The 72089-nt window shown below is 39.4% G+C and overlaps 1 long non-coding RNA gene and 1 pseudogene across 1 annotated transcript; one reads left to right on the top strand and one right to left on the bottom strand.

The window, feature by feature from the left end:
• Positions 1–28906: 28906 nt before the first annotated feature.
• Positions 28907–62280, bottom strand: LOC124995011 (uncharacterized). The gene is made up of 3 exons (XR_007110594.1): positions 62173–62280; positions 51871–52010; positions 28907–29040 (listed from the first exon to the last, which is right to left on the bottom strand). It is a non-coding gene; the product is annotated as an uncharacterized LOC124995011 (long non-coding RNA).
• LOC124995008 (60S ribosomal protein L32-like) lies at positions 43728–44135 on the top strand (annotated as a pseudogene).
• Positions 62281–72089: the final 9809 nt, after the last annotated feature.

The following is a 72089-nucleotide window of genomic DNA, read 5'->3' as shown; positions in this document are numbered from 1 at the left end:
TAGCTTTTAGGGTCTGGATTGAAAAATCTACTGATATCTGTATCAGTTTCCCCCTGAATGTAGTTTGATTCTGGCCTCTTACAGCCTTTAAAATTCTGTCTTTATTTTGTATGTTAGGTATTTTCATTATAATGTCCTTGGTGTGGGTCTATTGTAATTTTGTGTATTTGTAGTCCTATAAGCCTCTTGTACTTGATTTTCCATTTCATTCTTCAGATTTGGGATATTTTCTGATATTATTTCATTGAATATATTGTTCATTCCTTTGGTTTCTCTAAGCCTTCCTCAATCCCAATAATTCTTAAATTTGGTCTTTTTATGATTTCCCATAGTTCTTGTATATTCTGTTCTTGATTTGTTACCATCTTCTCTGTTTGTTCAACTTTATTTTCAAGATTAAATATTTTGTCTTCGATATCTGAGGTTCTGTCTTGCAGGTGTTCTATTCTATTGGTTATGCTTTCTATGGAGTTTTTAATTTGGTTTATTGTTTCCTCCATTTCAAGGATTTCTGTTTGCTATTTTTTTTCAATATCTCTAACTCTTTACTGAAATGATCTGTTGCTTCCTGTATTTGCTGCTTTAACTGTCGATTGGTGCGATTATTCAATGCCTGTATTTGCCCTTTCATCTCCTCGTTTGCTTCTCTGATTGTTTTGATTATGTACATTCTGAACTCCCTTTCTGACATTTCTTCTGTCATGCTGTCATTGGATTTTATTGCTATACCATCTAGGTTTGTTTGGGACATATTCTTCCCTTGTTTTCTCATATTGTTCATGTATCTACCCCTCTAGTAGTGAAACTCTGGGATATTGCAGACTTCCTCTATTGACTAATATTGTCCCTGAAGATTTCCAATAACTCACCTCTTAGCCTAAAGTAGCCTGAAGTCTTGGAGGAACTTGATAATGTGGTGCTCAACTAGGAAGCTGGCCTTCTAAGGGTGGTGGCCTTCAGGTGGGGTATATTCCCCAGTGGCTCTGAGTTGGTCCTGACCTTCCTCTTCTTGGTTCCTGGGTCTTGTCGAAGGTCATCTAGCCTCCTATAGGTGTCTCAGGAAGGGAGTTGCCCCTCCAACAATAATGGCCACGCCCTCAGGAATAATTCAAAATTCCTGCACCAGCCTATAAAGAAGCCTCTGGCTAACTCTCTGATGGCGACAAACCTTGGTGTGGTGGTCGGGTGGGATTGTTCAGTGATGGTGTCTGTCTTTGGTCTGGTGGTTGGGCAGGTTGGCTACCCACCGCCCATCTCCACAAGGCAGGCAGGTTGGGTGCCCGCCTGCTACCTCCGCGATGCAAGCAGCTTGACTCACCCACCAGCTCGCTCCATGACTGCAACCAACCCCCCATTTATTGATTCTTGCTTTTATTCTTGCGCTATGGGGATCTTTTAAGGAAGTCTGGTCCTAAACCAACACGATGGAGATTCAGGCCTACTTTTTCTTCTATTTGGTGAAGCTTCTCAGGCCTAATTCCTAGATCCTTGATCCATTTCAAGTTGAGTTTTGTACACGGTGAGAGATAGGGGTTTAATTTCATTTTACTGCATACGGATTTCTAGTTTTCCCAGCACCACTTGTTGAAGTGGCTATCTTTTCTCCATTGTATGTTTTTGGCACCTCTGTCTAGTTTGAGATAATTGTACTTATGTGGGTATGTCTCTGTGTCTTCTATCCTGTACCATTGGTCTACCTGTCTATTTTGGTAATACTACCATGCCGTTTTTGTTACCGTTGCTCTATAATACAGTTTAAAATCTGGTATAGTGATACCTTCTGCATCACTCTTCCTGCCCAGGATTATTTTGGCTATTCTGGGTCTTTTGTTCTTCCAGATGAATTTCATGATCGTTTTTTCCATTTCTATAAGAAATGTCGTAGGGATTTTAATTGGAATTGCATTAAATCTGTATAGCACCTTTGGAAGTATGATCATTTTGATAATATTAATTCTGCCTATCCAAGAACATGGGTATCTTTCCATCTTCTAAGGTCTTCTTTAATTTCTTTCTTTAATGTTCTGTAGTTTTCATTGTAGAGATCTTTCACCTCTTTGGTTAGATTGACTCCCAAGTTCTTTTGTTTGTTTTTTTATTTATTTATTTTTTTGAGGCTATTGTGAAGAGAGTTGTTTTCCTCATTTCCCTTTCAGATACTTCATCACTTATGAATAAAAATGTTCTAAATTTATGCATTTTGATTTTATATCCTACCATTTTGCTAAATTCATTTATGAGGTCTAGAAGTTTTCTGGTAGAGTATTTTGGATCCTGTAAATATAAAATCATGTCATCAGCAAATAGTGACAACTTGAGTTCCTCTTTTCTTATTTGTATCCCTTTAATTACTTTGGTCTGTCTGATTGCTCTGGCTAGTATTTCAAGAACGATGTTGAATAGAAGTGGTGAAAGAGGGCATCCCTGTCTTGTTCCAGTTTTTAAAGGGAATGCTTTCAGTTTTTCTCCATTAAGAATAATGTTGGCCATGGGTTTAGCATAAATAGCCTTTACAATATGAGGTATGTTCCTACTATCCCTATTTTTTCTAGTATTTTGAGCATGAAGGGATTTTGTATTTTGTTGAATGCTTTCTCTCCATCAATTAAAATAAGTATATGATTTTTATCCTTTAGTCTATCGATGTGATGAATTACATTTAATGATTTATGGATGTTGCATTCCCAGGATGAACCTCACTTGATCATGGTGCTCTATCTTCTTAATATGTTTTTGGATGGGATTTGTCAGGATTTTGTCACGTCTATATTCATCAGAAATACTGGTCTAAAATTTTCTTTCCTTGATGTGTCTTTGCCTGGTTTGGGTATGAGGGTGATATTAGCTTCATAGAATAAGTTTGGAAGAGTTCTATCCTTTTTTATTTCCTGGAATACTTTGAGAAGAATTGGAACTAGTTCTTCATTGAAGATCTCATAGAACTCGACTGAGAATCCATCTGGTCCTGGGCTTGTCTTGAATGGTAGGTTTTTGATGACTTTTTCTTTTTCATCTCTTGTAATTGATCTGTTTAAAATGTGTATATACTCCTAGTTCAGTATGGGAGGAGCATATGTCTCTAGAAATTTGTTGGTATCTTTGAGATTTTCTATTTTGTAGGAATATAGATTTTTAAAGTAGCTTCTCATTATGTTATGTATTTCAGTGGTGTCTGTTGTGATATTTCTTTTTCTTTCTTTTTTTAATTTGTTTTTATTGTAAACAAATGGGATACATGTTGTTTCTGTTTGTACATGGAGTAACAGCATACCATTTGCATAATCATACATTTACATAGGGTAATGATGTTTGATTCATTCTGTTATTTTATCCTTCCCCCCACCCCTCCCACCCCTCTTTTCCCTCTATACAGTCCCTCCTTCCTCCATTTTCGCCCACCACCCCCATTATGTGTCATCATCCACTTATCAGCGAGATCATTTGTCCTTTGGTTTTTTGAGATTGGCTTATCTCACTTCTCACTTAGCATGATATCCTCCAATTTCATCCATTTGCCTGCAAATGCTGTAAATTTATTATTCTTTATAACTGAGTACTATGCCATCGAATATATATACCACAGTTTCTTTATCCATTCATCAATTGAAGGACATCTAGGTTGGTTCCACAATCTGGTTATTGTGAATTGAGCAGCTATGAACATCATTGTGGCTATATCTCTGTAGTATGCTGATTTTAAGTCCTTTGGGTATAGGCCAAGGGGTGGGATAGCTGGGTCAAAAGGTGGGTCCATTCCAAGTTTTCTAAGGAATCTCCACACTGCTTTCCAGAGTGGCTGCACTAATTCGCAACCCCACCAGCAATGTATGAGTGTACCTTTTTCCCCACATCCTCTCCAACACGAATTGTTGCTTGTATTCTTGATAATCGCCATTCTAATTGGGGTGAGATGGAATCTTAGGGTAGTTTTAATTTGAATTTCTCTTATTACTAAAGATTTTGAGCTTTTTTCATATGTTTGTTGATTGCTTGTAGATCTTTTTTTGTGAAGCGTATGTTCATATCCTTAGCCCATTTGTTGGTTGTCTTATTTGTATTCATTGTGTAGACTTTTTTAAGTTCTTTATATATTCTGGAAATTAGTGCTCTATCTGAAGTATGAGTGGCAAAGATATTCTCCCACTCTGTAGGTTCTCTCTTTCCATTGCTGATAGTTTCCTTTGCTTAGAGAAATCTATTTAGTTCGAATCTATCCCATTTGTTGATTCTTGCTTTTATTTCTTATGCTATGGGAGTCCTGTTAAGGGAATCTGATCCTAAGACAACAAGTTGAAGATTTGGACCTACTTTTTCTCTATAAGATGCAGGATCTCTGATCAGATTTCAAGGTCCTTGATCCATTTGGAGTTGATTTTTGTGCAGGGTGAGAGATAGGGATTTATTTCATTCTGTTGCATATGGATTTCCAGTTTTCCCAGCACCATTTGTTCAAGAAGCTATCTTTTCTCCACTGCATATTTTTGGCACCTTGGTCTCGTATGAGAAAATTGTATTTATTTGGGTTTGTGTCCATGTCCTCTATTCTGTACCATTGATCTACCTGTCTATTTTGGTGCCAATACCATGCCGTTTTTGTTACTATTTCTTTATACTTGAAGTTCTGGTATTGTGATACCCCCTGTTTCATTCTTCCTGCTAAGGATTGCCTTAGCTATTCTAGGTTTTGTATTCTTCCAAGTGAATTTTATGATTGCTTGCTCTATTTCTGTAAGGTACATCATTGGGATTTTAATTGGAATTGCATTGAATCTGTATAGCACTTTTGGTAGTATGGCCATTTTTACAATATTAATTCTGCCTTTCCAAGAACATGGGAGAATTTTCTGTCTTCTAAGTTCTTCCTCAATTTCTCTCTTCAATGTTTTGTAGTTTTCATTGTAGAGATCTTTTACCTCTTTGGTTAGATTTATTCCCAAGTATTTTATTTTTTTCTGAGGCTATTGCAAATGGAGTTGTTTTCCTCATTTTCCTTTCAGATGTTTCTTCGCTTGCGTATAAAAATGCTTTAGATTTATGCATGTTGATTTTATAGCCTGCTATTTTGCTGAATTCATTGATGATGTCTAGAACTTTTCTGGAGGTGTTTTTTGGATCCGCTAAATGTAGAATCATGTCATCAGCAAATAGTGACAGCTTAAGTGCCTCTTTTCCTATTCGTATCCCTTTAATTTCTTTAGTCTGCCTAATTGCTCTGGCTACAGTTTCGAGGACAATGTTGAATAGAAGTGGTGAAGGAGAACATCCCTGTCTTGTTCCCATTTTAAAAGGGAGTAGTTTCAGTTTTTCTCCATTAAAAATGATGTTGGCCATGGGCTTAGCATAAATAGCCTTTACAATGTTCAGGTATATTCCTACTATCCCTATTTTTTCTAGTGTTTTGAGCATGAAGGGGTGTTGTATTTTGTCAAACGCTTTTTCTGCGTCAATGGAAATAACCATATGATTCTTATCCTTAAGTCTATTGACATGATGGTTTACGTTTATTGATTTCTGGATGCTAAGCCATCCTTGCATTCCAGGGATGAACCCCACTTGATCGTGGTGCATGATTTTCTTAATATGTTTTTGGATATGGTTTGCCAATATTTTGTTAAGGATCTTTGCATCTATATTCTTAAGGATATTGGTCTAAAATTTTCTTTCCTTGATATGTCTTTTCCTGGTTTGGGTATGAGGGTGATATTAACTTCATAGAATGAGTTTGGTAGGGTATTCTCCTTTTCTATTTCCTGGAATACTTTGAGAAGTATTGGAATGAGTTCTTCTTTGAAGATCTTGTAGAACTTGACTGAGAATCCATCTGGTCCCAGACTTTTCTTGGATAGTGGGTTTTTAATGGCTTTTTCTATTTCATTGCTTGATATTGATCTGTTAAAATTGTGTATGTCCTCCTGGTTCAGTTTGGGAAGAGCATACATGTCGAAATTTGTCAATGTCTTTGGTAGTTTCTGTTTTGTTGGAATACCAATTTTCAAAGTAGCTTCTCGTTATGTTCTGTATCTCAGTGGTGTCTGTCGTCATATTCCCTTTTTCATCACAAATTTTAGTAATTTGAGTTTTTTCTCTTTTTCTCTTTGTCACTGTGGCTAAGGGTTTGTCCATTTTGTTTACTTTTTCAAAGAACCAACTTTTAGTTTTGTCATTTTTTGAATTGTTTCTTTTGTTTCAATTTCATTGATTTCAGCTCTGATTTTAATTATTTCCTGTCTTCTACTACTTTTGCTATTATTCTTTTCTTCTTTTCCTAGGGCTTTGAGCTGTAATGTTAGGTCATTTAGTTGTTGACTTTTCATTCTATTCTAGAATGCGCTCCATGCAATGAATTTTCCTCATAGTACCGCTTTCATAGTGTCCCAGAAATTTGATATGTTGTATCATCGTTCTCATTGACCTCTAAGAATTTTTTTATCTCCTCCCTGATGTTTTCTGTTATCCATGTTTCATTCAATAGCATATTATTTAGTCTCCAGGTGGTGGATTAATTTCTCTTTTTTATTTTGTCATTGATTTCTACTCTCCATCCATTATGATCTGATAGAACACAAGGCAGTATCCCTATTTTTTCGCATTTCCTAAGGGCTCCTTTGTGGCATAACATATGGTCTATTATCGAGAAGGTTCCATGTGCTGCTGAGAAGAAAGTGAATCTGATCATTGATGGATGGAATATTCTATATATGTCTATTATGTCTAGGTTATTGATTGTGTTATTGAGTTCTATGGTTGCTTTGGTTGGTTTTTGTTTGGAAGATCTATCTAGTGGTGACAGGGGTGTGTTAAAGTCACCCAGAATTATTCTGTTGTGGTCTATGTGATTCCTGAAATTGAGAAGGATTTTTTTGGTGTACAGGGATGCACCATTGGTTTGGGGCATAAATATTTACTATCATTATGTCTTCCTGATTTATGGTTTCCTTAAGCACTATGAAATGTTCTTCTTTATTCCTTCTGACTAACTTTGGCTTGAAGTCCACTTTATCTGATATAAGGATGGAAGCCCCCATTTTTTACTGAGTCCATGTGCGTGGTAGTTTTTTTCCCATCATTTCACCTTTAGTCTGTGGATGTCTTTTTCTATGAGATGAGTCTCTTGCAGGCAGTATATTGTTGGGTCTTTCTTTTTAATCCAATCTGCCATTCTATGTCTTTTGATTGATGAGTTTAGGCCATTAACATTCAGGGTTATTATTGAGATATGATTCATATTCCCAGTCATTTGGGCTTATTTTTGGTTCTTTATTTGGCTTCGTTTCTCCTTTGAGTGGTTTTTCTCTAAGGTAATTCCTCCCTTTGCTGGACTACATTGTTGTTTTTCATTTCCTCCTCATGGAATATTTTGTTGAGAACATTCTGTAGTGCAGACTTGCTATTTGTAAACTCTTTTAACTTTTGTTTATCATGGAAGGATTTTATTTGTAAATTCTATTTGTAAATTCTTTTAACTTTCATTTATCATGGAAGGATTTTGTTTCACCTTCAAATCTGAATGTTAGTTTTGCTGGATATAGGATTCTTGGTTTGCAAACATGTTCTTTCAGAGCTTGAAATATGTCATTTTAGGCCCTTCTTGCTTTTAGAGTCTGGGTTGAGAAGTCGGCTGCTATCCGTATCGGTCTCCCCCTATATGTAATCTGATGCTTTTCTCTCACAGCCTTCAAAATTCTATCTTTATTTTGTATGTTAGGCATTTTCATTATGATGTGCCTTTGTTGTGGATCTGTTGTGATTTTGTGCATTTGGTGTTCTGTAAGCCTCTTGTAGTTGATTTTCCATTTCATTCTTCAGGTTTGGGACATCTGATTTTATTTCATTGAATAGGTTGTTCATTCCTTTGGTTTGTATCTCTGTGCCTTCCTCAATCCCAATAATTCTTAAATTTGGTCTTTTCATGATGTCCCATAGTTCTTGGACATTCTGTTCATGATTTCTTACCACCTTCTGTGTTTGGGCAACTTTATTTTCAAGCTTAAATATTTTGTCTTCATTGTCTGAGGTTCTGTCTTCCAAGCAGTCTAGTCTGTTGATAATACTTTCCATTGAGTTTTTTATTTGGTGTATTGTTTCCTTCATTTCAAGAATTTCTGTTTGATTTTTTTTTTTTTTGAGAATCTCTATCTCTTTGTTAAAATGATCCTTTGCTTCCTACAGTTGCTCTTTCAACTGCTTATTGGAGTGATCATTCATTGCCTGCATTTGCTCTCTTATCTCATCCTTTGCTTGATGAATCATTTTAATTATGTATATTCTGAACTCCTTTTCTGACATTTCTTCAACCATACTGTCACTGAATCTGTTAGTATAGAATCTAGTTTTGTTTGGATCATTTTCTTCCCTTGTTTTTTCATGTTGTTCACAAATCTTCCCCTCTAGCAGTGCAGATCTATAGTATTGCAGTCCCCCACCCCCATAGGCTTATAGTGACCCTATAGGTTTCTGAATCCTTTTCTTTAAGGGGGAGATCAATATTAGCAGTGCCCAGTACAGACAATATGCAGTCCTAAACCAAACAGCCCCTATGAGGACATTAACAATATTGTCATAATAAACAGAATGAGTTCAATTATTATCTACAGAATAACAAATAGATTTGCAATAATGTCTACAGTTTCTAATGGAGGACAAAAATGATGGGGAGGGGTGTAGGGTATAGCTGCTAATGGGATAAGAAAAGTACATAGAAGTTCTAGATCATAGAAAGAGTGAAAGTGTAATCAAAAGAAGTTAGTTTGTTAGCATGATAAAAGGGAGAAAGAGACTCTGAGGAAATAGGTAAACAAAAGGAATATAGGGTGAGAAAAGTAAAGAAATAAAAACTTAAAAATTTTCAAAAAGGAGAGAAAAAAAGAAAAAAAAGGAAAAAAATCTACACTCCAAAGTCATATAGTATTCAAATCTCCCAATCTTCAGCCTGATGTATGAGAGGTACCTGACAATGAGATTCCAGTCTCCATCAGGCATCTCACAATGGGATTTTCCCCACCTAAAGATGAGAGCTACCACTTTCAGGATAATCCAAGTTGGCTGCTCTAGCTTCCAAATGTGTTGGCAAATGGGGAACTGGAAGAGGGGTGTTAGTGTGGTCAGGCAGGGGTCCTGGAGACAGGAGAGTCATCGGTTGGGCTGGGGGTCCTATAGGTCCTGGCTGTTGTCTCAAAATAGCAGCAGCCACGTTTAACCAAACCTGCAGGTACTGTGACAGTGGACTTCCAAGCAACAGCAGGTAGGTGACAATCCACTGATGGTCTGTGGTCAGTGTGCTGGCTACTGATGGATGATCAGCAGGTGGACCTTGGGCAGTTGGTGATGGTACATAAAATGCAGGTGATGGGCATGCAAGAAGCAGGCAAATGACAGATGATAGGCACTAATAAGTGAGCAATCTCCAGACGTGTTTTTTTTTTTTTTTTCTTCTTTTCCAGCAAATTCTGGATCCAGGTGGAGACACTCCAGCACACAGAGAAGGCTTCCTCATGACAACTCAAGAACAATTTCTTAATAAAAGTTTAGCTGCATGGCCCCAGCAGCCCCCAGGAACATGTGGACACCATTCTCCAGTTCACCTCCTGACTCGCTAACCACAAAGGGAACTCCACCTACAATGACCTCAAGGTCCTCTCCCCAACAATTTTCCCCACTAGGGTCTCCAGATCTCTGAAAGGAGGGGTCCCCCCAACTTTGCCCCTTCTCAGTTTGAAGCAGCCAGATCTGACACTGTGCCCCAATTCTTTCTCCCCTTTCAGAATCTGAAATGAAGGGTTATGGAAAACATTATTCTGTAGGATAGTTCCTCAAGGAAATGGAGGGAAGGTGTGGTTTGGGAGATGGGAGGGGAATTGGCCAAACATTAAACCTCTCACAGTGCATTCCTGATAACAATGGGTCCTAAAGGAAAGTGTGGATATGAAATGCCAAACCATAAACTTTGACCTTTCCACATTGTAATATAATGCTTCTCCCCCGCCCTTTCCACTGCATTCATTTCCCGCCTCCCAACTACTTGTCAGTCTCTGAACATCCTAGCTAGCTATTGGTTCATCAATCAGCTTTCAAGTATCCTTCTCTGTTATTGGTCCCCTGTTAGTCTGGCGGAATTCAACTGCTTAAGGATAGCTTCCCCGCCATCTTTTCTCATGCTTTCTCTCTCCTACTCACTTTCTTTCTCTCTCCTCATCGCTTTTCATGCTCTCTCTTGTGCACACTCTTTCTCTTTTCCTCTCATTTTCTTTCTTGCCCCGCAAGGAGACACTCTGTTTGCTTAATAAAACCTCTTATGTCAATTCCCATGTCCAGCATGGCTTTCTGGGTTCTTACACATATGACAAATTAGTCCTAAATTTGGACAATGGGCAAGATTTGTGTACTCATCCCTTGGAGTTTGGTTTTAACCTGTACAACTAGCTCCTGATGGTCAAAACTGCATGTGCATGGTTTCCAATAATTACATCATCCTCATTGTACCCTATAAAACCAAAATTCCATGGGCCACAACAGCACCTGAGTCTGGGAAGGCAAAAAGGCTTCTCTGAATTGTATGAGGTCGACCTCCTGTCTTTTTGCACTTACATTCATAATAACCTCTCTTTCCCTATTCTTAATTTTTGTAGAGAAACAGTTTCTTAGGGAGGTGAACTGCCCAATCCCACAGTCTCCCAGGACACATCTCTCCCATGCCCATCACCTGGCTTTTTGAAAAGGAGGACTTCATTCACAACAATCTTGAGGCTTCTCCCACACATACCCCCTTCAGCCTCAACCACCAGAGTCTCCATGTTCTCTTCCAGAACTCTGAAAGTAGGAGGTGGCCCTACTTTGTCCCTTCTCAGCAGAAGAAGCCAGATTTGATATGGATGCCCAATTCATTCTCCCCTTTCAGAGTCTGGAATAAAGGTTATGGAGAATGAGTCCAAGGACATTTCCACTATCTGCAGCTGTTCTCCCACCTGCCTTGTCCAGGGTATAATTAAAGCTTTGTTTTTTAAATATCTAGGCCTCAGTAAGAGGAAAGGAACAGAGAAGGAACTCACACCTGACTGATACCTGACTCCCCCACCCTAATGGGTCAGCCGACCCCAGTACAATAAGCTGCAGGAACCACCGTCCTGTCCCACACTAAATGAAGTTTATTTAACCCAGATCCTTGCTTCAGCTGGCCACCATTTTTGGTCTCCAAAATGAGCCACACTAGGTGTTGGACAGATTGGTTCTGCAACAAAATAAAGAGCTTGCTGATTCAAGGTCTGCTTCCCACTTCCTGCCCCCATCATTTGTGTGTCAAACCAAAAGTCAGTCAAAATTTATTGTCATGATATCTTTAAAATCAAACTTTGGTTATTTGTACTTAATTTTTCATACCAATAGCCTATTTTTTCATTCATCCTTCCCTCCCTCCTCCCTCCTCCTCTTTCCCTTCCTCCTTTCCTCCCTTCCTTTATTCCTTTGTTAAATTAATTTTCTCCAACAGTGATTTATAGAAGACAGGAGAATGAGAGATGGGAAAGAAAGTAAAACCTCCTGAGTAACTACCACATGCCAGTGTCTTTCACAATACACTTGCCTATTTATACGACTGCCCCGTGGAGTACATATTATGCACCCCCATGCAGCATAAGTAGTTTAAATCTCAGAAAGCCTAAGTGATTTGCTCAGGGTAAATAGTAAGATAAGTGGAGAGCCCTGATTCAAACCTCCTGCCACCCAACAGCAGGGACTCAGTGACACTTGGGAAACAGGGGTGAGAGAGAGGATGAGGTTATAAAGGCCATCATTAAGTGTGTGGGACTAAGGAAAGAATAAGTAGAAAGGAGGGAAATGGTTCTGAGGCAGTTCAAGGCTCAGCTGCAAGAACATGGAGAAGAGGTTCAGGTGCTGCGGGTTTTCCATGGTTTTTGAAAAAGTCCAGGGACTGTCACCCAAACATGGCATACGCTGATTATTTTGAATAAAAGGAATGTAGAGAGCAGCAAGTGCTGAAAGAGGCTTTCCTCTGTATCCACTTGTCTGCTTACAGACTGGAAACCTAAAGAAAAACCCAAATACCTCTGCAAGTGTTTGTTAACTAAACTCATACTGGAGGGAGAAAGACTTAGGTCTATCAACACACCTGGAGAGACTTGTCACATGCCATTTTCCTCTATTTCAATCCCATAGAGTTATTTATAAATGATTGCCCTAAACAGATTTTGTCCCAGGTCATTGTATATTCTCCAAACCCATTGAGTTTCCCCAAACATCACTTCCATTGCCTCATATATAATGTGGTTTATATACACAATGGAATATTACCCATACATAAAGAAGAATAAAATTATGGCATTTTCTGGTAAATGGATGGAGTTGGAGAATATTATGCTAAGTGAAATAGGCCAAGCCCAAAAAAACAAAACCAAATGTTTTCTCGTGGATGACAATACATAATGAGAAGGGGTAAGGGGGGATGGAGAGAAGAATGAAGGAACTTTGGATGGTGAAGAGGACAATGGGATGGGAGTGGGTGGGGGAAGAAAAGATAGTAGAATGAGACAGACATTATTACCCTATGTATATGTACAATTACATGAGTGGTGTGAATCTATATTGTGTACAACCATAGAAATGAAAAGTTGTACCTCATTTGTTTACAATGAATGAAAATTGAGTCTGTAAAAATAAAAATTTAAATTAAAAAAATAAATTAAAAAATAATTGCCTTCCAATCCTCTCCATCTCCTTAGGAATAGGGCATATACGATGAATCACTTTAGGCCTATGGATGATCAAACTCCTGTAATTTTCCTGCATGTTGTGATTCTTTACCTTTCACATGTTAATAAATTTATTTGCCTTTTCTCCTATTTAACCTTTGTTAGTTTATTCCAGTGAACCTTCAGAGGGTAGAGGAAAATTTCCCTTCTCCACTTTTCTTTACCCTCTTCTTTCTTGACTCTCTTCTGCTTTAATTCCCATTGTTATGAGTTCAACCCTCACTGCACTCCCAGCCCTTTGGGGAAAATGAAATAGAACACACTCTCTAAACTTGCTTAGCTTTTTATGACTTTCTAATGACTATCCCAACTGCTTCCAGGTATCTTCCTGGAAATTTTGTCTCTATTGTTTCTTTGCAAATAGACAAGGTAGTTACATAGCTCATTGGGAAAGTGCTTGCCTAACATGTGTTGGCCCTGGGTTCAGTTTATAGCACTGCCAAAAAAAAAAAAAAACAAAGAAAGGAAAGAAATGTGCAAGACAAATAGGATGACCAGGCATAAGTAAGTGTAAGTTTCAGGGAAAACCCTCAAAGTAGAATTTTTCATATTCTCCTTACGGGCAAGAAAAGGTAGTTTTGAGTTTTAAACTCTAGATGGCAGAATTAGTCAACTTGATTGCTTCAATCTTAGGACACTTTTCCATCCTGAATAGGAATGGTTGACATCAATTTTCTATAGATAATCTTAGAATTACCTACACGGATTTTTTTCTTCCCCATGTATGTTGCAAGATTCTTGTATTTAAATTATTTAGGAAAAATATTAAATGCTATATTCACATATTATTTCTCTTATTACTGTATGATTGTCATTGAAATAACAGCATTTTTTTTTTCCCTAGAGTATTCCTGCAATCCCAAGTCTCCAGATAACAGTCCTGAATTGGAAAGGAAGAGGAAAAGGACTTCTAAATCCTAGAAATGATTGTCAGTCAAACCACAGGCCTCTCAATGTCTTACCCAATAAGCCAGTTGAGGACTATTTGAACATTGCATTCAGTCTGTTGTTAATTTGTTAACCTATTACTCATGGAAACTTTCACACAAGTTAAGATTAGCATTACCTGCACAGAATAAAACTGCAACTATCAATCATTTAACAAATCCAAGTTTATTTCTTTCACACAAAAAATCTAGAGGCCATCAGCTCAGGGCTCATTTGACAACACCATGATTTTCAGGGACATTGGCACCTTCTATCTTTTGCCTTCATTTGGGAACCTAATTTCTACCTACAGGTCACCTCACATTATCTAAGATTCTAGCTGGGGTTCTAGCTATTGCAACTGTATTCCAAGCAGCTGGAAGAAGGAATGAGTCCACTATCCCAGAAATCCCAAATGACACTTCTTCACCCATCCTATTAACCAAAATTTATATACATTATTATAGTAGATGTAGAAGATGCTGGGATATGCAAGGTATCCTTATCTGAGAACATTAAAACCCAAATAAAATGGAATTTCTGCTATCCGACCAGGGGTTCTACAGGTCCTGGCTGTTGTCTCAAAATGGCAGCAGCCATGTGTAACCAAACCTGCAGGAACAGTGACAGTGGACTTCCAGGCAACAGCAGGTAGTTGGCAATCCACTGGTGGTCTGCTGGCTACTGGTAGACAATTGGTAGGTGAACCTCAGGCAGTGGGTGCTGGGTAGGTGAAAGGCAGGTGATGGACAGGCAAGAGGCAGGCAAATGGTGGATGACAGGTGCCAATCAGTGAACAATCTGCACTCTAAAATTAGTCTATATGCTGGCAGAATGCAGGTGATCACAGTAGACAAATGGGCAAACAGTAGGGGATCAATAAGCAGCAAAAACTGCCTCACCAAGAAACAGATATCCTCTGCTCGAAACCCGAGTTATGGAGTGACAAGGAAGTAGCCTCCCTCTAGTCCGTCATCTTGGATCTCCTTCCAATTTCCTTTTTAAATGTAGATATCTTGCCCATTGTAGTCATGGACACCTGTAATCCCAGTGCTTGGGAAGCTGAGGTAGGAGGATTGCAAGTTTAAGGCCAGCCTGGGCAATTTAGCAAGACCCTGTCTCAAAATAAAAAATAAAAAAGGACTGGGATGTAACTCAGTGTAAGTGCTCCGGTTCAATTCACAGTACTTCAAAATAAATAAATAAATAAATATTAAAATGTGGATATATTAACATTTAAATGACATTTGATTCTCGTTATGTTTCTGTTAGACAATGTTGACCTCCACTGTCTCCAGAACTCCTTATAGGATTGACTCAAGATTACCCTTCATAGGATTTTCCTCAAAATCTCCCTTTTTGGGTCCCTCTCCTTCCCAGTTTTGATTTCCTGTTTCTGTGGAGTTTTTTTTCCCCTGGGAATATTTTCTAATAAGTTAGTTCAAATCATAAATCTGAAACTGCTTCCAGAAGAACTCAACAGAGACAGCCCTTACCCAGGGAAGATGGAGAGATATGAGGTATCTATAACAACCCCACCTTGTGATCAGACTGACTGTCACCAGAGAATATGTGTCTTCCAGGAGGGGCCCGAGGAGTTCTTGGAGAGAAGGGGAACTTGACTAAGGACCATGGGGTCCTTGCCACATGTGAGGGAAAAGAATCTCAGCAGATGCCAGTCAGAGGCATAGACGGAGGTTTATTTAGGAAAGTAGGTGCAGATTCAAGGGGGAAAGAGGTCATCTCAAGAGGGGGATGGATGCCTTTGGGGTAAAGCAAGGAATATACATTCAAGGAAGAATGCAGACATGTTGAGACTTTTGGAGTTCCTCTTTTTTACTTTATTTTTTAAAGGAAATTTGGTGAAGGGTGGGTATGAGAAGGTACATAGGAAAGATTTTAGTCCAGTGGTCTCAAGACAGTTTCTGGTGGCTTGGTCAGTCTCAGGATTCTCAGGTTCACGTGGTCATCATTGGATCACTAGATGGCACTGGAAAGTCCCCTAAAATATGGGTAGCTCAAGATAACATAGCTCTTTTTGCTTAATTGATTTATGTGGTGGTTAATTAGCAGTGCACGGGTAGATTTACAGATTTCCCTGGAATCTGGGAATAATAGACCTTTAAGGGAACAGGCTTAGCGGGTAACAGGCCTGAAAAAAAACACAGAACTTCTGAATTGAAATCCTTTCCCCTTTTCCTTCCTTTGCATCTCATTTCTATTTATTAATTTTTCTATCCTACCTCAATACCTTCATCTACTTAACATATTTTCCCTTGAAATCAGAGGCAAGTTTTTGTCTCCCTAGGAGTTACATCAGAAATGAGATATTTCTAAAACCCACCAATTTGAAGTGGGAACCTCATTAATATTTACACATCGGTTTCTTCTGCTGGAGGATAATGCTAAGAACTGAACTACTCTGGTGGTCAGGTGATCTGACCTGGTGTAACTTTGCTTTCTTATTGTGATACTTACTGTAAATAAAGAGGTTATTACTGGTGCTCATTTTCTCAGCCTGCAAACAGAGCTTTAATATATTTCCTTCTTAATATATTTTCTTCCTTTAAACAAAAGTTCCTAGTTAATAAATATATCACTCTTCCATTAAGAAGGCATTCACTGTAAGTATTGAAGGAAAACAGAATGTGTCACTCCCAAATCCAACTCCTTGACAAATAGTTTTGAACTGATAGCAATGAAGGAGCAGTATAAATGGAGGATGAGCTCTCTCTATCCTTCTCCGTTTCCACCCAAAGACAAGATTTAAATTCTCCTGTACTGGAAACAAGTCTTATCAGCTGACAGGGGTGCCCAAGGCCCCTATAAATAAACCCTATCCCTCTGGTGTCTTCCCAAATATTTGCCTTCTCAGTCTTCCCATCATTGGAAAGGCCAAAACAGTTTTTCTTTCTTCCACCATTTCTCTAAAAGTTTATTGTCCTTTGTGGAAGATGCTATATAAACCAGAATTCTAAGCCACTGTCGTCAGCTACCATTCACTGAAGTTTCTCCTGCATGATTTGTACAGCACACATTAGAAAACTGATTAGTTTTAGACAGATTAACTGATTGTTAATCTGTCTTTTGCTAAGGAGATCTGTCCCAACTGTGCCCTTGTTCACAGCAATTCAAACTGAGGAAAAGCTGTGTTTCCTCCCTGACAGTAGCTTTTTAGGGTAACTTAAAGACTTATTCCTAAAGGGTGGGAGGGGACTACCTACATTATTTTGGGGATGTGTCCATTTTTCATCCCTTAATTTCCATTTGTTGAGTGCTCCACTAATACAAGGCATCACCTGAGAAACTCCATGATTTCTGCCTTGAGATGAGATGTACACATTAATAGCTTTAGTAAGGTTTCATAAGAGTGCTGGGTTGGCGAGCAAAGCATTTTAGGCACTCATAGATGAAAGGTATAATCTCTGGCTAAAGAGGGTTCAGGGAGAAATACTCCCTGTTTCTGGGGGCCTAAAAATTAAACTAACAAAAGACAGATTCTCAGGAGAAAAAGCAGATACTTTTTTAAAAAATATTTATTTGTACTTTTTAGATATACATGACAGTAGAACATATTTTGACATATTATACATACAACATGAAGTATAACTTTTTCTAATTAGGGTCCCATTCTTATGGTTGTACATGATGTGGTGTTTCACTGGTCAGGTATTCATATATGAACATAGGAAAGTTACATCTGGTTCATCCTACTGTCTTTCCTATTCCTATCCCCCAATTCTTCCCTTCATTCCCCTTTGTCTAATCCAATGAACTTCTATTCACCCACCCCCCTTATTATGTGTTAGCATCCAAATGTCAGAGAGAACATTCGGTCTTTGATTTTTGGAGGATTGGCTTGTTTTACTTGGTATGATATTCTCCAGTTCCATCCATTTACTGGCAAAAGTCATAAACTCATTCCTTTTTATGGTCAAGTAATATCCCACAGTACATGTGTACCACATTTTCTTTTTTCATTCATCTGTTGAAGGGCACCTAGGTTGGTTCATAACTTAGCTACTGTGAATTGAGCAGGCACACACTTTTTAAATTAATACTCATGTGCAGGGGAGTTCACAGTTCCTCTCCTTAAGGAAGGAAAGAGGGTTTGGGTTTGAAGGGACAATTTTGGGAAAGCAACTAGGAAATAAATGGGGCAAATAAATGAAAGATAAGGACTACTTTAGTAAAACCTATTTACGTAAATTCATCTTGGCATATACTCCTCTCTTTGCTGATAAGAGTAACTCTGTTCTCCATGATTGGAGGAGGACACCTATACCTTCCTCAAAGAGAAATTTATACCTTGTTTTTAGATAAGGGGGCGGACAGAAACCTCATCCTGTCTATGCGGATCCTCAACTGCCTTCAGCTTAAAATTATCCTTATGCCAAGTGGCATATTTTGGGATGGCAGGTTCTGATTCCCTTCAGAGATCAGGGTAAATTTCCACTGTAAAGTACCTTAAAGAATATGGAGGATTTCAAGTGGTAGAAATGGGTGTAAGGCAATCCAGAATAGAGAAATGGCATGAACAAAGACACACAGATAAGGTGAAATGTGCAGAGTGGTTTCCTAAATAATATCCAAGTTTTAAAGCCAAAGAGGCAAAGGTCTTTAAACCCTACTATCTGAAGATACTGATTAGGCCAACTTGCCTGGAGCCTGGAATAGAAATAAAAGTGCAGGTGATCACCTGGAAAGATAAGAAGGCCATACAATGGGATATTATACAGCCATCATGACAGGGTTGGGTGGCCAGGCCCTTCACATGGATTTTAGCAAGCAATGGAGGAGTATTGACAGGAGTTGAACACAGGAGCAGCATAATTCTACCAAGAAGCCTGATTACGTTATACTGAAATCTAGAGAAATTCCTCCAAGGCCAATTCAGCTCAACAAGAATTTGCTAAGCACATGCCACATATTCCAGGTCCTAGGTTGTACTGGAGCTACACATTTAAATATCTTCCCTTGTGGCTTTTCTACTTCAAACATACTATGATGAATCACATATAAATTATAATTTACTCATGGATTTAAAATAGCCATTCAATTTAAGGAGACATGTAGTGGTTGGGAGATAGAAGTGAAAGAGATTATGAGGAAGAAAACAGTATTTTTGGAGTAGTTATCACTGTGCTATGAACCTTATACCTTCTCTCACTTAATCCTCTTAGTTATAATGCAGCATGAATATCAGGAAATTTGGCAGAAGTAAGGAAGAGGAGAGGGAGGTAGTGTAACACTGAGATGAAGCAAGGATGGGAAGAGTTCACTGACCTACCAACAGTGAGGCTAATTCTCTTTTTAAATTCTTTTTGAAGAAAAATAAAATAAAACCTGCAAAACAAAACAAAACAACAATACCAACAACAAAAATCCTTTTGCAGGAATGATAACAGGGACTTAGAGAGGCTGCCTTTGCTGAAAACAGTGACTCATTACTTAGGCCTGCAAATATGACCACTGAGTAATGAGAAGCAGAATCAAGCTTGGTATTTCTGCCTTCATTTTCTATCTCCTTTATCACATTAAACTTCAAGTCAGGTGTCCGCTCCTTTCAGCATGAACACATGCTAAGAAGTGCGCATCTAGGAACTGGTAACACAAGGTGTACTGGCCCTAAGTTTGCCGAACCTATCTCATCTTGTTCCAAGATGGAGACCTTCAACTTTTATTGTATCCTGTTTCTGTCCCCAAGAGTGGCACCTAGAAGTCTTCAGTCATTGTCCTACACCTTCCAGGAACAGTAGGAGGTAGGCACATCTTCCCACAATGAGACAGTCCCCCCTAAGCAGGAGAAATTATCTCATGGGAACTGCACTGTCCCCTTCCAGGATCACAGCCAAAAGATAAACATTCTGAGCAAGATGTGGACGTTGCCCCCTTAGGTGATAAGAACTTCTCTGGAGCCACCCGGCAGAACCAGAACTGAGATAATGATGATCCAGACCACCATTTGACCAAGACAGCTTAATTATGCATTCCTCCACTTGCCACCGGCCCCACACCATTCTTCATCTATTTAAACCTAAAGTTCCTGTCAGCACAGTGAGCTGAGATTCTGATCTCACATGGCCATCCATGTGGCCATATTGATTAAAGTTCTTCTGTTGCTTTTCAGCATTAAGTTTTCTGTTTGTTTTTTAGGTCAAGTGGCCAGATCTAGTTTGTTAGGACCCCTGCAGCCAAGTTCCTGGTCTAGGACTCCAATAATAATACTTCCTGAGTGTTTGATTTTATTCCTATCACTCCTGCCCAGATGAGTTACTGAATGTTTTTGAACCTCACTCTCTTCCTTTGAAGAACAGGATAGCTATTCTGACATTATATCAATTACTTAACAGACTGCTTGTCATTTAAGTGTTTAATAAATGACTATTCCTTTTTCCTCTTTCATTAACTAAGTGACCAAATGGGTCTCTGTTTAGTCTAATAGAGGAAGTCCTATTTTTTTTTCACAGTTTCATATTGTAAATTGGTGTATCAGGAAAAGGGAGGAGGTATGCATGAAGGACATCAACAGGCAATGATTCACTAAGCTTTAGAAATCACCTAGCTTGACTGGGGGATTGCTCAGTGGTACAGCACTTGCCTAGCATGTGCAAAGCTCTGGGTTCAATCCTAAGGAAGAAGGAAAGAAAGAAAGAAGAAAGGTAGAAAGAAATCAAGAAAGGAAATTAATCAATTGTAAGGAATCCCATGGAAACCACTCCGGACACGGGAAATCACATAAGGGAGTTTATTAAGCAAAGAAAGTGTCTCCCTGCAGGGTAAGAGAGAAAATGAGAGGAAAAGAAAGAGAAAGAAAGGGCATATGCTAGAGAGAGTGGAAAGCAAGGAGGAGAAAGAAAAGTCGGGGGAGAGAAAAGCAAGAGAGAAAATATGGTGGTTGAATTCCACCGGGCTAACAGGGGACCAATAACAGAGAAGGATACTTGCAAGCTGACTGATGAACCAATAGCTAGCGAGGATGTTCACAGATTGACAAGAGGTTGGGAGGCGGGAAAAATGGATGCAACGGAAAGGGTGGGGGAGCAGCTTTATACATTACATTCCCCCATTTCTGTTTTTATAAGAAAAATCTTTTGTTCTCCAGTTCTTTCTGAAGCCTTCTCTCCCCTTCCTGCCTAAGTGACTGGGGCTGGTTTTGCAGGTGAGATGTAAAAAGTCCATTCTCCCAGGGGCAGTCTTCCAGACTTCCAGAGGCAGATGGTTTTCATGGACTTCATTTCCTCAATTTGACTGATCCCCCATCTCTACACTAACTGCCTGTTCCCAATTCTGGCTTCATTCACCCCTCTAATTTTAGGAACGCCTTTGCTGTAGGGAAAGGGGGTCAATGACCACTCTGGCTCCTTTGAGCTGGAAGGGGGCAGCATGGGGCAAGCAGTTTGGAGTTCCCTGTTTAGAAATCGGGTCAATTGAGGGGTCCAAGGTAGAAGTCCAGTTGGGGAAGAGCAGGTTGTAAAGGCATCTGGGGATGGGTGCTTCTATGAGAGAAGAACAAAAAGACATGAGTACTGAAATGAGATTGATACAATATAAATGTTGCAGAATCTGGAACATGCCAATGCATATTATAAAGATGACAGAAGTCAGTAATTCCTCACTAGGAGGTGGAAGAACTGAGATGTTGTTCCCATAACAAGGCCTAGCAAAGGCTGGAGAGGACAAGGCCTTTATTTGGGAACTTTAACATTGTCCAAGTTATCAGAAATGTAAACACAACATTTAGTAGAGATCATTATACTTCTGTTACTAGCAAACATAGATTAAGCCTACCTGTGTCTGTAGGCCTTAAACTGACTAAAACTTCTGACTCTGGCAGTTTCTCTTGATAGTTATCAGGCACATTTGCCTAAGAATCTCTCTTTTGTAGCTTTTAGTCTTTATTCTAGTGGGCTAACCCAAGTGTACATCTCAAGTTACATTTAACTATTATTTCTTTTAAATGCCCAAGAATAGTTATATTTTGGTTTTAACTTTTGCTAGGTGTTTAAGATCAAGCTGGTCTAAGTGACCTCTTCCTATCTGTTATAGAGTCAGCTGAGTTCCCACAGGGTTTACTCATAGAGAACTTAAGAGCAGCTTCTTAGCTCCATTAGTGCCATTGGTTAGGCAGGGTCTCCTGAATGAGGTGGCTTCCCTTGGAAGTATTAGGGGTGTCTCCCTTTTTCCTTGACCCTCCTCTGCAGCAGGTGCACTGAGTGACTTTTCCTCCAGTGGCCTCATCAATCTCCTTGGTCAGGAGGTTGTGTGACCCAGAGTTGCAAACCTCCTTAGAGAAGTCCTCTTGTTCCCTGGGTTCAGGCTGACTTTGAGGGCAAGACTCAAATATGGACTTTTCTTGACCTCTGTATTTAATCTCAACCTCTAAGTTTCATCTTAACCATCAAGCAAGTCAGTCTCACAAGTCATAAAGCAAGAGTACTGGACTTTAACTTCAATGTCTATGACTTTACAGTTATTTACCCCCTTTTATCTAATTGGGATTTACATTATCTGTCCTATAGGTGATGGCTTACTATTCCAAGTTAATTTATGGTGTTCGCTCTTGAAGAAATTCTTCTGCAAAATATTGATTAGGCAACAATTAGAGTTTACAAGGAAAATACAAAATGGAATTACCAACAGTAAAGCATTCAGTTTGTGCAATAGCTATCTTGAATTTTGGCTGAGTTATTAATTATATCCCCTGTTTGCAGTCACAGTAATCTTTACAACAAACTTCAAACTTTTGAACACAACTTTAAGTGAGTTAAAGTCTGGCTTACTTTGGAGTCATTCCAATGTGTAGCAGGGTTGTGAGGCAGAGCCTTATCTCAGGTAAGGCAAGGGTTTTCACAAATCTTAGGTAAAATGTTCTAAACCTGAAGCTAACTTTTCCTCTTTTGCCATGACCAGCATGACCAAATTCTCAAGTTCAGTGAGGGACAAAGGAGTATTAGAAAATAAAGGTTTATAAACACAGATTTTGAAGATTAAGCTGAGATCAGATGGAGCTCTATTTTTGATGGAAATGCATATCTAAAGAGTTATGTCAGCAATCTTTATATATGTAGTTAAGCATTATTCTTTGTTTTCAGGAAAGTTACAGAGACTGGAACATTAACATAACTTTTTTCAGAGCTGCCAAGTGCAATGTTAGGAGCTCCGTGTAGCTCTCAAGGAAGTCCAATGTCCAAAATTCCTGTAAGGTGGGCAGGAACCACAGAAGGGAGCTGATGAAACACTGGTTATCTAGCAAAAGAATTCCTTCCTGCCCAAGAGCTGTGTGCCTGAGATCAATGTCTATACTCCTGTATAAAGCCTCCCCAGGGAGGTTACTGTCACAGCAGTTAGGCATCTTGTGCCCCTGCACAGGAACACTCCCAGCACCAGGTGTGCCACAGTCATGAGGTCAGAGACCCCAATCTCAGTCAATATTGTCCCATTTTTGCTACTGCACATTACACTCTTTCTTAAATGTCATTTTAAGAAGCTTACATATATTGACTCCTGAGTCTATATGAACATTAGTTAACACAATTTACCATTATATCTAAAACATGAATCAAAGAAAGGCTGAGAGAGCTTTTAACTTTATTTTTGTGTGGCAAAGTGGCAAAATGCTTTCATGTTTCACAATATTAACCTTTAAACAAATCAGGCTTTCACTAATTTTTAGAAATACATTTACATTTAAATTTATTTTATCTCAGTGTAACAAATTTTACATATACCCTCATTGATGACAGTTCCTATAATAGAACATTAAATGATGAGTTTAAAATTACCATTACAGACATGTTTAATAGCAGTTAGATAAATTTTCTGCTTTAAAGGTTTATATACCTGGAAAATATGAACACATTTAATATACAAAGAATAATGTTTTTAATTATGTTACTCCATGGGTTAACTTTATAAATTAATCAGATATCTCTAACAAACACATTTGAGTAATCCCATACACGTCGACTCTAATTCACTCATCTTATTGTAAAAAAGCCAAGATATCAGACAAGTGTAAAAAAACCAAGATATCAGACAAGTGTACCAACTTTTTTTGTATTTGCTGTCTCTTTCCTGTGAAAGAAAAGTCCTAGAAAAATTGATGTTAGACATTTTATAAACATCAACATTTAATGAGTTTGACCACCTAGAGACTTGTGAGTTAATTTTAAAGACATTTTACTTCTTTTAGTTTACCCAGTTTAAATTGAACCTCTTTAAATCACATGAATTAAAAATATTTGGATCCATTTTTAAAATTTTAATTTTTATGCATGCTTATATTTAACACAAAAGCAAAGGCCTTGTAATGCTTATCTCCATTGCAATGTAATAGATGTTCAAAAAACTCTAGAGTTGGATAAAAAGAACTGGTCAAAAATCATTAACCTAAGTATGTAGGATCAAAATTGTGAGCTCAAAAATATAGCATTTAAGAAAAACAAAAGTCCTAGAAGAAAAATGATAATGGCCATTAATTATAGCATGAGAAAATGAGAAAGAGAGAAAAGGTGAAAAAGAGAGAAAAAGTATTCTGAGTTGCAGCCCAGGAGAAATTTAAAATGGACACTTTTTTTCCTTGGGTTTGAGACTCCCACTGAACATTCTGGCTTCCTTCATTTACATTTCAATGTAAGCCTTGACTCAGATCTGAAAGGGGCTAACAGGTCATACTCCTTACTGGGACATGCCACTGATGGTTGGGCTGGTTACTCCCTTCACACCCGTGTATGCAGGACCTTGTGGCAGGGGGACTAGGTGGACTGAGTCAGGGAATGGAAGCAGAAACAGAATGGGGTAAAGGAGATGGAGAAGCAGGGGAAGACGGAGAAACAGGGGCCGGAGGCGCTTATACCTGCAGGCTCAAAGCAAGAAAGAAGAGACTTGAAGATAAGGAATTCCTTTCCATCTGCCCGCTTGCTCACGGAAGCTGTGTGCCATTACACAAAGGAATTTTGATGGCTTTAAGCTGGGGGTCAGGCGAAGAGTTCCCAGGGTTGAATCTGCCAGATTGGAGGACCCAGATCCCATGTTGGGGACTGATACAGCTGAGTCTGTGGCCATGGCATCCTGAGGCCAGAGTACTAGGCGGGAGATGAGGCAGCACATTGATTGTGTTGTCACACAAGCACCAATGTGTGCCGGGCAAAAGCTGAGAAGGGTTTGAGGATCTGATATCAGGGTTTTCGGGTACGAGTGTGTGAGCGTGAGATGAGCCTCAACCCTGAGAGAGAATCTCCACCATAAAATCAGGAATCCACCCAGCAGATAAGACTGATTATAGGGGCCAGCCGTAACTATAAAAGTTGTGGCTGGCAGTACCCCACACCTCAGCTGCCTCGAGAGCCCCGGGCACTTGACGGTTGCTTCTCAGGTCAGCAGAGTTATGTTTAAGTGGTCTAGAGTGGGGACCTGTCTAAGGGAACTCACCAATCTGAAGTCCGGTGTTGCATGCAAAAAGCTGAGCGTCCAGGCAAATGGAAGGTGGGGCCATGTCCGGAGTCACTGGGGCGACGGATGGGGTTCCACTTGCCTAAGAGGCACCAATGTAAGGAATCCCACGGAAACCACACCAGACACGGGAAATCACACAAGGGAGTTTATTAAGCAAACAAAGTGTCTCCCTGCAGGGTAAGAGAGAAAATGAGAGGAAAAGAGAAAGGAAAGAGAAAGGGTGCACGCTAGAGAGAGTGGAAAGCAAGGAGGAGAAAGAAAGTAAATCGGGGGAGAGAAAAGCAAGAGAGAAAAGATGGTAGTTGAATTCCGCTGGGCTAATGGGACCAATAACAGAGAAGGATACTTGCAAGCTGACTGATGAACCAATAGCTAGCTAGGATGCTCACAGATTGACAAATGGTTGGGAGGCGGGGGAAAAGGCTGCAACGGAAAGGACGGGGGAGCAGCTTTATACATTACATCAATCACCTGGTCCCAAAATGTCACCAATCATGGAGCAAGGAAAGCAAGAGCGCACAGGTAATCTGTGCATGAATCAAATTCTCAGTCTTCCCCAATTCAGAAGGGAAATCATCAGGTCCATTGGACTATTTGAAGGTTGATTTTAAGAGAAGATGCCATAGAACTGGGTTGAGTTAGTCATGTGTACCAAGCTTCCACCTTGTGCTCAGTTCTGGCCTAGGCACCCTCAGGATTCACATTCCATTAGGAACACTGCATACATATTAATAAAAACAAAACAGAGAAAAACAAGGACACATTGTAAGTTAGAACTCAGAGGAGTATTACTGACAGGTGCAGTAGGAATTCAGAGAAAAAGTGGCCCTGCTACAAGTTAGTGGAGGCAGAAAAAGAGAATGACCTTGGAGGACCCTGGAATTTGTGTATGTGGAGAGAAAGAGAGGAAGTTTCTAGAGAGAAGAGCAACAAGATCAAAAGCACAGAGCAAACAACAAATCCAGCTTTTAGAGGACAATAAGGTGAACTTTCTGGTTCCACGTGGAGTGTGTATTTAGGGAAGGAGAGAAAACAAGTTTCACTAGAAAGCATGGGCCAAAACATAAAGACCTTGAAAGTTTGCCTTCTAAATGATTCACCAGAGGAGGCTGAGCAACTCTGGAGAATACTGTACTGTTGAAAGAGTTTTCTGAGGCATCAACAAGTTAGATCAAGAGTTTCCAGACCCTCCTGTTCCCATTTCAGAATGGCCCATGAGCTAAGATTTTTACATTGTTAAATGATTGGGGGGCTGGGGAGATAGCTCAGTTGTTAGAGTACTTGCCTCGCAAGCACATGATCCTGGGTTCAATCCCTAGCACCGCAAAACAAAATAAAACAAACAAACAAAAAAAAAAGAAGAACAAAAAAAAAAAAAAAAAATTGAAGTAATCCAGGCATGGTGGCACACACCCATAATCCCAGTGGTTTGGAGACTGAGACCCGAGGATCGGGAATTCAAAGCCTCAGCAAAAAACAGGTGCTAAGCAACTCAGTGAGACCCTGTCTCTAAATAAAATACAAAATAGGGCTGGGGCTGGGGCTCAGTGGTCGAGTGCCCCTGAGTTCAATCCCTGGTACAAAAAGAAAAAGAAAAAAAAAAAAAGATTAGAGGAGAAAATCTAAAGGAGAGGTATATTTCATGACTTGTGAACCTGATATGAAACTAAAATTTCAGTATCCATAAATAAAGTATTCCTGGAACCTAAGTACACTCATTTGTTTCCCGATTATCTATGGAAGCTTTAGTTGAGATAGAAACCACAGTCCCCAAAGCATAAAATATTTACTATCTGGCCTTAATAGAAACTGTTTACAGAACCCTGGTTTGGACTGACAAGGGAGAACAGAGTGACTATGACTAGTTACACATCTTGGGCACAAAATGTAAGAAGAAGATGTAACAGAAAAAAAAAAAAATCAGCAGTAACCAAACAATATTTTAATGCACTATTTTGAAAATAAAAAATGTGAAAAAGATTCGTGACATACAAAATATGAAAATATAAAAATAGGATCAATAACAGTGCTGTGCTGTACCTTACCAGCACCCCAGGCAAAGAAAACTCAGTCATACTGAGATTTTGGTGCCCACTTCAATTTTGCAAAGGAGGCAAAGCTTTATTCACTTCCCCCTAATCCAGGCTTTGGTGAGCTATCCCCAGGTGTGTGTGTGTGTGTGTGTGTGTGTGTGTGTCTGTGTGTCTGTGTTGGGTGGTCTGATTAGGGACAGGCATGGAAACTTAGGAGAGGATCACAGATCGTCAATCTCAGATCTCCACCTTAAAGGAGAGAATTCATTTCATTTCATCCACAGTGAAAGTCAAAGCCTGGGCTGGGGTTGTGGCTCAGTAGAGCACTTGCCTAGCATGTGTGAGGCAGTGGGTGTAATACAAAGCTGCTGCCCAGTCTTTTCCTGTTGCATCACAACCTAGCCTGTCAGTCTGAAAACTGCTTTCCCCGCCCTTTCCGGTGCAGCCATTTTCCCGACCTCCCAACTACTGTCAGTCCGTGAACATCCTAGTTAGCTATTGGTTCATCAGTCAACTTACAAATATCCTTCTCCGTTATTGGTCCCCTGTTAGCCTGGCGGGATTCTTAAAGATAACTTCACCACCATCTTCTCTCTTGCTTTTCTCTCCTACACACTTGCTTACTTTCTCCTCCTCGCTTTTCACACTCTTTCTTGCATGCACCCTTTCTCTTTCTCTTTCTTTTCCTCTCATGTTCTCTCTTACCCTGCAGGGAGACACTCTGTTTGCTTAATAAACCCTCTTATGTGATTTCCCGTGTCCACTGCGGTTTTCGTGGGATTCCTTACAGTGGGTTTGATTCTCAGCACCACATATAAATAAATGAGTGAAAAATAAAGGTTTATCAACATCTAAAAAAAAATGTTAAAAAAAAAAGAAAGAAAGTCAAAGCCTACAAGGCTGTACAATCCAGCCACCAGCTCTTAACTCTCCAACACCATCCCCAAGTATTCCCCTCCTCTTCTGCTTTCCTCTCACCACCCAATATGCCTTCCATCTCTGCACAGTGGCAGACCCACTGCACTGGATCCTCTGAGCTGGAAGACCCCTCTGTGCATGCCTGTAAGTCTTCCTGCTGTAACTTCTAAGTAAGGCTTCTGAGGACCTTGCTGTTTGAAGGGGTTGTTAAACCAACCCCTTCCCGCCTCCTTCATGGCTTTTTTTTTTTTCCCTATGGCTTCCATCAGCCTCTGAATACCATAGTGCTCTGATTTATGTTTTCTCTTCCTCCACTGGACTGCATGCGCCACCAAGGTAGGCGATCTGTGTTACTACTGTGCAATGCTCTGTGCTTGGTACAATATTGAATGTCAGAACTTCAGCAATACTCCACAGCTGGCATGTAACAGTGGTCCACTTTATGCTTTGTGTGTAACCCTTGCTGCTCCGCCACTGCAACTTATTTTTTAAGTGGACATGTTTCTTTCTCTTCCTCTCTCCATGCTCCTTCCTAATCTCTTCTCTCCCTAATCTCAGGGGAAACAGGATTACCTTTCTTCCCCATCCTAGGTAGATTTACCTGTCCTTGAGTGCACACTCACCCTAGCAATGAAGTAATCCAGACTTTGGGGATGGTACCAGAAGATCTCAGAAATGACTCTCCCAAATTAACAAGTGAATTACAACTCCAACAGAGGACATGTGGAATGTAGCCTTTTAGTCATTTCTTTAAAAGCCCCTGTTCCTGCTAATGGGCAGAATCACAGCCTTTAGGACAGGAGTCCCATGTTTCTCCTTTGCTAGTAAAGCAATAAATCTTTTTTTTTTTCTTTTTTCTTTAAACTGCATCCTAATTATTGGATTGGTAGCCGGAATAAGGACCTACCTTTCCACAACAGCAGAGGAAATGGAAACCAGTGAACCTGTGGTGGTGAAGAAAATAGGAGGGATTTGTTTTATTTTAAGGCCTCCAGTCATTACTTCCACTAGCAGTGGACAAATAAGCTCCTCCCACAAACAAAAAACCATAGGGTACAAAATGTTAAAATATCACAGCTGCTTTTTTTTTTTTTTTTTTTAATACTTGGGTACCAGGGGTTGAACCCAGGGGTGCTTAATCCCTGAGCCACATCTCCAGTCCTTTTTTATTTAGAGACAGGCTCTCCTTGTATTGCTTAGGGCCTCACTAAGTTGCTGAGATGGGCTTTGAACTCCTGATCCTCCTGCCTCGGTATTCCCAGCCACTGGGATGATAGGTGTGGGCCACTGTGCCCAGCTCGCAGCTGCACTGCCTTCCTGCTCACCTATTTTTCCCATCTCCTAGAATTCTTAATTTGTAGTTAAACCCTAATTAATTGCTTTTATTTTCCAAGGGTGCCTTCTATTCGAAAACCAGCTTTATAGTGCATCTACATAAAAAGGAAATCTGTTATTTCACGGTGTTTAACTATAAAAAACATGGTACCCACCCCCCATTGGCATTTTCCTTCTCTCTCTTACTCTGCTTGCCTTTCTGTTCAGGACAGAGCTCACGTGTCTGTGGTCTCATGTCACTTTTCTGGATTCTGCCAAGGATGAGTCACAAGTCCTTCAACTTGCTCATTAACACTTCCAACAACTGCTTCTCACCAGAATCCCCCCTCTTGTCCCTACTTATTTTAGTTTGCTGTTGGAAAGAGCGGATTGCCTAGTTATCCCAGCAGCTAAAGGCATGTGGGCAGCTAAAGACATGAGAAGGGAAGGAATAGAAACTAGTTTGGATGCCAAGTTTCCTGTCTTCAGTGTGTGTTGGAAGAACAAGATCTTTTTTTCCTTACTGCAACCTGCCCAAAGACTGTACCTTTATAACCAGAGAAATAAATTTTACCCCATTTTTTTACAATGAGTCAAAATAAATAAATTTCAATAAAAAGACTGTACCTTCCCATCACCGTAGATTTCATACCCATGTAGATAACTATTAAAATCTGAATATCAAATTTATTTTTGTACACAGGAAGTAATCAATATGTGTATTTTCTTTCCAATACGGCCTTAAATACTTTGCCAAATTCCTAGTATTGATTGTTTTTCCTCTCCTACTCTAAAATATATGCATTTTTAAATAGTTATTCTGTCCATTTAATTGCAGTAGGAGAAGTACATTGTTGCCCACAGTAGAGGTCAGCAAACTTATTCTGAATAGGGCTAGATTAAAATGTAAGCATTCTAATAGGCTTTGTGGGCTGCCCATTCTTGGCATGATTGTTCAGCTCTGTCATGGTAGCATGATAGTAGCCACAGATGAAACATGAAGGGGTAAGTATGACTGTGTTCCAAAAGTCTTACTATGCTGTGGTATTGTGATATAATAAGAAAAATATATTTGACTCTGCCTTTGGTTCCCGACATACATCTCTTCAAATCCTTGAAATTTCAGGAATGAGGAGAGTTTTTTGTTTTGTTTTTTTTAATACATGCTGTGAGATGGCTGGTGGCTTTTATGTAGATTCTGGATGGGAACTGGTCTCCAGAAAGATCAAGGCACAATTACAGGGTTGAGATTTTCAGCTCTCCCACTCAAGTCTCCAGGGAGGGAGAAGAGATGGGCTGAATGTTGAGTTGATCACCAGTGACCAATGATATAGTCAATCATACCCACAGTGAATCCTTCATAAATACCCAAAATGGCAGGGTGTAGTTTTGCATGCCTGCTATCCCAGTGACTCAGGAAGCTGAGGCTGGAGGATTGCAAGATCAAGGTCAGCTTGGGCAACTTAGTGAGAAACTATCTCAGAATAAAATAAGAAGGGCTGGGGATGTAGTTCAGTGTTAGACCATCCCTGGGTTCAATCCTCAGTATGGAAGTCAAGTGGGAAAAATATAAATAAATAATAAAAAAGCCAAAAGGACTAGGTTTGAAGAACGTTTCAACTGCCAAACTCATGGAGGTGCCTGGAAGGTAGCACACTGAGAAGAGCACGGAAATTGCACCCCTTTATCTGGCTGTTCATCTGTATTTTTTGTAACATCATTTATAATAAAATGGTAATGGGGGAACTTTATATCATCATCATAAGTAGAAAACCAGTATCTAAAAAATGTATTTTAAAAAGGAACTTTATATCACCACTGTAGTAAACTAGTTAATGGAAATAAAACGCTTTCCTTAGTAATATGAGCCACTGGAGCAAATTTGTCAGACCAGAGGAGGGGACCTGGTCAGTCAGAAGCACAAGTCAACCTGAGGCTTAAAACGGGCATCTGAAGTAAGGGGCATTCTTTTGAGACTGAACCCTTAACTTGTAGGATCTGACGCTATCTCCAGTAGATAATTTCAGAGTTGAATTGAAGAATTGAATTATAGAATGCCCAGTTGGTGTTCCCTGGAGAATTGCTTGTGAATGTGGGGGAAATTCTCACACATTTGGTCACAGAGTGTGTGGTGGTGAAAAAAAAACTGTTTTTTTTTTCCATCAGAGATACACTAAAATTTGAATATCATATCATTTTCATGAGTCCAAAGTTATTTTTGATTGTTTTCAACCATTACAAAAACATAAAAGTTAGCCAGGATTGGTGGTGTGTACCTGTAATCATAGCTACTTAAGAGACTGAGGCAGGAAGATCACTTAAGAGACTGAGGCAGGAAGATCACAAGTTCAAGGCCAGTCCGGGTAACATGACAAGATAAAACCAAAAGGTCTGGGGATGCTGCTCAGTGGTAGAGTGCCTATCTAGCATGAGTGAGTTCCTGGGCTCAATCCCCAGTGCCACAAAGAAAAGAAAAGTAAAAATTCATTCTTAGTTTATAGGCCCAGAAGTGGGGGATGGGAGTGGGTGGGAGAAAGAAAGCCAGATTTGGCCCATGGGGCATAGTTTGCCCAACTCTGGCTTAGGTTTAAAAGTCACACAAGACTATCACCTTAGGGAATCTATTCCAGAGGCTCCAGTAGGCAAGAACATTTGTGTAGTGTTGTTGATTAAAGTTTTCTTGGTTTGGAAGCAGGTTGGGGAAAGAAACCTAAATGAATTTTCTTTTATGGGGGGATAGTTGAATAAACTGTGGCGTATTCACACAATAGAATATTATGCAGTCATTAAAAGGAGCAGATGTGGTTTTTGAGGGATTTTAAAAATGTATTTTTGAGTGAGAAGAGAAAATTGAAGAGAAATATGTATAAAACAATCCCCATTTTTTAAAAATAAATAATAAACCCCTTTTCTACTTTCATTTATAACATTTGTTGGGTGGGAGTTAGGGAATGTAGAAAAAGAGAGATAAGGTTTTGTTAATGAAAAATTATACATAGTATTGGATAAAAGAGACATAAAATTGTGATCGGCAAGATGATGAGGGGGGTTATTACTGAGTGGTAGATGTAATAATTATTTTCTCCCTTGCATTTCATATATTCCTTGATTTTAAAAATATAGTATGATAGTCTGAATGTTGGTACCCCTCTCCCCAAATTAATATGGTGGAATCCAACCCCCAATACGATAGTAGTAGTGTGGGACCTGTGGGAAGTGATTATTATGAACAATCCAGCTTCATAAATGGGATTAGCACCCTTATAAGAAACTCTAAGGAGATGGTTTGCCCCTTCTGCCACACAAGGACACAAAGAAGGTGCCAACAATCAATGGAACTGTGGCAATGGCAACACCACTTTGTTTTATGCTGCCCTACTCAAGATTAGCCTTATTTTGCAGCATTAGACTTTTTAAAGTTTTTCTTTTCTTTGTCTAGCATTGTAACTTCTAAAGAAAAAACCTTTAAATGACTGAGATATTAACTGCTAGTATCAACTATTCCAGAAAAAAGGGCACAAAGAAAAAAGACATTTGTCCCCATATCTCTTAATAAGTAATCTTTAGCTTTTAATTTAATTTTTATTTTAGGAATACCTGATGGTTTTCAAATAACATCAAAGTGTGGGACAAGGACTTGCTAATTCTGTTCTCTAAAAGAATAATAATGTTTAACTTTGCAGAAAAAGAATGTGCTTATCCAAAGGATGACAGGAGGAGCCCTGGAATTATTTGTAGTACAGGAGTATTGGGACTGAAGAGAATGACCAAGATGACTACCCAGTGGCCAGATGTGTGACTCAGCACAAAGCCTACCTATCCATTAATCCACTGTTCTTCTTTCTTCCTCAGGAAGACTCTTCCATGGAGAATTCTTTAGAAATGGTTGCTAGGGTGAGAATATGGCCATTTCCCCCAATCAACTAGCTTATCATTAAAAAACCTGATTTTCTTCCCACCAATTCTTGTCTCTGAATATTGTCTGTGGGCTGTGAGCAAAACTGAACCTTAATCAGTAACATGAGGAATGGCCCTCACCAGACACTAAGTCTATTGGTGCCTTGGTCTTGGACTTCCTGGTCTCCAGAACTATAGGTAATAAATATCTATGGTATTTTGTTATAGCACCTAAATGGACTAGTTGGTAAATTCTTTCTAAGACCCTACTATGGATGCCTGAAGTAAAAATGATACTTAACTCTGTACTTCAATGCATTTTACATCTTTTTGTTTGTTTGTTTGTTTGTTTTGTTTTGTTTTTGTACAGGAGATTAAACCCAGGGGAATTTAACCATGGAACTACATCCCATCCCTTTTTATTTTGAGACAGGTTCTTGCTAAGGTGATGAGGCTGACCACAAACTTGTAATCCTTCTGCCTCAGTCTCCCGAGTTGCTGGGATTACAGGTGTGAGCCACCATTCCTAGGGGCTGCATTTTACATCTTCACTAAATTTGACACACTGTGACCATGGTTTTTGCAGCTTGAGGTGTGACAGGAAAACTAGAATGAATTTCTTTTTCCTTCCTCAAATTTTCAGGTAGAAGTTCTGTAATGAGCATAGATCTTAGCAACCTTGACATATATTTTTTTATTTTATTAATTAATTAATTTTTTTTTTTTTTTTTAGTTTTCTGATTGAGATTTTAAAGGGGATATTTTAGAGCTTCTCTTTGGCATCTCTGAATTGCCAGCATCACTACTGTTTTACTCAACTTTTTTGCCACCGTGACAAAAATACACAACCAGAACAGCTTAGAGGAGGAAAAGCTTATTTGGCATTCATGGTTTCAGAGTTCTCAGCTCATAGGTGGTCAATTCTATTGCTTTGGGCCTAAGGTGAGGGAGAGCATCATGGTTGAATGGCACAGCAGAGGAAAGCTCCTCACTTCATGGCAGCCAGGAAGTAGTGGAGGGAGAGGCCATAGGAAAGATGCATCCTTTCAGGATATTATGGTTTAGATTTGGGGTGACCCCCAAAAGAATATTCAGAGGTGAAGTGATTAGATTTTGAGAGCTGCAACCTAATCAGTGGATTAATCCACTGATATGGTTTAACTGGGTGATAATTCTAGGCTGGTAGGGTGTGGTTGGAAGAAGTAGGTCACTGAGGGCATGATTTTGGGGTTTATATTTTGTCCCTGGTGAGTGGGATTCTCTTTCTCTGCTTCCTGTCTCTCATGTCCTGAACCACTTTCCTCTGTCATGTCCTTCCACCATGAGGTTCTGCCTCATCTTGGGTTCAGAGCTATGGAATTGGTTAACCATGGACAGAAGCTTTGAAACCATGAGACAAAATAAACTTTTCCTCCACTAAGTTGTTCTTGTCAGGCATGATGAAACAAATCTGACAAAAATTTGTCACCCCAGTGACACCTTCTCCAGTCATATTCCACTGCCTTCAGTAACCATGGTCAGTTCAAATTAGAATATACTAATTAGTTTATGACTCTCAAAACCCAATCACTCTACCTCCAAACATTCCTGCATTAACACAGGAGATTTTTGGGAACAACTCATATCCAAACCATAATATTTCCACCCTGGCCCCCAAAAGCTCAAGTTCATTTCAAAATGCAAATTGCATTTGGTCATTTCCAAGAGTTCCAGCCTTGCTCAAAAGTCCAAATCCAAACTCTCCTCTGAGACCTAAGGCAATCTCTTGTCTGTGAGCCCCTGTAAAAATAAAAAATAAGTTACATCTATCCAATATAAAGTGGCACAGAGTACACATTCCCATTCCAAAAGGGACAAATAGGGACATAGAAAGAAGGGATGGGACTCAAACAAGCCCAAAACCCAGCTGGGCAAATGGGTCCTGTAACTCTAAGTATAATATCTAAAACTCATCGCTGTGAGATATTGTTTCCAAAGGATTTGTGCAGCTCTGTGCCTTTGGCTTTACTGGTTTCAGCATATGTGAACTCTTTTTTAGCCTGACTTTCTCCATGGTCAGCAGCTTTTTTTGGTCAGACAGTTCATGTAACAGGCACCTCTTAATTTCTGGGGTCCCCATGCCAGCTTTGACTTTACCTTTATAGCATCATATATCACAGTCTCAGGAACAGTACACAGCAACCACAACCCTTCTACGCTTTCTTAGACCTCCCAGACCTTCTCTTGAAATCTTGGCAGAAGCCCCTACACCCCCTTAACTTAAGAATCCTTCATTCCTGCAGAACCAGCACCAGAAGGATGATGCCAGGTCTGCTGCCAGTTCATGCAGTGGGTGAACTTCCTGGGACCTTAGCTGCAGTGGTCTTTGAATGCCTGCACAACTTGGCATGGTGAAAAAACTTCCTAGTTCCCCTAGGTAATTAGGGGAACTCTTCAAAGGAATTTCCCCTTCTATATCCTTAAACCTGCAATGGGGGTGGTCTTGCAAATTCCAAGATACACTTGAGGTATCTTTCCTACTATCTCTGTGATGTGAAAATTACTTAGCAAATCGTTAGGGGCTATAATCTCTTCAACAAGCACAACTTTCTTAGTTCCAGTTTTACCTACACTTTTCTGGTTAAGTTGCAAATTTTTAAAAATCCTTTAGCTCTACTATTGGCTCCTGGTTCCCATAGTAACCTGCCAGCGATATTCATGCTACTCCCTGAATGCTGTGCTGTTGAGAAATTTCCTCCACCAGATTAATTAGTTCATCACTTTTAAATTCAGTCTCACACAAAATCTCAGGAAATGGGCAAAATTCAGGCAATTTCTTTGCCAGAATATAACGTGAGTAGCATCTAGTCCAATTTCCAATAGAGTTCTCATTTCCCTCTGAAACCTCCTGAGCACAGTTTGCATTCCTATTGGTATTCTGGTCTTCTGAGCTCCTACCAGAATCATCCAGAATCATTAATTAAGTTCTGTTTACAACTTTCTAAAGCTTTTACAGCCTACATCTCTAAACTTTTCCAAATTACTACTGCAAACCAACTCAGAAGAGTTCTGAGTTAGGTTAATCACCCCAGTGGCCCCATTACTTGTATCAATTTCTGTTTTAGTTAACTTTTCATCCCTATAATCAAAATAACTAACCAGAACAACTTAGAGGAGGAAAAGCTTTTTTGGGGTTCATGGTTTCAGAGATCTCCATCCAGAGATAGCCAACTCATTGCTCTGAGACCAAGATGAGATATAGCACTGTGACTGAAGGGTACAGTGGATGAAAGCTGCTGACCTCATGGCAGCCAGTAAGCAAGGTAGGGGGAAAAGGCCTTGGGACAGATGCACCCTTCCAGGGTACACCCCCAAAGACCCACCTCCTCCAATCATGCTCCCTCCATGCACAGTTACCACCTTGCCAGGCCATTCTGATTAGATCATGTCTCTCATAATCCAATCACTTTACCTCTGAACACTCCTACATTAACAAAGGAGATTTTGGAGGACACTTTACGTCCCAACCACAACTGCTTTTGTGCTTTGGGGCCACAATTCAGTAACATAAGAATTACTTGAGTCAATTATGGTGGCGCATGCCTGTAATCCCAGCAACTGGAGAGGCTGAGGCAGGAGGATTGTAAGTTTGAGGTCAGCCTCAGCAAATTAGTGAGATCCTGTTTTAAAATTAAAAATAAAAAGGCCTGGGGATGTGGCTTAGTGGTAAAGCTCTTCTGGTTTCAATTCCTAGTACAAAAAGAAAAAAAAATTACTTGAACACAGGCACTGTGGTTTTTTTTGTTTGTTTGTTTGTTTTTTGACAGTGACCAAGATAGTTACTAAGTGACTAGTTGGTGCATAAGCAGTGTGGATATGCTGGATGAATGGATTGGACACAGGGATGATTCATCCTGAATGATCAGCACACAATTTAAAACTCAGGAATCGTTTATTTTTTTTTAATTTCCATTCAATTCTTTGGGCCACAGTTAACCCTGGGCAACTAAAATTAGAAAAAGTGAAAGGGTAGGAAGGGAGGACTGTTGTATTATTCACATACTCTGAAAGGAACAATAAAACTTCTTTGTGTATGTGTGTGGTGTTGAGGGTAGAACCCAAGCCCCCCTATATGCTAAGCAAATGCTCTACTATTCTGCAACACTCCCAGTCAGCAAAGCTATTTTTACTTCAAAGAAAAGATTTAACTTTAACAGTCTTTGAAGATTAATTTCTGATTTAAAAAAGTGGAAATAGTTGCCCCTTTTTGAGTCTAATTCTCCTGTGCCTTCAATGTATAATACATATTGGGTGTTCTTTTCCCTGGGAATGTAGCTCAATCGCAGATACTTGCCTAGAATGTATGAGGCCCTGAATTCAATCCCCAGGACCAAAAATCAGAAAATAAAAACATTTAGAATGAGGAAACAACCTAAATATCCAATAAAAGAGAAGACATTACTGAGTATTTTGCTCCGTCTATATAACAGAATATGAATCGGTCCTTCAAAAGACCTGATCACTGGTAAAGACATGGTCACTGTCCTCAGTTGTAGAGAGACAAGAGTGTAAATAGACTCCATTTACCAACCGAGAGCTGAGCGTGGTGACATGCCTCTAATCCCAGCTACTCGAGAGGCTGAGGCAGGAAGATCACAAGTTCAAAGTCAGCCTGGGCAATGTACTAAGACCTTGTATTAAAATAAAGTTTTAAAAAGGTTGAAGATTTTTTTAGTGGTAAAGTGCTTGCCTAGAATGTGAGAGACACTGTACTGCCAAACAGACAAATTACCACTTACTAGCTAAGGAGCTAAAGAAAGTGCCTTCTGACCCTTGTGGATTTTCCTCTTATATAAAATTGAAATATTAATGAAACTTTGTAAGCTCTCTACTTAATATACAGCTGTTATGGTTTGGATATGAGCTGTCCCCCAAAAGCTCATGTGTGAGACAGTGCAAGGAGGTTCAGAAGAGAAATGATTGGATTGTAAGAGTCTTAACCCAATCAGTGACTTAATCCCTGATGAGGAGGTGGGAATTGGGACGTGGCTTTGGGATAAAAAAAAAATATATATATATATATATATATATATATATATATATATATATATATATATTTGTATCTGGCAAGTGAAGTCTCTCTGCTTCCTGATGATGCGAGCTGTTTCCTCTACCATGCTCTTTCTGCCATGATGTTCTACCTCATCTTGAGCCCCAAGGAATGGAGCCAGCCTTCTATGGACTAAGACCTCTGAAACTGTGAGCCCTCAAATAAACCTTTCCTCTTCTATAATTGTGTTGGTCAGATCATTTAGTCACAGCAGTGAAAAAGTTGACTAAAACAAAAGCATGGGTTCTTTAAATATTTTTTATTGTAATTGTCATTTTAGGAGCTCATATGGCATTTAAAAATTTTATGCAATGAATATTTTTTCATAATGTAGATTGCATTCTCTCTCTCTCTCTCTCTCTTTCTTTTTTTTTTTTCAGTGTTGGGGATTGAACTCAGGGCTTTGTGCTTGTGAGACAAGCACTCTACCAACTGAGGTATATCCCTAGCCTGTAATGTAGATCATAGGAATTTTTATTATAATTAAAGATCACTTCAGAGAAAAATGATATCTAAAAATCATAGTCTCTACAGCATCTCTGATGAGGTACTTGAAGCAGTTCAATGTAGGTTAGGCTTGGGAGACAAAATCTTGCTAGAGATATAGTGGCAGATGATGCTCATGTGCTTTTTGGGGCAACTGGACAGGTTTACCTACAAAAAGAGAGCAGACAGAAGAGGTGCCAAGCTGTGCATGCTTCTGGGGAAAATGTTTCTTCTCCAGCAAGGCAAAGGAAGGGCACACTGTAGCTTGTCAATAAATGGTAGAGGAATGAATGGACAGATGCCAAGAAGATGCATTTGTATGTAATCTGATTGTCTAGGTCCTGGAAAACAAATGAAGAAGGAAATCCTGGGCTGGAAATGCAGCGCAGTGGTAGAGCCCTCATGGAGCATGTGGGAAGCCCTTGGTTGGATCCACAGGGCTGAAAAAAGAAAGTTAAAAAAAAAAAAAAAGGTAGGAAAAGAAGGAAATCCCTCATTCTGTATTTTTGGAGAAGATCTTATGTTGTGGAGAAATTGTATGAGGAAGTAGTCACAATTCAACTAAAGGGCACTTGATGTGACTGGTGCAATTCATTTATTCATTAAATAAATGCCCCTTGTTGAGCATTTACCAATTATTATGCTGGCACTCATGATATGCTCAATCACAAATCAAGATACATTGTGTTTTGAATATGGGTAACTGCCTTTTGGTCCTAAAATTTATGTCATTTATGTTCATGATGTGTTTGGCAGGTTAAGGCAATTTAATGGTCTTTGGAGTTTACCTCACTGGATGAGGCTTATGAGTTAGGATTGCTAAGACTTCATTAGCTGTTAACTAGGCAGTGTGGACTGTGGTATAATACTCCCAAGGTTCAAAGTCTGGTGCTGCTACTGAGTGGCCAAATAATATTAGTTTCTTTATCTCTCTAAACATCATCTCTGTGTTTTCAACTATAAAATGGGGGTTATAATAGCATTTGCCTTAATTTTCTCTAATTAAATAAAGTAATATGTAAGAAATATCTTGCATGGGGCTTGGCAATAGCAAATGCCAACAGCCAATAAATGTTAGCTAATATTATTATTGTTATTATTATTTTATCCTGTATAACACTATAAAAGAGCCCATTAAAAGGGAGCAAACTAGACTCAGTCCTGAGAGGAAGAAAATCAAAGGTACCGGAAGTACAGTTAGTCTGACATCTCCTGGTCAGTGACTGAGCTTTCCTAAGAGGATTTTTCCAGGTGGATGTTATGGTTTTGCATGATTAGGTTAGGCCTTCTCAAGAAGCATGGTTTGGAACCATAAGTCTACTGGATTTGTTCTCTTTGGGATGGCCTACACCTAGAGAAGCGGGTAACCATCACTATTCTGGAATAGTTTATCAGAGGTGATTGTCAGGCAGGCTTCCCCAGGGAACACCTATCCTTATTAACTGGCAAGTGCTGCTGTCTGGTAGAGGGGAGAGGCATGAGCCTACATGTGCTTGCCTTTGTGTGTGTGTTACTGGGAATTAAACCCAGGGTCCTGTGGGTGACAGACGAGTGTTCTACCACTGAACTACAGCCACGGCTTTGTACTTTTTATCATGAGACAAGGTCTCACTATGTGTCCCGGGTTGGCCTTGAACTTGCAATCCTCTTGCCTCGGTTTCCCTTGTCACTTGGATGACTGGCATATGCTACTGTGCCCAGGTCCTTTCCCTTTGAACTCTTCTCAATATACAAGGAGATTCATTTTCTTTCAATCAGTTAATGTAGAAGACCTATTCTGTGCCAAGAAAGAAGCTACAAGGTGAAAATATGGTGCTAAAGGGGAAAAAAAGATCCCCTTGGTCCTGCCCTGCCATCATGGACAGGTCAATGTCCTGTGGAAAAGAGATATTAATCATATGATCACCTAAATAAATGTAAAAATACAACTGTAGTAAGCGTTATTAAGGAAAAGTGTGTGATGCGATGAAAGAGTGTAATAGACATACAGTTGAGGAGACCATGGAAGGCCTCCTGAAGTTGATGGAAGAGGTCAATGCTAAGCCGAGGGAACATTACATGTGTAGATCCTAGGGTTAGAATGAAGCATGACTCCTTAAGAAAAGGCAGAATGATGCAGGAAGCAAAGACATCCTAACAAGAGCTTAATGATGTCGAGCCCTACCAACTAAGTTCTAAGTACTTCACCTTGATCCTCATGACAGTCCTAACTGGGAGATACTATTACTATCCTCCTTTTTACAGATGAAGGAACTGAGGCATACAGAAGTAATTTATCCAAAATTATACATCCAGTAAGATGTATACATCCGTAAAGATGAAATGATGATTAGTTTGGAGTTGAGTTTAGATTTTTAGGCCAGGTTAAAAGACTTATGATAAAAGAAGTAAAGAGAAATAGGAAGTCACCAAAGGAAAATGGAAGAGGAGTGTGTATGTAACATGAACACCTTTGCATTTCAAAACAGTTGCTCTACTTTAGCACATAGAATTGGCAGAAAGGGTGGGAAAGGTGAGTGCTGAGACACCAGTTAGGAGGTGCTATGGTTTGGATGAGGGTCCACCAAAGGCCCATGTCTTAAAGGTGTGATCCCCAGGTCATGAGGGGACCTCTGAGGGAGGGTGCTGTAGGAGGTCCTTAGGTCACTGCGTTGTGCCTTCAAAAGGGATTTTGTTCTCTCCTTTTCTTTTTCCTGGCTCCTGTTGTAAACTGCTCTACCATGAACTCCCTGCTATTGCCAACTGGTGCCCTCAGCACAGGCTCAAAGCAGTGGAGTATCCCAGTCTTAGACTGGTACTTCAGAACCATGAGCCAAAATAAACCTTTTCTCTTAGTAAATTGATTTTCTCAAAGCTGACTAATACAGAGTTGACTACTGTTGTCTGGGAAAGAGGTGAGAGTAGCAGGAATGGAGAGTTTGTACTGGTGTTGGACAGAAGGGCTGTGTGAGAGATATATTTTGGAGATAAAGTGGGTGAGGGAAGGAGAGGCAGGAGGGTGTCCAGGATGATCCTAAGGCTTCCTGCTTGTGTCACTGCATGAATGGTGGTGTCATTCCTTTGTACATAGAATCTAGGAAAAGGTATGAATCTGGGTGTGAGAAGGAAGATCATTCGCCACTGGTGAATGTCAAGAAGACAATTGCATTTGTGAGTCTGGAGCTCAGATAGGTCTGTGCTAGAGATTTAAGTCTGAGAGTCATCTGTGATAACTAGAGACCTGGGGATAGATGAGTTTGCTTAAGGAAAGTGTGGAGCGAAGATTGCCTAATAGCTGGGAGGAAAACCAAGATTCCCCTGGCCTTGATTCAGCCCTTTCCTTTCTCATTGTTTTTTAAGGGTACTAATCCACACCCTCTCCTTTGTAAGAGCAAAACAAGTTCAAGTGGAAATCAGGAGAAACCTATAAAGAAAATAATATAATGGATTGAGTTCACCCTTGGACACCTTTACTTGTCTTTTTTCATCAAGCACTTATAAAAGGAAATAATTTATCCAGCAATTCTATTTGCCTTTAATTAAGTTAATGTCTCTTAACACTAAAAAAGCATTTTCTCTATGCAATCACAACCTAAGACTAAGCACACTCAGAAAATGATTTGTCAGATAATGCTTTTAAAGGTTTGGAAGAGCCACGTATGGTGGCATACAGCTATAATTCCAGTGATTGGGAAACCTGAGGTAAGAGGATCACAAGTTATAGGGCAACCTAGGAAATTTAGTAAGAGACCATATCTCCAAATAAAGTATAAAAAGGGTTGAGAGGGTAAGAGGGTAGCTCAGTGGTAAAACACCCCTGGGTTCAATTCCTACTACTAAATAAATAAATAAATAAATAAATAAATAAATAAATAAAAATGAAGTCCTGGAAGACTTACTTCAGTGTCTAAATGAGATTGTTTTACAGATATGGGATAACTGGAACACTCAAGAGAGGTGGATTATTGTGTGTTTCAAGTTGTGATTTCCAGAGTTATTATTTCATCACAGCCTGCTAGGATTGCACATTGACTAAGAGAAAATACCTATTTAACATCTATCCCTACTATTACTAAAGAAGTTCTGACATAGATCATTGTTTAACACGAGAATTTTTATGAGACAAAAATCTAAAATTTATTTTGCTTTCCTTAAGCAAAATAAAACTCTTAGTTCATGGACCACAGAGGATAAACTTTTTTTTTTTTGGAACCCACAGGCACTTAACCACATCACCAGCCATTTTTGTATTTTATTTAGAGACAGGGTCTTGCTAAGTTGCTTAAGGCCTTGCTAACTTACTGAAGTTGTCTTTGAACTCAAGATCCTCCTGACTCAGCCTCCTGAGCAGCTGGGGTTATAGACATGTGCCACTGTACCCAGCCTGAATGTAAGTTCATTAGTAAAATTCCTTTCTGGTTTTAAAAGGAAATTGTGAAATAACTGAGCAACACAGAGCTGAAAGCTAAAAACGTAGGCAGTGTGAGCCATGGTCAATATTTTCTGGACCATAAGTATCAACAAAGCAAATGGTAATTGCTCCAATTTTGTGGCAGTCTGAATTATACTATATTAAAAGTGTATCTGAAGTGAGTGAGGCACATCTCAGCAGGAAATGGGAAAAAGATGGCACACTCAAATTAGGATAATCAAACAGGTCAATGAAAGGGACTATTTATATGTGTGGGAAGGATATGGAAAGCCAAAGGAATGGTGCCATATCCTGGGCTCAGTTATCTGGAAGCATAAAGGGATAAGGTGAGAGATGGTTAAAAAGACCCAGAAAGAGAAACTCTAGAAAGTTCTGTGGAGCTCTCTCTTCCTTGGTGCTGCCTATGGAGGTGACCGCCATCTGTATTCGGCATCATGACTGCCCTCAGACCTCTCGTGAAGCCCAAAATCATCAAAAAGAGGACCAAGAAGTTCATCCAGCACCAGTCAGACCGATATGTCAAAATTAAGCGCAACTGGTAGAAACACAGAGGTATTGACAACAGGGTGCAGAGAAGATTCAAGGGCCAGATCTTGATGCCCAACATTGGTTATGGGAGCAACAAGAAGACAAAGCGCATGCTGCCCAGTGGCTTCTGGAAGTTCCTGGTCCACAACATCAAGGAGCTGAAAGTGCTGCTCATGTGCAACAAATCTTACTATGCTGAGATTGCTCACAACGTTTCCTCCAAGAACCGCAAAGCCATCGTGGAAGGAGCAGCCCAACTGGCCATCAGAGTCACCAATCCCAACACCAAGCTGCACAGTGAAGAAAATGAATAGACAGTTCATGGGCACATTTTTTGTGTGCTTAAATAAAACCGTAAAAAAAAAAAAAAAAAAAGTTCTGTGGAGAGGGCTTCCTTGAGAGAAGCTGTGAGTTTTGTGACTTTTGATGGCCATCTTTAAGTGACCCAGCAGAGGGGTGCTCAGCAGAGTAAATATCCTTGCTTCCTGCTGCTTCTTCCTTGTTGGGTGGCACCAGCCAATTGCTGACTGTAGTGGTCAGTCTCCTGAGTTAGAGAGAAGGAGAATAAAGGAGGGGAGGAACTAGAGAGACAAAATTGAGGACAGCAAGCACCAAGGGGAAGATGGGCAAGTCAATGACTAAAATCTGTGGACAGAAGCTGCTAGAGTGTGGGTGGGGTGATGGCAATGGTTTCATAGGAAGCCTAAGAGACTGATTCAAGTTTTATGTGCTTAAAATGAAAATAGCAAATGCAATTCTAAAACAAATGGAAATGATCTTACTAAAGTTCCAAGAATCAGGTTATTTTAAGGTTCTTTTTAGAGCGGGATAATAAAATGATCCTATATTTATGTTTTTTGTTTTTGTTTTTTGTTTTTGATACTGGGGATTTAACCTAGTTATGCTTTACCACTGAGCCACCTCCTTGAACTTGCCATCCTCCTGTCTTAGCCTCCCAAATTGCTGGAATTACAGGCATGCTCCACAACGCCAGCCTGACCCTGTATTTATGGAACAGAAAGTCAAATAAGTTAATGCCTTGGCAGAGGTACTAAAGACCTGTTTATTCCCCCCAATTTTGTTTTGTTTTGTTTGTTTTAGTAAAACAAATATTGGAAAACTCATGGTCAAACTGCAAAAATACCTATACACAGAAAATATTCATCATGATAAAGGGCAAAATGTTGGAAGAAACTATTTCTTAACTGTAGGAGAATAGTTAAGAAGATGGCAGTATGTTTCTTTAGTTCAACCTTTGCAGGATCATACAATTATGAATTCAAGGAATTAGGAGTTAGGAGTGTTTCTCAGCAGTATAGCACTTATCCAGCATGCAAGGGGCCCTGGGTTCAATTCCCAGCACCACAAAAGCAGACAAACAAACAACCCACCCAAGAAATTATGAAACAGCATAGAAATGCGTACAACTTAAGGTGGAAAATCAGGATTCAAAATTTTATATGTACTACATCCCTAATTTTTTAAAAAGTATATGAAAAAGGCAAATGAAATTATCAGAAATTAAAATGATATTATTAAGTGATAAGACAATGAAAGATGTGTTAGCTTTTTATTTCTGTGGCCAAAATACTTGACAAGAATGACTTACTTAGAGGGGGAAAAGTTTATTTTGGGCTCACAGTTTCAGAGGTTCAGTCCACGGTCAGGGACTCCTTTGCTCCAGGCATAGGTAATGGTGGAACATGATGGCAGAACATGATGGCAGAAGGGTGTGGGGGAAGAAAGCTATTCACCTCATGACAGCCAGGAAAGAGAGAGAGAGAAGAGGGGGGGGGGGGGAGAAAAGGAGGAGGAGGAGGAGAAAAAGAAGAAGACAATGATGATGACAGGGAGACAAGGTGTAATCCCCAAGGGTATGTAGCCAGTGACCTACTTCCTCCAGCCACCCCAATCTGCCCACATTTTCCACCTAGTAATCCATTCAAATTATTAATCCATGAAATGGAGTAATCCATTGATGAGGTTACACATTACATCATTGCCTAAGAGCCCTACCTCTGAACCTTGCTGCATTGGAGATCATACTTTTGAAATATGAGCTTTTCAGGAGACATTTCTAGATCTAAATCATAACAGAAGATAACTCTCTTTATTTATTTTTGCAATATTGAAGATTGAATCTAGGGCTTTTCATATGCTAGGCAAGTATCCTACTACTGAGTTGCATCCTCAATCCTTTTAAAAATTAATTAATTTATATTTTAATTTTGAGACAGAGTCTCACTAAGTTTCCCCAGCTGGCCTCAAATTTGTGATCATCCTGACCCAACCTCCTGAGTAGTTGGGATTACAGGCATGTACCTGGCAGATTATTTCTTAATTTTCTTTTTTTGGTACTACGGATTGAACCCAGAGGTGCTTAACCACTGGGCCATGTCTGCAGCCCTTTTTATTTATTTATTTATTTTAATTTTGAGACACAGAGTTTCACTAAATTACTTAGTACTTCGCTAAGTTACTAAGGCTGGCTTTGAATTTGTAATCCTCCAGTCTCAGCCTCCAGAGCCACTGGGATTACAGGGTGTGCCACTGCACTGGGTTTACATTTAATTTTTAAATACAATAAAAATTATACCTTTTGGAGGACTGAAATTTTTCTATACTTTGGTTTGTATAGAGGTTGCCTGGATGTATACATAATAAAAATTCATCAAAGTGCATAGGTATGATTAATGTAATTATGAGTGCTTATGTATAACTTAATGAAAGAGTTTTAAAATTTTTAATGCAAAAAGCATCATCTAAAGTATATAAGAGCCAGGTGCAATGGCTCACTCTTATAATTCCAGCTATTTATGAAGTTGTAGAAGGATTTTGAGTTGGAGGCCAACCTGAGCAATTTAGTGATACCCTCATCTCTAAATAAGTAAATAAAAACAAAGTGTATTGCCTAAATGAAGTTGGTTATAATTCTTTCTGTACTTATATCAGCATTTTTTAAAATTTATTTTTATTGTAAACAAATGGGATACATGTTATTTCTGTTTGTACATGAAGTAAAAGCATACCATTTGTATAATCATACATCTATATAGGTTAATGGTGTTTGATCCATTCTGTTATTTTTTTCCTCCCCCCCACCCCTCCCACCCCTCTTTTCCCTCTATACAGTCCCTCCTTCCTCCATTTTTACCCCCCTGCCATCCCCCATTATGTGTCATCATTCGCTTATCAGCAAGATCATTCGTCCTTTGGTTTTTTGAGATTGGCTTATCTCACTTAGCATGATATTCTCCAATTTCATCTATTTGCCTGCAAATGCCATAATTTTATTATTCTTTATAGCTGAGTAATATTCCATTGTATATATATGCCACAGTTTCTTTATCCATTCATCAATTGAAGGACATCTAGGTTGGTTCCACAATCTGGCTATTGTGAATTGAGCAGCTATGAACATTGATGTGGCTGTATCTCTGTAGTATGCTGATTTTAAGTCCTCTGGGTATAGGCTGAGGAGTGGGATAGCTGGGTCAAAAGGTGGGTCCATTCCAAGTTTTCTAAGGAATGTCCACACTGCTTTCCATAGTGGCTGCACTAATTTGCAGCTCTACCAGCAATGTATGAGTGTACCTTTCTCCCCACATCCTCTCCAACACCCATTGTTGCTTGTATTATTGATAATTGCCATTCTAATTGGGGTGAGATGGAATCTTAGGGTGGTTTTGATTTGCATTCCTCTTACTACTAGAGATGGTGAACATTTTTTCATATGTCTGTTGATTGCTTGTAGATCTTCTTCTGTGAAGTGTCTGTTCATTTCCTTAGCCCATTTGTTGATTGGATTATTTGTATTCTTGGTGTAGAGTTTTTTGAGTTCTTTATATATTCTGCTTATATCAGCATTTTATCAACACAACACAGTATAATATTCCTGATATTTAAGCCAGGCGTGGTGATGTATGCCTGTAACCCCTGCAACTCAGGAGGCTGAGGCAGGAGGATCACAAGTTCAAGGCCAGCCTCAGCAATTTAACAAGACCCTGTCTCAAAATAAAAAATAAAAAGATGGGGGGACGTGACTCAGTAGTTAAATGGTTAAACAACCCTGGATTCAATCCCCTGTGTGTGTGTGTGTGTGTGTGTGTGTGTGTGTGTGTGTGTGATCGGTGGGAGGTGTCCTGATTTGTAAGCCCAAAGACAAAAAAAAACAAAATGTGCAGCGTTCTTACCTACCAATGCCTAGTTTCCTGAAAACTCTTGTCTCTGAATATGCTTTTTCATTGACAACTTGGTAGTCAGTACAAGAGGATGTAAGCCTTCTACCTATATGAATTGTAGTAACAACAATAGGTATAATGAAAGAAAAACATAGATGGAGATTAGGAGCAGACTACTATTTGAAAACACCAGGGGAAAAAAAGCTAGGTCTTGGAACTATGGTGTAGCTCAGTGGTAGAGTGCTTACTTAGCCATGTGTGAGGACTTGGATTCAGTTCCCAACACTACAAAAATAAATGAAAGGAAGGTAGCAGAGAGGGAACGTTGGAAAGCTACGTCTCAAGAATCTTCTCAGTGGAAGCTGTCCTTTGGTTTAAAATCCCAGGCTTTTGAAGTTCATTTTAAGGTTTTAGTCACTATTGGTGAGAGTATGTCTGATACCTCAGATTCTAAATAGCAATTTCTTCCAAAGGTCACTGGACTAGAGATACTTCCTGATAAACAGGTGTGTCCTAATCAAAACAAAAATGTAAATCTCTGGAATTGCTTTCAAACAGCGTAGCTCTCTGTGACCTGGAACAGTGCCTGTTAGGAGATATAATGTGTTGGTGTCAAATGAGAAGTGTCACATAATTTTCTCGTTGTACTAAGGGCTTGATATCCAGTGTGGACGTAAGATTTTATCACTATCAGTTTGAAAGGCAAGTCATTTGATTTCCCATGTTTCTCATTGTTCATGATTATCACATAAGATATTTGGTAAGATTCATAATAGTTTGAAGACTAAATATGTCATGCACCCAACTTTCCCCTAATTTCTTTTTAAATTAGTTACATAATATGTGGTTCTATATAATCACAATTTAAATATATTTTCAATAATTTAACAACTAAAATGCAATTTTATGTCCATCTATATTTTTCCTTTTCTTTCTTTTTTTTTTTTTTTTTTTTTTTTTTTTTTGGTACCAAAGATTGAACCCAGGAACGCTTAATCATTGAGTCATAGCCCCAGCCCATTTTATGTTTACTTTGAGACAGGGTCTTGCTAAGTTGCTAAAGATGGCTTCAAACTTGCAAAAGTTCAAAGTCCTCCTGCCTCAGCTTCTGGAGCTACTGGTATTACATGCATGTGCCACCACATCCCCATGTCCCACTTTTTTTGTGTATGTGTGAGGGGTAGTACTGGGGATTGAATTTAAGGCCTCCTGCATGTTAAGCATGCACTCTTATCACTGAGCTATATTCCCAGCACTATGTCCATCTTTTAATTTTAAGGCATATTTGTTTTCAGGAAATTAACAATGAAAAAAATGTAGCTGAACCATTCTCCAATGAACCAGACTGCCTTTGGACATTTGAAAACAGTTCAGTTTTCCCCAAAGAATAATTTTGTGTTCAAAATTATTTGTGTTCACCACGCCTGGCTTAAATATCAGGAATATTATACTGTGTTGTGTTGATAAAATGCTGATATAAGCAGAATATATAAAGAACTCAAAAAACTCTACACCAAGAATACAAATAATCCAATCAACAAATGGGCTAAGGAAATGAACAGACACTTCACAGAAGAAAATATACAAGCAATCAACAGACATATGAAAAAATGTTCACCATCTCTAGTAGTAAGAGGAATGCAAATCAAAACCACCCTAAGATTCCATCTCACCCCAATTAGAATGGCGATTATCAATAATACAAGCAACAGTGGGTGTTGGAGAGGATGTGGGGAGAAAGGTATACTCATACATTGCTGGTAGAGCTGCAAATTAGTGCAGCCACTATGGAAAGCAGTGTGGACATTCCTTAGAAAACTTGGAATGGACCCACCTTTTGACCCAGCTATCCCACTCCTCAGCCTATATACCCAGAGGACTTAAAATCAGCATACTACAGAGATACAGCCACATCAATGTTCATAGCTGCTCAATTCACAATAGCCAGATTGTGGAACCAACCAACCTCACTGCTCTCCTGCTACCTCCTAAAGTCATAACCTTTAAACATGAAGTTTTTCATTAGGACCTGGGGTACTAATGTTAAGGTGCCTTTCCCAAATTCCCAAATAATTCTCCAAGTCCTTTGAAGGTAAAGACAAAGGACTTATTGCTGGCCAGGGTCAAGAGTGCAGAGAAGCCAGCAGTTCTGCAACCCTTGACCACAATAAGAGTAGGAACAAGCTTATAAGAACTAAAACCACAAAGAAGGGGGCGCTGGAGAGGTAATTATAATTATGGGACACATTTCATAAAGTGGAAAAGTATCAGGCTACATATTCTCAGAAATTACATTTTTAGAAGAATAGAATGTATGTTCTCAGAAAAATAATCTTGCATTAGTTTTATAAATCAAGGATATTGTGGTCAGGGTGCAAGTGGGTGGGGGTGGAGGTGCTAGCCTTCTATGCAAATGGGCTCATGAGGAAGGGGCCAATTTCATACAGGGTGAGGTGTCTGAACAAAATGGGGTAAGTCTGGGCTAATTTTTAAATCAGTCATAACACTAATCTGTTTCTTCTTTTGTGCGTGTGCATGGGAGCAGGTATTGAATTGAAACATGCCAGGCAAGTGCTCTACCTCTGAGCTACATCCCCAGTCCTTTTTATTTTTTATCTTGAGACAGGGTCTCAAGATGCTGCTGAGGCTGGCCTCAAGCTTGCAATTCTCCTGCCTCAGCCTCCTGAGTAGGTGGAATTATAGGTGTGTGCCACCACACCAGGTATACTCATCTGCTTCTTAACAAGCAGATTCCTGGACCCAATTCCCAGAGTCAGATTTAAGAATCTAGGTGAGACATAGGAATATGCATTGTTAATATAATATAAAGCTGCTCTCCCGCCCTTTACACTGCAGCCATTTGTCCGCCTCCCAACTTACAACCTAGCTTGTCAGTCTGTGAACATCCTAGCTAGCTATTGGTTCATCAGTCAGCCTGCAAGTATCTTTCTCAGTTATTGGTCCCTTGTTAGCCCACGGAATTCCAATATTTAGGAGAAGCCCCTGCCATTTTTTCTCTTTTCCTTTCTTTCTAGCCCCAAGCCAACACTCTAGTCATCCACCTAATAAAATCTCTGCTGTGAGTTCCTGTGTCCAGAGTGACTTTCTGGGTGCTGCTACTGGACCATGACTCAGAAGGGCACCCCAGAGTGCTTGCTCCCCTTGATTTAAGGGTCTGAACTGCCTTGGGACCCAAGCTGAGCCGCATTTTTCTTACAGTTAAAATATCCCAAAAGACTGATGCAGGTGGCCCTTGAACTACAGTCTTTGGTTCACATATGAAGGGCCTCTATCATTAACTAACCAGCCACCTTAAGACAACAAACAAAACACTCATACATCACAAACATGCACACAAACTTGAGCAAAGCTTACACTGATAAAACCCTAAGGTTGGGTTCACACAGAATGCAGGACATATATTGGACAATCTCATATTTCTGAGCCCATTTTAACCAAAATCAAGCCACCCCTTCAGGCTACACAGTGACCTTGTCCATCACCACAGCACTGGAGCAAGACGTAGGTGGAACTCTGCATCTGTATTTATGAAAGAAGGGACACAGGCTCAATGAAATATTTTAAAATTCTTTTTAAAATTCTATGATTCTTAGAATGCTTTTAAAGTTTCTAAAATTTAATGTTCTCAAGGTGACTGAAGACCTTTGTAAAGGCCAGATATTCAAATTCCTAATTCCTACCACCTAATGCAGAAATTTGTTTCACAGAGTCCCTATCAAATGGTCTTCAGGAGACCCCTAGGAGTAGAAAGCTTAGGGAGTACAGAGACATCCTATATTATCTTTTCCAACTCTCATTATTAGAGTTTTCTTTCACTAGGAGAACTTTAGCCTGAGGTGGTACATACCTCTAATCTCAGTGACTCAAGAAGCTGAGGCAGGAGGAATAGCAAGTTCGAGATCAACCTGAACAATTTAGCGAGACTGTCAGAATAATAATGAAAGGACTTGGGTGCAGTGTAGAGTCCTCTGCATTTGACTGCCAGCACTGAAACAAAACAAAACAAACAAAACAAAACTTTAGCCTGAATTTACTTTCCCTGGCTCTTGTCCACTACAAGTATTTGAAGAAATATTATTTTCTACACCATTTCTGGTCCCTTCAATCAATCTTCCTTTATCATGTTTTCAACACATCACAACTGATTATCAGTTTTTGAATATATTGTTGTCAATATCCATCTCTAAGTGTGGCTTGCGGACAAGGCCTCCAGATCAAGGAGTAGAATGTGAGAATATAATGACTGATTTTCTGCATCCTTTTAAGAGAAGATAGGGAAAAAGAGAACAGTTCTCTCTAATTTATGTACTTATCATCATTTGTTCATCTATTCATTTAATAATTGTATGTCAAGTATAGACCACTAGCCATGATGTTGGAGATTATAAAGAAAGAAAAGACAAGGGAACTCCATGTGGGGCAGCTGGTGAGAAATAACTAATAGAGAGTGAAGAGGTAAGTAGCTAGAGTAAGGGGGGGGTGCATAGGAGACTAGAGATCCTCCTAATCTGGAGTTGAGGGAAGTATGGGAACCAGGGAATTCTCCCAGGAAAGATGACAACTAGACTGTCCTTATCTAGGCTAGTCAATCACTCATTTCACAAACACGACTGCATACAGGCTGTTCCAACAGATTTAAATCATACCCTTTCACAAGTTCACATGAAATAGAGAAATCTGAACAGGTCAGAACCGTAATTGTGAAACCACTTAGCATTGGCAATAGAGAAGTCTGGAAAGTCTAAGACTTGAAGTTGTTCAATCATAATGTGAAGTGGTAAAAGACAACAGGAAAGATGTATATCAGGCTTCGCATGGTGGTGCACACCTGTCATCTCTGCTACTAGCAAGGCTAAATCAGGAAGATGACAAGTTGCAGGCTAGCACTGGTGATTTAGCAGGACCCTGACTCAAAATGAAAATTAAAAAGGACTGAGAATGTAGCTCAGTGATAGAGTGCCCCTGGGTTCAATCCCTAGTATTGTTGAAAACAAAACAAAACAGAATGTAATGTCAGCATTCCTGTTGTATTTGAAAGAAAGTCAACTCAAATTAGCTTTAATTAGCTTCAATTAGAAAGGGGATAAATTGCCTCAATATATGAACATTCAAGAAATAAACTTCAGGAGGGGGAGATTCAAGATGCTGAACTAGAGGGAGGCTACATTCCTTGCCGATCCATAACTTGAGTTTCAAGCAGAGGATATCTGTTTTTCTGTGAGGCAGTTTTTGCTGCTTATTGATTCCCTGCTGTTTACCCCATTTGTCTACTGTGATCACCTGCAGTCTGCCAGCATATCAACTACTATTTGAGGGCAGATTGCTCACTGACTGGCACCTATCATCCACTATTTGCCTGCCTCTTGCCTGCCCATCAACTGCCTTTCACAAACCCATCACCCACCACCCAAGGTTCACCTGGGTGAAAATTTTGCAAACCTGAAGAATGAAATGGAAAATCAAATACAAGAGGCTTACAGAACACCAAATGTACAAAATCACAACAGATCCACACCAAGGAACATTATAATGACAATGCCTACACATACAAAATAAAGATAGAATTTTGAAGACTGCAAGAGAAAAGCATCAGATTACATATTACATATAGGGGGAAACCAATATGGATATCACCAGATTTCTCAACCAAGACTCTGAAAGCTAAAAGGGCCAGGAACAACATATTTTAAACTCTGAAAGAACATGGTTGCCAACAAATAATCCTATACCCAGCAAAACTAACCATCAGATTTGAATATGAAATAAAATCCTCCCATGATAAACAAAAGTTAAAAAAATTTATATAGAAGGCTGCACTACAGAATATTCTCAACAAATTATTCCAAGAGGAGGAAATGAAAAACAACAATGTAGGTCAGCAAAGGGAGGAAATACCTTAAAGGAAAAACCAATCAAAGGGGAAACCAAGTCAAGTTAAAAACAAAAAATAAGCCCAAATGACTGGGAATACAAATCATATCTCAATAATAACCCTGAACATTAATGGCCTAAACTCATCAATCAAAAGACATAGACTGGCAGAATGGATTAAAAAGAAAGACCCAACAATATGCTGCCTTCAAGAGACTCATCTCATAGATAAGGACACACAGACTAAAGGTGAAAGGATGAGAAAAAACCTACAACACACACGGACTCAGTAAAAAAGCAGGAGTTTCCATCCTTATGTCAGATAAAGTGAACTTCAAGCCACAGTTAGTCAGAAGGGATAAAGAGGGACATTTCATACTGCTTAAGGGAACCATAAATCAGGGAAACATAATGATCATAAATATTTATGCCCCCAAACAACAGGGCATCCATGTACATCAAACAAATACTTCTCAATTCCAGGAATCAAGTAGATGACAACACAATAATTCTGGATGACTTTAACACACCGTTGTCACCACTGGATAGATCTTCCAAACAAAAACTAAACAAAGAAACCATAGAACTCAATAACACAATCAATAACCTAGACATAATAGACATATATAGAATATTCCATCTATCAATGAGTGAATACACTTTCTTCTCAGCAGCACATGGAACCTTCTCAAAAATATACCATAAGTTATACCACAAAGAAGCCCTTAGTGAATGCAAAAAAATAGAGATACTACCTTGTGTCCCATCAGATCATAATGGAATGAAATCAGAAATCAATGACAAAATAAAAAACAGAAATTACTCCAACATCTGAAGAATAAATAATATGCTATTGAATGAAGCATGGATAACAGAAAACATCAGGGAGGAGATAAAAAAATTCTTAGAGGTCAATGAGAATGATGATACAACATATCAAAATGTCTGGGACACTATGAAAGCAGCACTAAGAGGAAAATTCATAGCATGAAGCGTATTCCATAAAAGAAAAAAAGTTGACAACTAAATGACCTAAAATTACAGCTCAAAGCCCTAGAAAAGAAGAACAGAACAACACCAAAAGTCGTAGAAGACAGGAAATAATTAAAATCAGAGCTGAAATCAATGAAATTGAAACAAAAGAAACAATTCAAAAAACTGACAAAATAAAAAGTTGGTTCTTTGAAAAAGTAAACAAAATAGACAAACCCTTAGCCACACTAACAAAGAGAAGGAGAAAACTGAAATCACTAAAATTCATGATGAAAAAGGAAATATCACAACAGATACCACTGAAATACATAACATAATGAGAAGCTACTTTAAAAATCTATACTCCTACAAAATAGAAAATCTCAAAGACATCAATAAATTTCTAGAGACATATGATCCTCCCAAACTGAACCAGGAGGACGTACACAACTTAAACACATCTGTTTCAAGCAATGAAATGGAAGAAGCAAGCAATGAAATGGAAGAAGCCATCAAAAGCCTCCAATCCAAGAAAAGTCCAGGACCAGATGGATTCTCAGCCAAGTTCTACAAGACTTTCAAAGAAGAACTCATTCCAATACTTCTCAAAGTATTCAAGGAAATAGAAAAGGAGGGAACCCAAATTCATTCTATGAAGCTAATATCACCCTCATACCCAAACCAGATAAAGACACATCAAGGAAAGAAATATTAGACCAATATCTCTGATGAATATAGATGCAAAAATCCTTAACAAAATCCTGGCAAATCACATCCAAAAACATATTAAGAAGATAGTGCACCACAATCAAGTGGGGTTCATCCTGGGAGTGCAAGGTTGGTTCAACATCCAGAAATCAATTAATGTAATTCATCACATCAGTAGACTTAAGGTTAAGAATCATATGATTACTTCAATTGATGCAGAAAAAGCATTCTACAAAATACAACACCCCTTCTGCTCAAAACACTAGAAAAAACAGGGATAGTTAGGAACATACCTCAAAATTGTAAAGGCTATTTATGCTAAGCCCATGGCCAACATCATTCTTAATGGAGAAAAACTGAAAGCATTCCCTTTAAAAACTAAAACAAGACAAGAGGGATGCCCTCTTTCACTACTTCTATTCAACATTGTCCTTGAAATACTAGCCAGAGCAATTAGACAGACCAAAGTAATTAGAGGGATACAAATAGGAAAAGAGGAACTCAAGCTGTCACTATTTGCTGATGACATGATTCTCTATTTAGAGGATCCAAAAACTCCACCAGAAATTTCTAGACCTCATAAATAAATTCAGTAAAATAGCAGGATACAAAATCAACATGCATAAATCTAAAGCATTTTTATACATAAGCGATGAAGCATCTGAAAGGGAAATGAGGAAAACAACTCTGTTCACAATAGTCTCAAAAAAAAATAAAATACTTGGGAATCAATCTAACCAAAGAGGTGAAAGAGCTGTACAATGAAAACTACAGAACATTGAAGAAAGAAATGGAAGACCTTAGAAGATGGAAAGATATCCCATGTCTTGGATAGGCATAATTAATATTATTAATGTTGTCAAAATGACTATCCAAAGGTTCTATAAAGATTTAACAAAATTCCAATTAAAATCCCAATGACATTTCTCATAGAAACAGCAAAAGCAATCATGAAATTCATCTGGAAGAAAAAAAGACCCAGACAGGCCAAAGCAACCCTGGGCAGGAAGAGTGATGCAGGAGGTATCACAATACCAGAACTTAAATCTACTATACAGCAATAGTAACAAAAACGGCATGGTATTGGCACCAAAATAGACAGGTAGACCAATGGTACAGGACAGAAGACATGGAGACATACCAACATAATTACAGTTATCTCATACTAGACAAAGGTGCCAAAAACATATAATGGAGAAAAGATAGCCTCTTCAACAAATGGTGCTGGGAAAACTGGAAATCCATATACAGTAAAATGAAATTAAAACCCTATCTTTCACTCTGTACAAAACTCAACTCAAATGGATCAAGGATCTAGGAATTAGGCCTGAGAACCTTCACCAAATAGAAGAAAAAGTAGACCTGAATCTCCATCATGTTGGCTAAGGACAAGACTTCCTTAATAAGACCCCCATAGTGCAAGAAATAAAAGCAAGAATCAATAAATGGGATAGATTCAAACTAAAAAGCTTTTTCTCAGCACAGGAAACAATCAATAATGTGAAAAGAGAGCCTACAGACTGGGAGAAAATATTTTCCACACTTCAGACAGAGCACTCATTTCCAAAGTTTATAAAGAACTTAAAAAACTTTACACCCAAAATACAAAGAACCCAATCAATAAACGGGCTAAGGAAATGGGCAGACATTTCTCAGAAGAAGATATACAGGTGATCAACAGCTATATGAAAAAGTGCTCATCATCTCTAGTAATTAGAGAAATGCAAATTAAAACCACTCTAAGATTTCATCTAACTCCAATTAGAATGGCTATTATCAAGAACACAAGCAATAATAAGTGTTGGCATGGATGTGGGGAAAAAGGCACACTCATACATTGCTGGTGGAGTTGCAAATTGGTGCAGTCACTCTGGAAAGCAGTATGGAGATTCCTCAGAAAACTTGGAATGGACCACTTTTTGACTCAGCTATCCCACTCCTCAGTTTATACCCAAAGGATTTAAAATCAGCATACTACAGTGGTGCAGCCACACCAATGTTCACAGCAGCTCAATTCACAATAGCTAGATTGTGGAACCAACTTAGATGTCCTTCAATTGATGAATGAATAAAGAAACTGTGGTATATATACATAATGGAATAGTACTCAGCCATAAAGATGAATAAAATTATGGCATTTGCTGGTAAGTGGATGAAGTTGGAAAATATCATGCTAAGTGAAATAGGCTAAGCCCAAGAAACCAAAAGCCAAATGTTTTCTCTTTTAAGTGCATGAAAATATATAAGGAGGGGGGGGGAAGAGAAGAATGAAGGATATTTGGATGGTTAGAGGAAAATGGGGTGGGAGGAGGTAGGGGACAGAAAGATAGCAGAATGAAACAGACAGCATTACCCTATGTACATGTATAATTACATGAATAGTGTGAATCTACATTGTGTACAACCATAGAAATGAAAAGTTGTACCTCATTTGTATAAAATGAATCAAAATGCAGTTTGTAAAATTAAAAAATATTTTAATAAAAATAAATAAATAAATACAAGCCCCCTGTTCCACACCCCCCATACACAAAAAAAAGAGAAAGAAAGAAAGAAAGAAAGAAAGAAAGAAAAGAAAGAAAGAAAGAAAGAAAGAAAGAAAGAAAGAAAGAAAGAAAGAAAGAAAGAAAGAAAAAAAGAAAGAAAGAAAGAAAGAAAGAAACCTCAGGCAAAGCTTGATGCAGGTACTGAAATGATGGCATTTTCTCACACATCTCTAGGTTCTACTATCTTCTGTGCTGGTTCCACTCTCAGGCATCTATGTGGTGGCTTCAAACTTCATGACTCCAGTATAGCAATCCCAACAGATAGAGTTTACTCCTGTGCCAAGCTAGACCCTTCTGTTTCAGCTCGGGTTGTGTGTATAACCCTCTAAACCAATCACTGTGGCCAGGAGAATCTGTTACTCCTCTAGGGGTGGCCTGTATAGCATTTATACTGCTGGAGCCAGGGAGTAGATTTATCACCATATGAATTACACAGTAGAATACTAGGAGGAAGTGGTTTCCCTAAGGAAATAATAATTTAAAAAATGAGTAGGAAAAATAAATAAATTTAAAAATTAAATAAAAGTTACAAACAACTGAGTATGAATAAATGCTGATTCTGCAAAAACATAAAATCAAAAGAAAAGTTATTTATTACACAGAGATTAAAAGGAAACATAGCCAGGCATAATGGTGCATACCTGTAATTCCAGCTACTCATGAGCTGAGGCAGGAGGATCTCACGTTTGAGTCTAGCCTGGGCAATTTAGTGAGACTCTCTTATAAAATAAAAAGGTTAGAGATGTAGCTCAGTGGTAGAGTGACCTTGGTCTCATTCCCCAGTACCTGAAAACAATAACAAATCAGCATAAAAAACGATAGTGGCTGCGCATAATGGCGTACACAATAATTCCAGCTACAGGAGGCTGATGCAGTAGGATTCCAAGCTGCCGGGCAACTAAACAAGATCCTACCTCAAAAACCAAAATAGAATAAAAAAGGACTGTGTGTATAGCTCAGCAGTAGAGTGTTTGCTTAGCACGTAAGGTGCCCCTGGGTGCCCCTGGGTTCAATCCTCAGTACAAAAATAAAAGAAAATGGTAGGGACCAGAGTTAGAGGTGTAGCTCAGTGGTAGAGTGGATGCTTAGCATGTAGCATGTACAGGTACTGGGTTCAATTCTCAGTGCATGTGTGTGCATGCACACACACACATACACACACACACACACACACACACACAAAGAAAAAAAGGAGAAGAGAAAAAAGGTTAAGGTGCAAAAATTTAATTTGATTCTCAGCACCACATACAAATAAATAAAGTTTCTTTAACAACTAATAAGATACTTAAAAATATATAGAGATTTTTTACCATAATAGTTTTAAAAAACGAAGATAAGACCAATACGTGAATGGATCTATCTTCATTGTAAAAGCCTGCTTTTGGTCTGGAAGCTCTGATAGTTGGAATCTTCTCAACTAAAATTTTTTTGAGGGGGAGAAGGTACCAGGGATTGAACTCAGAGGCACTAGACCACTGAGCCACTTCCCCAGCCCTATTTTGTATTTTGTTTAGAGACAGGGTCTCACTGAGTTGCTTAGTGCCTTGCTTTTGCTGAGGCTGGTTTTGAACTCGCGATCCTCCTGTCTCAGCTTCCCAAGCTGCAGGGATTCTAGGCGTGCACCACCACGCCCAGTGGGATCTTCTCAACTTCGATAGTCACCTTTTAAGACATGGCAAGTGGTCCTGTCTTCCTCAGCAGGAATGATATACGTATATTTATCACTACTTTGACATAGTCATCAGAAAGGATGTGGGGGGCTTCCTTGCTATGCCAACTGTTAATCTTCTTGCAAAATCACAGGAGGTTCAGGGGTCTCTGGGGAGGCAGGGCGACTAGGGCATGAAAAGGGAGAGTGAAAAAGCTCTGGTAGCAGTTGCATTACCAGTTAAAGTAGGATTGTTTCAATGTGATGGTATCAAGGTAAACTTGCTGAATACCAACCACATTCATGGATTTTCACATGTATGTCTGTGGCATTGGGATTGAACTAATGCATGTTAAGATGCCCTCGACCCCTGAGCTGCTTTCCCAGCTCCTCCTGGGTGCTCCGTGTACTGTGTTCCATATAGCACTGATTTAACTGTAGGAAGAGCTAGAAAGAAAGCAAAACCTGCTTTTCCCCATTTTATCTTATGGAAATGTATCTCCCGCCTACAGTTGCATTGTTCCCTACTCTCTAACCTTCCTACCTGCGAACCACTCCCCTACACCCACCTCCAGGCACCCAGTTCCCAAGAGAACACCCTGATTTCTTTCAACATCACCATCTGGATATATTTCAGGTTCTTCCCTGTGTTCCCAAACCAGTCCTATACACGCTATCTCTTACACCAACACAGCCTTGTCCAACAATGCACTGAAGAAATGGACCTGATAAATTAAGATGGAGATTTATACTTTTAAGGAAGTAATATGGAAGCATTCTTAAATTTTATTTTAATTTAATTTTTTTTCTTTTTTTTTTTTTCATGATACTGGGAACTGAACCCAGGGGCACTCTATCATGGAGCTACATCCCCAGCCCTTTCTCTTTTATTTTAAAAATCTGGGACCGGGTCTCACTGAATTGCCCTGGTTGATCTCCAATTTGTGATCTTCCTGTCTCAGTCTCCTGAGTAGCTGGGATTATATGCATGTACTGCCTTGCCCGGCTGGAAGCATCTTTTTTCAGAGTGGTAAACAAATCCCCTTGCTGCTGTAATTTCAAGCAGAATGGTTGATGGGTAGGAGAATGGAGTCATGTCCAACATCACTCATCTCTGAAATCACAGCATGAGGATTTCTACTCACAGATGACATTTGGTGGAGCCACCCCTCAAACACCTTTGCCTGAAAGATGCAGGATGAATAGGTAAAATAACATTAACCAGGAATTCCGAATTCCATTGATTGCAGCCTCCCTTCAAATGGATCAGTTTGTATTCTGTCTCTAATATTTAATTTAAAAATATCTATTTTTGAGATGGGATCTCTATGTTCTGTAGTCTGGTCTCATACTCCTGAATTTACCAGATCTTCCTGCTCAGCCTCCCAAGTAGCTGGGATTATAAGTGCATGACACTAAGCTTGGTTTTTTAGAATTCTTTGAGAAAATTCTATTCTGCAGAAAATGTACATTTTTGACTATATATTTTTTAATGCAAGACTTTTTATTTTTGAAACAATAAGAATGTACTTTTTATAGTTACTTAAAGTTTTTTTATTTTTTTAAACAATTTTTGGGGGGTACTGGAGATTGAACCTAGGGGTGTTCTACTACTGAGTCACATCCCCAGTCCTTTTTTTTGTGACAGGGTCTCACTAAGTTGCTTAGGGCCTCCCTAACTTCTTGAGGCTGGCCTTGAATTTACAATCCTCCTCCCTCAGTCCCCTGAGTTACTGGGATTACAGGTGTGCACCACTATGCCTAGCAAACAAAGATTTTTTTTAAAGCAGCAGGTTATGCATCATATGGGAGAAATAGTTGTGTTTGAAATGGAGCAACCATAATTACAATTATAAAATAAAGGAAATACAGTATTAAAAGAGGAAAATCTCATAGAGAACATATCAAAAAATGTTCATAGTACTTATATATGAAAAAATATGTACTTACATACATGTGATCACAAATTTTTTGTATATATATATATATACATATATCTTCCTAAATGGGTCAATAAACTTGAGAAAATGACAAGTAGCAGAATAGTATCAAACTCTGGTTTCAAACAAATCCTATTTAAAAAAAAAAGACTCAAGACTTTGGTCAATGATGCATGATAAGTTTAGATTCGTTTTCTTTTTCCAAGTTATTTAGAAAAAATACTTAGCTGTTTACAAGGTTGCTTTCCAAAATACCAGAAGTAATAACCAGGGAGATGCTGTTTGAGAATTTCTGAAACAAAACAAGTAGCAAAAGAAGAACCTCCTCTGGCTTTTTCTCCCTGTACTTTCTCTTCTCATCTTAACTTGTATACCCCCAAACATCAAACATCAAACAAAACGAGAGCCAAATCAAACGAACATCTCAGTCCTTCACTATCCCAGATTCTTGTTCTTCCTCTTACCTTCCTCTGAAATGAAAGCAGGCCTTGATTCTCTACAGCAAAAGCAGTCTGATCTGAAGGAACTTCACCTCTAAGAGGGCAGTAAGCCAGGGGGATCACTTCTTTCAGCTAAAAGTGGAACAGAGACTGACAGGCAAGGGAGGCAACTCTCAATGAGAGCAGCACAATAGCAGCGACCCTGAGGAGCTCCCTTTAGCAGCTGGGGGAATGTTACCAAGGAAACCCCTAAACAATCCTGCTAGCTTCATTTGCTTTTAATTGATTTTAAAAATCACTAATTTTGGAGGTAACATAGCTGGGAAATTTTTTATATGTCTCCCATTAGCTTTGCTGCCAGCTGCTACCTCGGATAGAAGCCAGCTAATGCGTTAAAATTTTCCAACAAAAGTTGTTCTTTGTTCTCCTCCATTGTTCTATATGTTAAACTGCAAGGTTAACCCTTCCCCGGGAAAAAAACTAAAAAGCCATCAGTATAAAACTTACTCATCAGTAATGTTATCTGATAGCTTTCAGATACATTAAAATGTGCATCACCTAACACAAAATTTGCCATTTGCATTCCTCTTCTTTTACTAAAAGCCATAGAAGCTGGTCACAAACCTATAATTCTAGTGATTCAGGAGGCCGAGGCAGGAGGATCACAAGTTCAAGGTCAGCCTCAGCAATTTAGGAAACCCTCATCAACTTAGTGAGACCCTGCCTCAAACTAAAAAATAAAAAGGACTGAGGGAGTGACTCAATAGTAAAGCACCTGTGGTTTCAATCCCCAGTACCAAAACTTAATAAATAAAAGCAGAAGTATAGCTAATGTTTGATATACAGGGAAATAATGTAAACACATACTAGGGAATAACCTAGGAGATGAAGAACAATAATTATTGCAAGGATATTTTGGCAAAAAAGGAAAAAAATGTGTCCCTTGAGTGAGAGAGATGTTTATCAAGCCTGGACAGGTGACTCAGTATGTGGTCTTCTTTGCCAGTGCCCACTGGCTCCTGTTTCCCTGATATAAAAGCACTTTCACACACTTGAATTCCCAAGATGGTCTTTGTTTTGCAGACAACAGCCCTTGCCCCATCTTAAAGGTGACAACCCATTAAATAAACCTGATTTCTTTGCTACCAATTCTTGTGTCCCAAGTATTGGCCTTTGAGAGTGAGCAGAAGGATCTGGATCTAAGTGACAGGGGGACTTGTATGAAAATTTCTCCTGTGATATGTGATGTGCAGCAATCCTCAGCACTACCCCAGAACAGCATTCCATCCCTAGTCCCAAGGTCCATAACAAATTAGTACACTAGTCCCCCTTACCTGCAGGGTTGCCTTCGCAGTTTCAGTTATTCACAGCTATGCAGGAGTTAACTTGTTTTTCTGTGGCTCAAAAATATTAAATGGAAAATTCCAGAAATAAACAATCAATATGCTTAAAACTGTGTGCCATTCTTAGTAGTGTAATGAAAGCTGCACCATTCTGCTTCATCCCACCCAGCACATGAACCATCTTTGTCCAGCGTTTCCACCCTGTGTACTCTACCCATCCCTTAAGTCACTTAGTAGCCATCTAGGTTATCAGATACACTGTGTCAGTATCACAGTGCTTGTGCCAAGTGGTCTTATTCTACTTAATACTGCTTTCAACGGACAAGAGTAGTGAGGTTGGCAAATATAAATACAGTGTTATTATAATTTTCTGTTTTATTTTTAGTTATGGTTGTTAATCTCTTACTGTAGCTAATTTATAAATTATTTTTTTCTTGTTTGTTTTTGGGGTTTTTTTGCCTATTTTTAAAAATTTGTTATAAATTAAATTTTATGGATAGGCATATAACATGTAGGAAAATAATATAAAACCTAGAGGGTTGGTACTATCCACTGTTGTAGGCAACCACTGGCGGTTTTGGCAGGTATCCCCCACAGATAAAGGGGCATGACTGTATTAACACAGACTATATCAAAAACCCGACTGCACTACTTAAAGGCTGCATGGTCTTGGGCAAGTCAATTTGGCTCTAAGTTCACAGAACTGATTTTCTCATCTATAAAGTAGGGATATAGTCTTGTTTACCTTATAAGGTTATGGTAAGGCTTAACTGAATTAATCCTGAATTAATCCACTTCCATAACTGAAACAATTCTTGACTATGTTGTGAGAGCTATGCAGCTATGCATGAGCTAGCTATTATTTTTCTGGGCCTTCAGAATCCAACTAATGCTGTCTTGAATGTACTCTAAGCCAATGCTGGCTCAAAAGTCTCCTTGTAATACCAGCTACTCAAGAGACTGAGGTGGGAAAATCACAAGTTCAAGGCCAGTGTGGGCAATTTAGTGAGATCCTGCCTCAAAATAAAAGGACTGAGGATGTTGCCCAGAGGTAGAGCTTTTACCTAGCATGCACAAGGCCCTGGATTTGATACCTAGTACAGAAAGAAAGAAAGAGGGAGAGAGGGAAGGAAAGAGTAAACTTGTATACTACATGGGTTGTCACCATTATCTACTCAATCACTCCTTTTATCCCAAATTTAAGAAGTCATCAAATTCTGTTGATTCACCCCCCTAAATCTCTTTTCTCCAATGCCTTAGATGGTTCATTAACTCCTGCTTAAATCTCTGCAATAACTACAAACTTGTTCTTCCTTTCCTCAGAATCTTCTAACCTTGATGTCCTTCAAAGTGATAAGAGAGGGCTCTCTAAAACTCAGACCACATGGTTTCCTCCCAAGCCTACCTCCCTTGAGTCAACATTTATTATCCATTTCCAGCTCAACCTCTACTCAAGTCCTGATACCTCCCTTCCGCCTAGATCATCATTGCCAATACGTGCTGGCACTGGCAGGACTCCAGGCTTTTCCAAGTGTCCTCTCCTTTCTTGGGATTGATCTCCCTGTGATTCTTTAATGAGTTGCTATTTAGACTTTAGGACACTAATAAAAATGTTCTCTTCTGTGAAGTCTTCCTCAGCAATCTCAAACATTTCCTCCTCACTGTTGCCGTTACTTTTCTTTCTTTTTAAAATATATATATTTTTTGATACTGGGGATTGAACCCAGTGCCCTCTACCACTGAGCTACAACCCCAGACCTTTGTGTTTTATTTTGAGACAGGGTCTCACTAAGTTGCTGAGACTGGCCTCGAACTTGTGATGCTCTTGCTTCAGCCTCCCGAGTTGCTGGGATTACAGGTGTGCACCATTTCCATTTCTTGTACATCACCCTGCAACATTTCAGGTTGTGTTGGAATTATGTATTTATGGGTCTATTTTTCCTCACCTAGGCTCTGATCTACCCAATGACAGGAACTGGGCTAATTTCTTTGCCCAGAGCCATGCCACATATCTGACTCATCAAAGATATTTAGTAATTATGTGGCCAGTGAATGAGTAAATGAATGGATTAGTATATCATCTCAGGTGACATGACTTTGGTAGGTTACTAAATACAGTAAAGGAGAGGCAAATAATATACAGCCTCCTCCACCCCAGCCACGTGACATTGAAGAAATTCTGCTGTGTCAAATGAGCAACAATAATACCTATCTGTGTATGTGAGGACTGCATTAATTAATAACTGTTGCCGTGTCCCGCATGGCTGTTTATTCACACCTGAACCTGGTGGTAAGAGGATTGAGAAAAGGCCAAAAGACACAAAAGTAGAGAAAAAGCTGGGACTGGTGGTTCAGCCAACCTCTGATGGAGGAAGACTGACCATGAATGAGCAAGCTTGGCATGTTTATTATATAGATTTTAACATCAAAGGGATTTGTTGTGAGAAAGTCATTTTAAAACAAACAGAACCAAGGTTAGGTATAAACAGCCCAATTATAGTTAACAGCTTGCACCCATAATTCTCTACCCCTGGGTGGCTGGCATTTGAACCTTAGTTCATGAGCTGAAAAATTCTGTGGCTGGAATAGAATTCCCCTTTGAACAGGGCTTCACCATAGCAACTGGGCAATCTTCAATTGGAGCCTTTGCATCGAGAATTTCCCAAGAGAGGTATCACCTCTGTCTCTGACAGCTCAAGACCCATAATTCATCCATTGCTCCTGACGACTATGAAGTGTTTGGCACCTGGGCATCATGGTGCACACCTATAATCCCAGCAATCCCCATTACTTAAGAGACTGAGGCAGGAGCATTTTAAATCCAAGATCAGCCTGTGCAACTTACATCCTGTCTCAAAATAAAATAAAGAGGTCTTGAGATGTAACTCACTGGTAGGGTACACCTAGCTTCAATCTCCAGTACAACAACCAAGTGTCTGGCGTACAGTAAGCCTGCTACACATATTGGTTATTTTTGTTGCTGATGTTCATGGAGAGAGAACTACAGTGAACTCCATGCAAATGATACCGCCATTTAACGGTGATGAGTTCTGCTCCTTCTAATGTTGAAGATTGAACACTAGAGAAGCACGCCAAGGCAAGTATATTAAGCAGGTTTTATTTAAAGGTAATAATACAGACTTCTCCCAGCAGGAAGAAGGGGGCCATGGCTGATGTTCTAAAGTCTCAAGAAGTGAGCCCACCCTTTTATAGGTTAAAGTCTCTTGTTCTCCAGTTCTCTCCCCACTTATCTCTCCTTCCTGCCTACATGACTAGGCCTGGTTTTGCATTAAGTGAGAAGCCATGGGCAGGGGGAGGGACAAGATGATTCAGCCAGACAAGGGCCCAGGGGGCATTAATTCGCAGCTCCTTGCTTGCAGTCCTTGATAAAGGCAGGTAAATTTGGTAATCAATGAGCTCTGGAGATCCTTGACATTCCATTCTTCCAGGGGTAGTCTCCAACTTCCAATGGCAGATGGCTTCATGGCTTCATTTCCTTGATTTGACCCGATCCCATATTTCTACACTAACTACCTGTCCTTGACTCTTGCTTCACAAATAGGGACTTGGTTTTGACTAATTTCTGACATCTGTTGCAGAGTTTCATATTGTAATGTATAAAGCTGCTCCTCCGCCCTTTCCGGTGCAGCCATTTTCCCCGCCTCCCAACCACTTGTCAATCTGTGAACATCCTCGCTAGCTATTGGTTCATCAGTCAACTTGCAAGTATCCTTCTCCGTTATTGGTCCCCTGTTAGCCCGGTGGAATTTAACCACCATCTTTTCTCTCTTGCTTTTCTCTCCCCCTAATTTGCTTTCTTTCTCCTCCTTGCTTTCCACTCTCTCTAGCACTCACTCTTTATCTTTCCTTCTCTTTTCCTCTCATTTTCTCTCCTACCCTGCAGGGAGACACTCTGTTTGCTTAATAAATTCACTTATGTGATTTCCTGTGTCCTGCGTGGTTTCCGTGGGATCCCTTACATTGGTGCCATGACTCGGATAGGTCCTTCCACTGTCTCTTGAGTGGAACCCCATCTAAGCCCCAGTGTCCCCCGGACACAGCCTCACCTTCCATTCTTCCCAGACACTCTGCTCTGCATTCATCACCGAACTTCAGATTGGTGAGTCCTATAGGCCAGTTCCCCTAGGCCAATTTATCTGGTACCCAGGAGGTGACTGAAGGGTGGGAGTACCCCCAGCCACAACTTTTATAGTTATGGCTGGCCCCTATAGTCGGTCTTATCTGCCGGGTGGATTCCTAATTTTGTGGTGGAGATTCTCTCTGAGTTGAGGCTCATCTCGCACTCAGGCCACCTTCTCGTCTCCAGTCAACTACTCTGTGGCCACGGGATGCCGGGGCACAGACTCAGCTATATCAGCCTCCTCCACCATGGGATTTGGGTCATCCATTCTGGCAGATTCAACCCCTCGCCTGACTCCCAGTTTATATTTGGCCACAGTATCCTTTAGATAATCAATCCAAAATGGCCATGTATGCCCTGGCCACAGACTCGGCTGTATCAGTCTCCACCATGGGACCTGGGTCCTCCAATCTGGCAGATTCAACCCTGGGAACCCTTCACCTGACCCCCGGCTTAAAGCCATCAAAATTCCTTTGCGTAATGGCACACAGCTTCCGTGAGCGAGTGGGCAGATGGAAAGGGATTCCTTATCTTCAAGTCTCTTCTTTCTTGCGCTTCTATGCTCTTCCTGCAAACTCGAAAACCTCCTTTTTCTCGCCCTCTTAATCCCTCCTCCTCCTCCAACTTCGACTCAGCTGTTTCTGCTTCCATTCCCCAGTCCAGCCCACCTAGTCCTCCTGCCATGAGGTCCCACATACACCAGTGTGGAGGGAGTAACCAGCCCAACCATCAGTGGCATGTCCCGGTAAGGAGTAGGATATAAGCAGCCCCATTCCCCACAAGTAGTGAGAGATAATTGTTTGACAATTTTCTACATCCAAACTTTAATTGATTACTAACCAGGAAAAAGGGTTAAAATGCCCTAGGCATCAAGTTTCTGCTAGAAACTGTTAGCTCCTTTCAGATCCAGATCTCAGTCAAGGCTTACATTGAAATGTAAATGGAGGAAACCAGAATGCTCAGTGGGAGACCAGTCTCAAACCCAAGGAAAAAAGTGTCCATTTTAAATTTCTCCGGGGCTGCAACTCAGAATACTTTTTCTCTCCCTTTCACCTCTTCTCTCCTTCTCATTTTCTCACACTATATTTAATGGCCATTATCGTTTTTCTTCTAGGAATTTTTTTTTTCTTAAACGCTATATTTTTGAGCTCACAATTTTGATCCTACATACCTAGGTTACTGATTTCTGATCAGTTCTTTTTATCCAACTCTAGAGTTATTTTTGAACTTCTGTTACATTGCAAAGGAGATAAGCATTACAAGGTCTTTGCTTTTGTGTTACATATAAATGTGCTTAAAATTAAAATTTTAAAAATGGATCCAAATATTTTTAATTCACGTGATTTAAAAGTTTCAATATAAGTTGGGTAAACTAGTAGAAGCAAAATGTCTTTAAAATTAATTCACAAGTCTCTAGGTGGTCAAACTCGTTAAATGTTGATGTTTATAAAATGTCTAACATCAATTTTTCTAGGACTTTTCTTCCACAGGAAAGAGATGGCAAATACTGTTGGTACACTTGTCTGATATCTTAGTTTTTTTACACTTGTCTGATATCTTGGTTTTTTTACAATAAGATGAGTGAATTAGAGTCAACATGAGTGGGATTACTCAAATGTGTTTGTTAGAGACATCTGATTAATTTACAAAGTTATCCCATGGAGTAACATAATTAAAAACATTATTCTTTGTATATTAAATGTGTTCATATTTTCCAGGTATACAAACCTTTAAAGCAGAAAATTTATCAAGCTGCTATTCTCCAAATTAAACTTGTCTGTAATGGTAATTTTAAACTCATCATTTAATGTTCTATTATAAGACCTGTCATCAATAGGGTATATGTAAAATTTGTTACACTGAGATAAAAGAAACTTAAATGTAAATGTATTTCTAAAAATTAGTGAAAGCCTGATTTGTTTAAAGGTTAATATTGTGAAACATGAAAGCATTTTGCCACTTTGCCACACAAAAGGAAAGTTAAAAGTTCTCTCAGTCTTTCTTTGATTCATGTTTTAGATATGTTAAATTGTGTTAACTAATGTTCATGTAGACTCAGGAGTCAATATATGTAAGCTTTTTAAAATGACATTTAAGAAAGAGTGTAATGCGCAGTAGCAAAAATGCAACAACAGTGACTGAGATTGGGGTCTGTGACCTCATGACTGTGGCATGCCTGGTGCCTGGGAGTGTTCCTGTACAGGGGCACAAGATGCCTAACGGCACAAGATGCCTAACTGCTGTGGCAGTACCCTCCCTGGGAAGGCTCTATACAGGAGTCCTATTAGCTCTGACATTGATCTCAGGCACACAATTCTTAGGCAGGAAGGAATTCTTTTGCTAGATAACCAGTGTTTCATCGGCTCCCTTCTCTGGCTCCTGCCCACCTTACAGGAATTTTGGACATTGGACTTCCTTGAGAGCTACACAGAGCTCCTAACATTGCACTTGGCAGCTCTGAAAAAAGTTAAGTTAATATCCTAGTCTCTGTAACTTTCCTGAAAACAAAGAATTACCTACATATATAAAGATTGCTGACATAACTCTTTAGATCTGCATTTCCATCAGAGAAAAGAACTCCATCTGATCTCAGCTTAATCTTCAAAATCTGTTTATAAACCTTTATTTTCTAATACTCCTTTGTCCCTCACTGAACTTGAGAATTTGGTCATGGTGGTCATGGCAAAAGAGGAAAACTTAGCTTCAAGGTTAGAACATTTTACCTAAGATCTGTGAAAAGCCTCGCCTTACCTGAGATAAGGCTCTGCCTCACAACCCTGCTGCACATTGGAATGACTCCAAAGTAAGCCAGACTTTAACTCATTTAAAGTTGTGTTCAAAAGTTTGATATTTGTTGTAAAGAGTACTGTGATCTCAATCAGGGGATATAATGAATAACTCAGCCAAAATTCAAGATAGTTATTGCACAAACTGAATGTTTTACGGTTGGTGATTCCATTTTGTATTTCCTTGTAAACTCTGTTGCCTGATATTTTGCAGAAGTACACGTAGATTAACTTGAAAATCCATCACCTATTGGACAGATAATGTAAACCCCAATTAGATAAAAGGGGGTAAATAACTGTAAAGTTATAGACATTGAAGTTAAAGCCCAGCACTCTTACTTTATGACTGGTGAGACTGGCTTGCTTGATGGCTAAGATCAAATTTAGAGATTGAGATTAAATACAGAGGTCAAGAAAAGTCCATATTTGGGTCTTGCCCTCAAAGTCAGCCTGAACCCAGGGAACAAGAGGACGTCTCTCAGGAGCTTTGCAACTCTGGGTGGGTCACAAAACCTCCTGATCAAGGAGATTGATGAGGCCACTAGAGAATGAAAAGTGCACCTGCTGCAGAGGAGGGTCATAGAAAAAGTGAGACACCCCTAATGCTTCCAAGGGAAGCCACCTCATCAAGGAGACCCTGCCTAACCAATGGCACTAATGGAGATAAGAAGCTGCTCTTAAGTTCTCTATGAGTAAACCCTGTGGGAACTCAGCTGACTCTATAACAGACAGGAACGGGTCACTTTGACCAGCTTGATCTTAAACACCTAGCAAAAGTTAAAACCAAAATATAGCCATTCTTGGGCATTTAAAAGAAATAATAGTTAAATGTAACTGAAGATGTACACTTGTGTTAGTCCACTAGAATAAAGACTGGAAGCTACAAAAGAGAGATTCTTAGGCAAATGTGCCTGATAACTATCAAGAGAAACTGCCAGAGTCAGAAGTTTTAGTTAGTTTAAGGCCTACAGACACAGGTAGGCTTAATCTATGTTTGCTAGTAACAGAAGTATAATGATCTCTACTAAATGTTGTGTTTGCATTCCTGATAACCTGGACAATGTTAAAGTTCCCAAATAAAGGCCTTGTCCTCTCCAGCCTTTGCTAGGCCTTGTTATGGGAACAACATCTCAGTTCTTCCACCTCCTAGTGAGGAATTACTGACTTCTGTCATCTTTATAATATGCATTGCCATGTTCCAGATTCTGCAACATTTATATTGTATCAATCTCATTTCAGTACTCATGTCTTTTGTTCTTCTCTCATAGAAGCACCCATCCCCAGATGCCTTTACAACCTGCTCTTCCCCAACTGGACTTCTACCTTGGACCCCTCAATTGACCCGATTTCTAAACAGGGAACTCCAAACTGCTTGCCCCATGCTGCCCCCTTCCAGCTTGAAGAAGCCAGAGTGGTCATCGACCCCCTTTCCCTACAGCAAAGGAGTTCCTAAAATTAGAGGGATAAATGAAGCCAGAATTGGGGACAGGCAGTTAATGTAGAAATAGGGGATCAGTCAAATTGAGGAAATGAAGTCCATGAAAACCATCTGCCTTTGGAAGTCTGGAAGGAGAATGGACTATTTACATCTCACCTGCAAAACCAGCCCCAGTCACTTAGGCAGGAAGGGGAGAGAAGGCTTCAGAAAGAACTGGAGAACAAAAGATTTTT

Source organism: Sciurus carolinensis, chromosome 10, assembly GCF_902686445.1.
Source record: "Sciurus carolinensis chromosome 10, mSciCar1.2, whole genome shotgun sequence".
NCBI lineage: Eukaryota > Metazoa > Chordata > Mammalia > Rodentia > Sciuridae > Sciurus > Sciurus carolinensis.
The sequence above is the reverse complement of the archived record's forward strand: the minus strand, read 5'-3'. Positions and strand labels throughout refer to the sequence as shown.